Source organism: Narcine bancroftii, chromosome 2 (assembly GCF_036971445.1).
Source record: "Narcine bancroftii isolate sNarBan1 chromosome 2, sNarBan1.hap1, whole genome shotgun sequence".
In the NCBI taxonomy this organism is placed as follows: Eukaryota; Metazoa; Chordata; class Chondrichthyes; order Torpediniformes; family Narcinidae; genus Narcine; species Narcine bancroftii.
In genome coordinates, this window is record NC_091470.1 from 26,425,025 (window position 1) to 26,497,113 (window position 72,089).

Below are 72,089 nucleotides of genomic sequence, written 5' to 3' on the forward strand. Positions count from 1 at the left end.
GGCTTCGCTTTTAGGGATTCATGAGCTCAGATGGATGGGTGGTCAGGGCCAAAAATAGGAGGGTCAACTTTTACATGGGACATATCGAAAACATGCAATTTTTGGGCCAAAAATGGAGGCCGGTGGTGGGGGGGGGGGGTGTTGATGATTACATGAGCATGTGACCTGATGAAACTGTGTTTCTGCAGAACACAGCGCGTGCGCAAACACACATATATATGCGCACGCATGCGCACACACACACACACACACACACACACACACACACACACACACACACACACACACATATATATCATGGTTCAAAATAATCACATATACACATGGATTTTTAATTTTAAATAAATGTATATAAATATTTGGAATCATTTACTCAATTACAGGATACTGGTGATCAATTGCACAGTCTGCAGGAAGAAGTTATTTCCCAGTCTGACAGTACTGAATTTAATGCTCCTTATCTCTTTCTTGATGGTAGTGGGAGGGTCAAAGATACAGTAGGTCAAAAACACAGGAGGTCAAAGGTCTCAGGGTCAATAAATACTACTGCAAAGCTTTGAAAGCATAGAAAGAAAACAGTGATTCACCTTACCTGCCATCAAAGATTGTTAGGATGTTCCAGTACATCATTTGAAGCCTGGTCACCTGTGAGAGCTCATGATGCCTTGCAGGAAGGCTCTTGGAGCAGAGAACATCAGGCGATGGAGATGTGGGGTAGGAAGGGGAGAATAATGGGGGTTCAACTCATTCTGCTTTCCAAATAGAAAACTCAAAAAATCCCCCTGAAGGCTTTTGAAGTGTTTCAGAATGATGCATCTGTCAATTCAGTTGTCCTCAACAGACATGAATTATTGTGCTGGGGGGAAAGCCCTATTAATTGGCTCCAATTGTAGGAGTGTAAAGATCCTTATTGATACTTTCCACGATTTTGCCCTAGTCCATGCAACATTCAGTGAACCATTTATTTGCTAGAGTAATTGACTAAAGGACAACCCCCTGGTTGCAGAACAATCCTTAGGCACCATTATATGTCATGTGTCTATCTACATTGTATCAGGCATCATTCAGTGCTTAAATTCTTGCCACTAAACATAATGCTGATTCAAGTCCCAGTTAAGTTACCTCAGCATAGACATGAAAGTGGAGGAACTGATAGGCTTGAGCACGTTCATTTCTGACTGCACATATACAGTCGAAATAGAGTTTTAATGGACGATGGTGCACGTGTGCGTGCGCACGCGCACACGCACACACTCACACTCACACACACACACACACACACACACACACACACACACACACACACACACACACACACACAATACATAGAACATAAGAATCACATTTTAAATATATATATATTACATGTATATATTTCTTTCTTCTTTGGCTTTGCTTCGCGGACGAAGATTTATGGAGGGGTAATGTCCACGTCGGCTGCAGGCTCGTTTGTGGCTGATAAGTCCGATGTGGGACAGGCAGACACGGTAACAGCGGTTTCAGGGTAAAATTGGTTGGTTGGGGTTGGGTGTTGGGTTTTTCCTCCTTTGTCTTTTGTCAGTGAGATGGGCTCTGCGGTCTTCTTCAAAGGAGGTTGCTGCCCACCGAACTGTGAGGCGCCAAGATGCACGGTTTGAGGTGATATCGGCCCACTGGTGGTGGTCAATGTGGCAGGCACCAAGAGATTTCTTTAGGCACCTCTGTCACGGTGGCCAGTGGAGAGCTTGCCATATATCACGATCTTGGGAAGGCGATGGTCCTCCATTCTGGAGACGTAACCTACCCAGCGCTGTTGGATCTTCAGCAGCGTGGATTTGATGCTGTCGGCCTCTGCCATCTTGAGTACTTTAATGTTGGAGATGAAGTCGCTCCAATGAATGTTGAGGATGGAGCGGAGACATCGCTGGTGAAAGCGTTCTAGGAGCCGTCGGTGATGCCGGTAGAGTACCCATGATTTGGAGCCGAACAGGAGTGTGGGTAGGACAACGGCTCTGTATACGCTAATCTTTGTGAGGTTTTTCAGTTGGTTGTTTTTCCAGACTCTTTTGTGTAGTCTTCCAAAGGCGCTATTTGCCTTGGCAAGTCTGTTGTCTATCTCGTTGTTGATCCTAGCATCCGATGAAATGGTGCAGTCGAGATAGGTAAACTGGTTGACCATTTTGAGTTTTGTGTGCCCGATGGAGATGTGGGGGGGCTGGTAGTCATGGTGGGGAGCTGGCTGATGGAGGACCTCAGTTTTCTTCAGGCTGACTTCCAGGCCAAACATTTTGGCAGTTTCCGCAAAGCAGGACGTCAAGCGCTGAAGAGCTGGCTCTGAATGGACAACTAAAGCGGCACCGTCTGCAAAGAGTAGTTCACGGACAAGTTGCTCTTGTGTACATATATATATATATATATATATATATATATATATGTGTGTGTGTGTGTGTATGTCTGTGTATAAAATGCTCAATTGTTGACTACGTGGTTGAAACAAAATACCCCAAAAACTTAATGGTAATTCTCTGCAGACTCGTGTTGTCTACTCATGGAATGTCTGGTGGCATCAGCACTGAGGCAGGCTTAGCGTTGTTTCTCAGTTTCCTGCTACTTGCCCCTTGCCTGTCTGGAATTATCAACAGTGCGGTGAGACCGATGTACCCCTGCTGTCTCATGCTTTCTCCTTTGTCTAACTCCACGGGCTTGTGAAGAGCTTCTGCCAACTTTCTTTGAGCCCATATTGATGGGGTTTGGCCACTTGTTTTTATTCTGAATGTACATTTATGGACAGTCCTGTCACTAATTGAGGTTCCCCTGCTGCAAGTTCATTTAAAAAAAAACTTTTGAACTTCATGTGACCTTAAAGGTTAAATTCAACGTGGTCATGATGTGGTCATAAGCATCAAATGTTACCCCTACTGAACCTCCTTGGACATTCTTAGAGTGGTCCATATCGATTTGCACAAACAGACATACATGCACAAATATATATAAAATATGTATATATACTCATACACACGTGCAAATAATTTTGATAAGATATTACAACAAGACATTGACTACAGACAGGTTACCCCTAAAGTTCTGGCAAGATTTTACCTCACAAAAAGCAGAATATCCCCACATTTTGACTATATCCTTCTATAGCATTCCGATCCATTTTTCTGTCCCAATATCTCTGAATGTTAGACGTACCAAATATCCCCACATTTGGACTATATCCTTCTATAGCATTAGGATCCATTTTTCTGTCCCAATATCTCTGAATGTTAGACGTACCAAATTCTATGGCTTCCTCTGCCAACTCGTTCCAGATGTAGTTCACTCTCTAAGTCAAAATATTCTCTCTCACGTCCCTTTGAAATCTTTCCCTTCTCACCTGTGCTCTTTTGTTCTGGAATTGTCTGCCTTGGGAAAACGACTATGTGAGCATTCACTTTATTCATGCCCTTCAAGATTTTATATGGCTGCATAAGGAGGCCCCTCAGCCTCCTGGGCTCCAGGAGATAAAGGCCCTGCCAATCTAACCTAACTCGTGCCCTCCAATCCCAGCAACATCCTGGTGAATTTCCTAGACATCCCTTCCCCTTGTTAATATCCTTCCTCCAACTGGGTGACCAGAGCTGCCCACAGTACTCCCAGTGTGATCTCATCAACATCCTGTACATGTTGTAGTGTGGGGAAGAAAAAGAAGACGAAATATGAAAATAAAATTTCCAGTGTCCCAGCCACAATACTTATACGTTGGCAATTCACATAAGAGGACTGTGGCTGTAGTTTATCTTGAAATGTCATAGGGCATGGAACATGCTCTCTTTCAATCCATGTGTTGCCCTCTGATCCTAACTGGACAGGAGAGTTGTGTAGTGAGCGTAAAGCCTCCTCACCTCTCATGCATATACCCCTGATCTAGTGTTGGAGCGGCACTGAGCTTTTGCAGCCCACATAATTCCTAACATTACTGGCGTGAATGTTCTGTGATAGCAACAGTCTGTGAGCAAGCTTTGTGCAGTTAGACCCAAGGTTCTGACTTTAGATTTCCCTGTTGTCCTTCTGACCATTTTGGATCATAGGTCCATGGGTGTAATCCTGCCTCTGCGCCAGTTTAAAAAGGATCTACCCGGTCTAATGCCATCTTCCAGTACTTGACTTACAGCCCATTAGGCCGCGGCTCTTTAAGAATACACGTTTATTGTACAAGCATGGAGAATGTCCCTATCTCCATGTCCCTCTCTGGTGATAATTTGCTGAACTCTGGGTCTCTCTGAGTGAAATCATTTTCCTCATTGCCCCTCTAATTCTTCTAACAGTGATTTTCCATCTGTTCCTCCTCATTTTTGGCTTCTCTGTAAAGCAAAAAAACGCTTTTCCCATTTACTCTATCCAGCATTTAATCTTGTATGTCTCAATTAAAATATCCCCTCAGCCTCCTCTATTCCAAAGAACACGGCCCAAAGTTACTTTTTCCTTAAAACTACAAATTGCCAAACGTAAGAATATCTATGTTGATCTCATCTACACCCACTCCAATACAATCTAATATTTTCTGTAATATGGTGGCAGGAACTAAACAAAAGGACTCAAATAGATATTGAACACAATTTCAGAATAAGTTCTCTATTTTAATCATCAATTTCCAATTTTGATTACCTTATCAACCTGTTCTAATACCTTCAAGCATCTGGGGACCAATATTCCAAGCTTCCTCTGACCGAGAACACTCAATACACTCCCATTTGTTGAATGTCCCCTTATCTTGTTCACCCCCTGCAAATGTGTCTTCTCACATTTCTCTCAGTTAAATTCCATTTGCTGTTTTTCTATCTAATCAACCAGCCTGTCTGTAGCGCAAAGCCATTACAGCAGATTTGAACTTGGTGCTGTCCATAAGAGTTTGTACATTCTCCCTGTGTCTGCACGGGTTTTCCCTGGTTGCTCAGGTTACCTCACGCCCTTCAAAATGCGCATGAGTTGTAGGTTAACTGCGGAATTTGTGAGGCCCTGGTACCTTGCTGTATGTCTAAATTTAATATTAAATTTAACTTATATATTTTGTCACTCTAAATCTTTCCTCCTTATTGTCAACCAACCTCTATATCGTTAGCAAATAAATCAAACAAGGTTCCAATGCTGAGTCTTTTGGAAGTTTTCTAGTTGCAGCCACTACTTGAATGAAAGCTCATATTTTTTTTTTGGTTGCCTTTAACTGAGGTTAATTATTTAAAAAAAAACATTGGAATGAAGACAATTATTTCCCTATATATCTTCACCTATCTTTTCTATTCAGGGCCATCTAAAATCAGACTCCGCTGCAATAATAATTTTCTTAAATTTTAAATGTTAAACATTTTTGTTTAATGACTTTTGCATGTGTGTGTTTGTGTGTGTGAGCATGTGTTTATGTGTGTGTGTGTGTGTGTGTGTGTGTGAGCATGTGTTTATGTATGTGTTTATGTGTGTGTATGTGTGTATGTGTTTATGTGTGTGTGTGTGTGTGCATGTGTTTATGCGTTGGTGTGTGTGTGCATGTGTTTATGTGTGTGTTTATGTGTGTGTATGTGTGTATGTGTTTGTGTGTGTGTATGTGTGCATGTGTTTATGTGTGTGTGTACATGTTTATGTATGTGTTTATGTGTGTGTATGTGTGTATGTATTTATGTGTGTGTACATGTTTATGTATGTGTTTATGTGTGTGCATGTGTTTATGTATGTGTTATGTGTGTGTACATGTTTATGTATGTGTTTATGTGTGTGCATGTGTTTATGTATGTGTTTATGTGTGTGCATGTGTTTATGTATGTGTTTATGTGTGTGTATGTGTGTATGTATTTATGTGTGTGTTTATGTGTGTATGTATGTGTGTGTGTGATTTTATGCACCTGCATGTGTGGGTGTGTATAAGAATATGCAGCACTGTGTGTGTATTTGTGTGCTCATATGTACATGTACATATGATTTCCATCACTTCTTTCTTATGAACATGATTCCTTCATTCCATATGCACCTCCCTGATTTAAGGGGACCTGAGTAAATACTTTTTCAATCAAAGAGTGGTTGGAATTTGGAATACACTGCCTGAGTGAGTGATGAAAATGCATACACTCACAGCATTTAAGTATCTAGACCAGTCATAACGTTCCTGCAGTGGCACTTTGACAATGACATGTTAAAGGGCCTGTTTCTGTGTTGTATAACTCCATGACTTCCAAAAGTTGTAGCAGTTCTGACAGTGGAATACTCCTTCAGTTGAGTAGAGTGATGTCAGCCTAGATTATATATGTACTAGTCTCAAACCCACAATTACCGGTAGCTGAATCACAGCTGGCAGTGTGCATATGTTGCCAGGAGCACCAAAGATTCCTCCTCCAGGATCTTCATCGGAACCTGGCATACCTCTCGAAGTTAACACATGTAGATATGGGCTAGTAGTGAGTGGATACCTAGGGTCAGTGCCATGTTGTCAGGTAACCAATAATAATGCCAATTAGTTCTCACGCACAATCTCTTCAAATGTCAGTGATACTGGTATCCTATTAGGTTCCCAGGAATTTCAACTCTACATTTGCCTTTCTGTTCATTTCAAATGCTTCAAGAAAATTCTATTTTTGATTCAGACAAACCAAGTCTAGTTAGTTTTCCATGATATTCTCATGCATTTTTAAAGGCTTGCTAATTTAATCATCAATAACCTGTACTATATACCCTCTTTAATGTGGCAAATTTTCCCAAGGCACTTCACAGAGAGATAGGCAAACAGAATTTGACACGGATTAACATAGGAAATATCAGGGTAGCTGCCTTAAGCTTTGTCAAAATGATCGGTTTTAATGAGCATTTTAAAAGGAGGCGGGGAGGTTTCTGTGCCTGTTATTGTCAACTTAATTGTCATTTCCCTTGGAAGATGAGAAAAGGGAATTAAAATGAGGTAATGTGGAAATGGCTGAGGCCTTGAACAACTATCCTGTGTCTCTTTTCACGGTGGATAACACATCTAACATGCCAAAGAGTGACGTTAAAGGAGGCGAGGACCTTAATACTAGCACTAAAGAAGCGATGCTCAGCAAACTGGTGGGTCTAAAATTAGATAGGTTCCCTGGTCCTGATGGAATGCATCCCAGGGTACTGAAAGAAACGCTGGAAGTTAGAGCAGAAGCATTTGTGATAATTTACTAAAATTCTCTGGAATCGGAGTTGTTCCCGGCAGATTGGAAGAGAACCGGTGTTTAATAAATGAAGCAGCCAGGTCAGTTAACTTAATGACTGTAGTCAGGAAAATACTGGAAACTATCATGAAGGAAGATATGACAAGACATTGACATTTTTCCATCAGGCAGATGCAGCGTGGATTTAGGAAAAGCAGGTGGAGTTTGACAACTTTACTGGAATTCTTTGAGGACATAATGGGAGCGGTGAATAGAGGGGATCAGGTGCATGTGGTGCATTTGTAACTGCAGAAGTCAAATGACAATGTGCCAAGTAAAAGACTTGACACTGCATGGATTTGGGGTAATGCATTAGCATTGATAGTAAGTTGGTTAACCAGTAGAAGGCAGAGCGTTGAGATAAATAGGTGTCTCTATGGTTGGCAATCAGTGGTGAGTGGAGTCCTGCAGTGATCAGTGCTAGACCGTACCTATATCTAAGTTTGCAGATGACACTGAATTGAGTGGAGAAGCAAATTCTGCCAAGGATGCAGAGTCTACATTGATCTGTTAAGTAAGTGGACAAGGCAGTTGGAGTACAACATTGATAAATGAAGGTCATGAACTTTGGTAGAAAAAAAGTCAATAAGATGATTATTTAAAATTGCACATTCTGTTGTGCAGAAGGACTTGGGAGTGCTTGTGCATTATTCGCAAAAGATTGGTTTGCAGGTGCCACTGATAATCAAGAAGGCAAGTGGAATGTTGCCCTTCATTACTAGAGGGATTGAATTTAAGAGCAGGGTGGTTCTGCTGCAGGGTGCTGGTGAGGCTGTACCTGGAGTATTGCATGCAGTGCTGGTCTCTTACTTGAGAAAGGACATACTGGGTTTAGAGGAAGTTCACCAGGTTGATTTACCAGAGTTGCCTGGGACTAACCTTGCTGGAATTCAGAAGAGAGCTTCAAGAAACATAAAATTATGAGGCAGGTAAGTCATTTCCAATGGAATGTGAAACGAGAACTATGGGTCCTAGCCCTAATATTTGGGGGAGTAAATTTAGGACAGAAATGTGGTGTGAGTAGTGAATCTGTGAACATCTCTGCCCAAGGAAGCAGTAGAGGAACCTTCATTAAATATAGTTAAGATGCTGTTAGATAGATTTCTGTGTTGTTGGGGATTTAAGGTTGAAGGGGGAAAAGGTGGTAAGTGGAGTTGAGTCCATAATATTGTAAAATGTCAGGGCTGGCTCGATGGGCCAGTTGGTTTACTGCTCTTATTTCTTCAGTTCTTACATTGACGTTGCTTATCAGTCTTTGCTCTATCTTTCCCACAAGCAGTTATTTCCCATGACAGACTTGGAAACCGAAAGCCCATAAAATAGGTGCTCTGTGGTCAGCAAGGGATTAATTAAGGTGGTGTGTGGATGGAAAAGAAAAAAACTAGTGAACAACTATTGGTTTAGTGTGTTAAGAAAGATAATCAAAGGAATTAGTTACTTTATGCTAAATTGGGTTTTTGAAAGCTCGTTGGCTGGAAGACAAAAATGGAAGTAAGTCCAGGGGGGAAAAAAAATTGAGACAGCATTGATCCATCGACTTTGAAGCTTTCAAATTTGTAGCACACAGTGAGCTACAGAATCAGCTTTGAAAATCGAGTGTAATTAATATAATTTGAAATGACATGAGAAGTTATTGTCACAAGAACAATGTACAAAACACCAAATAATGCCATAGGTGGTATGTGGTTAGTAAGAGATACTTAAGGTGGTATGTGAGTGGAAAAGAAAGGTTGAGAGCTACTGCTTTAGTTCTAGTCTCACTTGGCAGTTGCAATCTACCTGCTTCTACCTTACCGATCCTTTCCATGATTTTATACTTCTACAAGAATCCCTCATCATTTATCTAAACTCCATCAAGTTTAGTCCCAGACAACTCATTCTCTCCTCACCCTCTTGTCTGAACCTTCTATGCTCCAGTGCAGTGGTTCTTTCCACTCACGTGCCACTTTATGTATTCCCTACACCATAGGTGCTCTGTGATTAATAAAGGATTGCTTAAGGTGGTATGTGGGTGGGAAGAAAAAGTTTGAAAACCACTGTTTTAATTGTCCCTCATTGACTTGCTATGTGCATGGTTTCAGAACTCCAAAGGGAAATGGGCCAATGACCATTTTTCTCAAGCAAACAATTTCAGTAACAATCGGATCCAGAGCAGCGATTCTCAACCTTCCCTTCGCACTCACATCCCACCTTAACCAATCCCTTACTAATTGCAGAACACCAATGGCATAGGGTTTACTTAAAGTGGTACGTGAGTGGAAAGAAAAAGGTTGAGAACCACTGCTCTAACGGCAGTATTCTAAGGTGGGGGACCCAGAAGTACTCCAGGTGCAGCCTCACCAGTACAGTTGCAGCAGAACATTCTGCTCTTAAATTAATTCCCTCGAGCAATGAAGGGCAGCATTTCATTTGCTTTCCTAATTGGCTGCTGCACCTACAAACCAATCTTTTGTGATTCATGCACCAGCACTCCCAAGTCTCTCTGCACTACCTTGCCCACAGAGGCACAGACAGGATAGAGAGTCAGATTAATTTTTTTTCAAAAGTTACCAATGATAAATACTAGAGGACATGCATTTCAGATCAGAGGGGGAGAGTTTAAAGGAACTTTGCATAGTGTCTGGGAGGTGCCTATAAAGGTGCAGTGCTTAAGATATGCATGGATTGGAGGATCAATGATGTGCAACAGTAGAATTTTGTTTTAATTGATAGTGTGTTCAGAGTAGACATTGTGGAGCAAATGGTCTGTTCCTGCGTTGTACTGTTTTATGTTCTATACTCTTGGTTCAAATGCTCATTTTACCCACTGTTCCTTCAAACTTCCCACCCTCTGATCTAAATGGGTTTTCCACCTGTCTCATTTGCTTTGTCCTTTTTTTCCCCCCAGTTCTGACAACGAGGTCTACAAACTGAAATGTTAACTCTGTTTCTCTGTCTGTCAATTCTACTTGACCCACTGAACATTCTCAGCACTTTCTGCCTTAATCCCTCTTATCTCAGGTTTACTTTGTGGAATGATGTTTGTGGCATCATGGGTTGAACAAGCATGTGCATTTCATCACCGTTAAATAAGCTGTGGTCACAAATATTCCAACGCCAGTAAATTGCAGGTTTGTTTTCAGATGAATGACTGTTTCTGCCTTTCTTTGCTCTCCTAAACATGGCCAGAATTTCCATTCAGTAAATTAAATCTGTGCGGTCTGATGTGGGGAAATAAGTTCAGTCAGGTTAAAGTGACAATTTAGTATGGGAGCTATTATCACTTCTGCTTCAAGGGAAATTTTAATTCCTCTAGCCACTAACCACAGCTATTTCAAAAGTTTAATGTGCCCCATTTATTCATAAATGCACATTTAACTGTTGTGGTCTTGACAGTTTGTGTATTGGGTATTCTTGGTAAAAATAAAGTCCTGCATGATCTTTCAGAAACTAGTTTGTTTGACCCACCCTGGAGGTTAATTGCAGGTGAAATCTTCGCTAGGATTCTCCTAAATAGAATAATACCTAGTGTCGCCGAGAATGTTCTCCCAGAATCACAGTGCAGCTTTTGCGCAAACAGACATGGTCTTTGCTCTCAGACAGCTCCAAGAAAAGTGCAGAGAACAAAACAAAGGACTCTGCATCACCTTTGTTGACCTCACCAAAGCCTTCGACACCGTGAGCAGGAAAGGACTTTGGCAAATACTAGAGCGCCTCGGATGCCCCTCAAAGTTCCTCAACATGGTTATCAAACTGCACGAAAACCAACAAGGTCGGGTCAGATACAGCAATGAGCTCTCTGAACCCTTCTCCATTAACAATGGCGTGAAGCAAGGCTGCGTTCTTGCACCAACCCTCTTTTCAATCTTCTTCAGCATGATGCTGAACCAAGCCATGAAAGACCTCAACAATGAAGACGCTGCTTACATCCGGTACCGCACGGATGGTAGTCTCTTCAATCTGAGGCGCCTGCAAGCTCACACCAAGACACAAGAGCAACTTGTCCGTGAACTACTCTTTGCAGACGATGCCGCTTTAGTTGCCCATTCAGAGCCAGCTCTTCAGCGCTTGACGTCCTGTTTTGCGGAAACTGCCAAAATGTTTGGCCTGGAAGTCAGCCTGAAGAAAACTGAGGTCCTCTATCAGCCAGCTCCTCACCACGACTACCAGCCCCCCCACATCTCCATCAGGCACACAAAACTCAAAACGGTCAACCAGTTTACCTATCTCGGCTGTACCATTTCATCAGATGCAAGGATCGACAACGAGATAGACAACAGACTCGCCAAGGCAAATAGTGCTTTTGGAAGACTACACAAAAGAGTCTGGAAAAACAACCAACTGAAAAACCTCACAAAGATAAGCGTATACAGAGCCGTTGTCATACCCACACTCCTGTTTGGCTCCGAATCATGGGTCCTCTACCGGCATCACCTACGGCTCCTAGAACGCTTCCACCAGCGTTGTCTCCGTTCCATCCTCAACATTCATTGGAGCGCCTTCAACCCTAACGTCGAAGTACTCGAGATGGCAGAGGCCGATAGCATCGAGTCCACGCTGCTGAAGATCCAGCTGCGCTGGGTAAGTCACGTCTCCAGAATGGAGGACCATCGCCTTCCCAAGATCGTGTTATATGGCGAGCTCTCCACTGGCCACCATGACAGAGGTGCACCAAAGAAGAGGTACAAGGACTGCCTAAAGAAATCTCTTGGTGCCTGCCACATTGACCACCGCCAGTGGGCTGATATCGCCTCAAACCGTGCATCTTGGCACCTCACAATTCGGCGGGCAGCAACCTCCTTTGAAGAAGACCGCAGAGCCCACCTCACTGACAAAAGACAAAGGAGGAAAAACCCAACACCCAACCCCAACCAACCAATTTTCCCCTGCAACCGCTGCAACCGTGTCTGCCTGTCCTGCATCAGCCACAAACGAGCCTGCAGCTGACGTGGACATTTACCCCTCCATAAATCTTCATCCGCGAAGCCAAGCCAAAGAATCCTCTATAAAACGGTAAGTTGGTAATTACCTCTGGTACAGAAAATTACGACTTTACTCATATCCAAAATTATTGCAATAAAACCCCTTGATATCCAGTACCTACGGGGATTGTTAGATGTCGGATAAGCTATTTTTCTGATTGCCTGAGACTCATTCTTACAATGCACCTGCATTACGAATAAACAATTTAAAACACAAAAATACTATACTATACTTACCCTAAACAAACTTCACTTGCATGAATATATAAACTTGAAAGCATTTTATTTTCAGACACATTCTTTAAAAACTTTTGTTGTCGCTGCCTCTGCAGGTTCCACAGAGCTGCCCAAGAGATAATAGAAATAAGGAGATTCTTTGAGAGAGCCATCCCAACGGCGAGCGGCATCAACCAGCTCTTCATCCCTGGACAACTTCATTTTATTCAAACACAACTTAATTCAAACAGCTGCTATGAGCAAAGGTTTATTTGTTATTTCAGAGAACATTTACTTTTACAATGTAAAACTTTTATTTCAATTTTACTTATTCTTATTTATTTATATTTTTATTTTCCTCAGTTTTCTTTTTGCCAGTTGTTTGAATCCCAGATTCGGTCTCTTGATTTATTCTCTTGACTGGTCGGTGATCAATTCACAATTCACTGTTTTACTACATAAAAATCTAAATGCAAGGAAAGTCTGTTTCATCGCCTCTGCTGGCCCATTCCATATTATGTCTATTTTCTAATACATGTGAAATATCCTCTGTGTTTGACAAGAATACGTAGAGCTCCTGGAGTCTTGTGCAATACACAAAAGCGCTGGAGAAACTCAGGTCACGTAGCATCCATATACAATTGAAAGTAAATATATATAAATATTTTGAGATGATTTACTTGATTACAGGATATCGTTCATCAATCTCATAACCTGCAGGAAGAAGCTATTTCTCAGCCTAATTCCGATCACTCATCTAGTAAGTTACTACTGCGGCCCTTACCATTGCCATCCCTTGTTTATCATGGATCTGTCTCCTACTTCGCTGATCTCATCTGGAACTCCCAATGAGTCTGTCTAGATGTCAATATGCCTCATCCTTCTTCATCCTCTTCAATCTCCCGGCACCCTTTAAGAGGACTGACTGCACCATCCTCTTCAAAAGCTCTTTTTTCGTAATCCAGCTCGATCCTTATGCTGCCATCAATTTTTTTTTCTCACTTACGTACAGCTGAAGTATCAGGAGTGATGGCTTCCCTTCCTGTCCTCATATATCCATCTCCAAGGATCTTTCCGATCCATGAGGTGATAGTCCTGAGAGAACTAGAGTTTGGTCTTCAGAAATATTGCTTCAGTTAGGGAGGGCCCTGAAAGCATTCTCCTCTGTTTTCTGTGCAAATTACAGCCTCTCTTTGTGAAGGTGTACTGGCCTTTGAATTATAGAGTATGGAATCAGGCCATCTTATTGATGCGGGTCTAACTCATCAATTCAACTCCTAGCTTCTTCTCTTTGGCATTGAAAACTTTTCCTCACCATGCATTTATCCAATTCCCTCTTGGAGGCTACAGTGGAACTTTCCTTCATCACATTACCAGACAGTGTATTCTGAATTCCAATCAAGTACTGCTTAAAAAAAGACTTTTAATTTATGGCACCACCAGTTTCCATTCTGTTGCTGTGAAGTCTCATCCTTAGCTCATCTACGGCTGCCACAGGGATTATAAAGCCAATGGTTCCACCACTTATCTCTGGGGAATATCACTATTCAATCTCTTCCTCCAGAATCAAAATCAGAATTTATTGTCAAGAAAAAGTCACCAAATTCGGTGTTTTGTGGCAGCGTCAGAGCACAAACGCCCATGTTATGTAAGAGTCCCACTCTTCATTCTGTGCACACCCTTAGCATTTTGGAAACTCCTATCTGGAGCCTCTCTAATGGCCTTTGAATAATGAGGTGACTAGAACTGAGCAAAACACTCCAGTTGGGGGCCACAGTGGTGTTTTGTAAAGGTTCACTGTGATTTGCCGACCTTTATTCTCAATGCATCCATCAATAAAGCCAAGAAATATTAATTCCTTAATCATCCACTTTTCCTCTATTAATGGAGCAACACGCCCAGTGCTGGAGGAACTCAGCTGGTCAGGTGGCATCCAGGGAAGACAATAGACAGACAAAGTTTCAGGCTGAAACCCTTCATTTTGACTCATACCCCTCATACTCCTACCCTGCACCCTTTGCAGAACAGCAGGGTTAGCATAGCAGTTAGCGGAATGCTGTTACAGCATTCATGACAGGTGTAATGGAATATAATATTGGGAGAATTTGGTAAAATTAGAGTAGATGGCATGTGTACACACATTTTAAAACCGATCTTATTTGAAATACTGAAGAATTCCTATTCAGTGGACTTTACAGAAACTATGGAGAATGTTATGCACATTTCACAAGCAGCTGGTGATTGAAATTATGTTATCAAATGAATCAACTGGAGTCAGGTCGTCTGCGTTGAACATTTTTACAAGGCTTCTGATCTTTCTGCAAAGTGCATAGAAAGGTCACTCCTGAGAAGTTTGTTTACCTCAAACAACAGACGGGAGCAAAAGACTAACTCCTATTGTTTGCTGGAGAAAGTGGGGGTTTTGTGACCAGTGAAAAAGTCACATGGTCTCAGATGAAGAGAGAGAGGGAAACTGAACAATCACAGCTGAAGCAAGCAGGAAAATCTTGTTAAAACTGAAACAGAAAGCTCCAGAGCAGCGGATGGATGGAAGTGCTATCTGCCTGATATTTCTCTTAGAATAAAAGGAATAGAAAGGAACTCTGTGGTAGCCTGAAAGAAAGAGGTTATCATCTGGAGAACCCTGATGGGGCAAGTTTCATCAGCAGGACACTGAGGTGACTAATGGTGGTACCTCAGTTGTAGAAATCCTGGAACAACAAATCTCTCTCTGCAAACCTCCCAAGAACCTGAGCGGTAAACACTTACCTTTCGAGCACCAAAGCCTGGTGAACTTTATACATGTTAAATTCTGTGCACAGTATAAGAATTGCCTGCAACCAGTGAACTTGGAAGAATGAGACGTGAGATTGAACTGTGAACCAAAGAATTTTTCTTAAATTTACACACACATCATACACGTGCGCTTAGAATTAGAAGGGGATTAATTTGGGTTAGTTAAGTTAATAGAGATAAGTTAAAGTTTGATTCTGCTTTCATGTTTAAAGATAATTTAAAACAATTTTTGTTTAAGTAACTACTTGTCTTGGTGAATGTCTATTGCTACTGGGTTTTGGGGTCCTTTGGGCTCATAACACAGGGGTTTGAATAAGGAGTTTCTAATTTCTCCAGCTGTCTGCGTTGGTTTACTCCAGGTACTCTGGTTTCCTCCCACCATTCAAAATATACCACTGTTGTAGGTCAGTTGGGTGTAATTAGGCAGTGCAGGATTGTGGGACAAAAGGGGCAGTTACAGTGCTCTATGTCTACATTTAAAATTGCCATTCTTCATTCCTCCATCCAAAATGGAACACCCCATATTTCTCTGCATTGAAATTTACCAACCATGCATGTGTCAGCATCCTCTTCACAGTTCACAGCTTCTTTTTTTGTTATTTGCACTTTAACAAGTTGTGATTTTCAACCCCACATCCCAAGTAATGACATGATTATTATAAAAGCAATAACTCTACTTCTGATCTCTGGGGAATATTAGCATCCATTCCCTTCCTGTTCAAAACAACCATGAACCAAGAACGTCTTTTGCCACTTTTACACAGAAACTTCGGAATTATTCCAAAAAAGATTGAGCATTCTTACATCCAGTGTGTCCCGATGTGGTCGTTTGCATTTTTACACAGCCTTCCTGCATTGCGGAATTTGTTGGAAGCGAAACGTAATACTCATTAGGCCTATTTCTTATAGAGTGGCTACGGTCAATTTACACTGCAACTGCTCCATAAAAATGTGTAGAGGTACGAGTGGAAAAATACAGGAGGGAATTTGCATTTAAAAATTCCATCCTGACATTTTTTTTTACACTGCCACTGGAGCTGAAATTTTCAGAAATTTTAACACACAAAACTGCTGGAGAAACTCAGCAGATCCCACAATGTCCATAAGAGGCAACGATATATAACCCTTTTTATTCGGGTGCTGTTTGCTCATACCTCAATGAAGGGCTCAGGCCTGAAACCTTGGTTATGTATCCGCTTCCTATGGATGCTGAGTTTATTAAACAAGGGAGTAACATTTGCCACTCTTCAGAACCCTGGTATCATCTCTGTATCCAGAGATTATGCTATTCGTATTATTTTCTCCACACTTTTCTCAAGATACGAGAAGAGTCCTATCCTGGTGACATGCCAACTTTAAATTCAGCCATTTTTTTTCTTATACCACCATTCTATTAATTATTTTTAAAATATCTTGTGTCTCAACTATCTCCTCCTTTGGAAGCATTCTCTAGAGAGATACCCCATGCAGGGTTTATGAGAAATACGACAGAGCATATAGAGTTTAATTATGAGGACCTGTGGCATAAATTTGAGCTGTATCCTCATGAGATTAGATGACTAAAGGATTGCCAGAGTGATAATCAGATTAAATGGGATAGAAATCCAGACAATTCAAAAAATATTGGAAAAACTCAATAAGTTAGGCAGCATCTGTGAAACGAGAAACATTCAATATTTCGGGTTGAAGACCCGTGACTTCATCATAGTCAATTGACTTGGCAGTGAAATCAGAAGGACTTTTCATACAAAGTGAAATTGAAATCAAATGACCTTTCCTGTAAAAAGCTACAAATGCTGGGTCAATCTGAAGTCTCAAGGTGGATTGTGATAAATCCAATGGGATAATTGCATCAACCCTTAATGGAGTCTTGGTTCATTGGTAGCACTCTTGCCTCTGGGTTGGTAGTTTATAGGCTCAGACCCCACCACAGAGTCTTGACCACTAGGTTGAATTGACAGACATTTTAGCCAATGAGGAAAAAAAATATGGACATTCAGACATCTTTGATATTTACTCGGATTGAAGTATTGGTTTTTCAGAAAGAGGAGGACATGATCTGAACTGAGGGACTATAAGTCATAGAATCTTACAGCATGGAAACGGGGCTTGTGCATGTTGAACAACGTGCCTTCTTGCTTTTGTCCCACATTAGGCCAAACCCCTCCAAGCCTTCCCTATCTATGTTGTTATCTAAGTGCTTTGTAATATAAAAGTTGAAAGATCCATTTATTTAGGGTGTGATCATTTTCAAATAGACCTCATGCTATGAAGTACATGATAGAGGAATTCTTACATGATCGAGGAATTAGGGGATATGGGGAGAAGGCCGGTAGGTGGAGTTAGGTCATAAATTAGATCAGCCATGATCGTATTGAATGGCGGAGCAGGATCAATGGGCCATTTTTGGCCGACTCCTGTTCCTACTTCCTATGTTCCTTTTTCTGAAGTTGTGACTATTTATTTGCAAGCAGTGTAGGTATATATAGAAAGGACTCTCAGCTGCATTGAAATGAATGATCAGTGGGTTTAGATCATTGAATTTTCTGAAACAGAAAAATCAGGCGTCAGGAGAAAAGACTAATGCTGGGTGAAATAATCCCAGTTATCTAATTCATCTAGAAACATAGAAACATAGAAGATAGGAGCAGGAGTAGGTCATTTGACCCTTCAAGCCTGCTCCGCCATTCAACAAGATCATGGCTGATCTTAAAGTTCACTACCCCGTCCCCGCCTTCTCTCCATAACCTTTAATACCCTTATACTGAAGAAATAGATCTAATTCCCTCTTAAATAGATTTAATGAACCTGCCTCTACTGCCCTCTGTGGCAATGAATTCCACAGATTCACCACCCTCTGGGTCAAGAAATTCCTCCTCATCTCGGTCCTAAATGGTTTGCCTATTATCCTCAAACCATGGCCCCGGGTTCTGGATTTTCCCATCCTTGGAAACATCCCATCTGCATCCATTCTGTCCAGTCCTGCCAGAATTTTATAGGTCTCTATGAGATCCCCTCTCAATCTTCTAAACTCCAGCGAGTACAATCCCAATTTGCGCAATCTTTCCTCATAAGTCATTCCTGCCATTCCAGGTATCAGCCTGGTGAATCGCCTCTGCACTCCCTCCATTGCAAGAACATCCTTCCTTAGATAAGGTGACCAAAACTGCACACAATACTCCAGGTGGGATCTCACCAAGGCCCTGTACAGCTGTAGTAAGATATCCTTGTTCCTATACTCAAACCCTCTTGATATGAAGGCCAACATACCATTTGCCTTTTTAACCGCCTGCTGTACTTGCATGTTCGCCTTCAGAGACTGGTGTACAAGTACCCCTAGGTCTCTCTGCACTTCCCCATCTCTTAATTTATTGCCATTCAAATAGTAATCTGCCCTCCGGTTTGTATTACCAAAGTGGATAACCTCACATTCATCCACATTGTAGTGCATTTGCCATGTATCTGCCCAGTCCCTCAATAATAAGTGAACAATGTTAATGTGCATCTAAATTGATGAATAGATGATCTTTTAATGCATCTCTACCTCATTAAAAAATCCTTAAGGGATGTTTCCAATGATGGGAAAATCAAGAACCCGGGGCCATGGTTTGAGGATAATAGGCAAACCATTTAGGACCGAGATGAGGAGGAATTTCTTGACCCAGAGGGTGGTGAATCTGTGGAATTCATTGCCACAGAGGGCAGTAGAGGCAGGTTCATTAAATCTATTTAAGAGGGAATTAGATATATTTCTTCAGTATAAGGGTATTAAAGGTTACGGAGAGAAGGCGGGGACGGGGTACTGAACTTTAAGATCAGCCATGATCTCATTGAATGGCGGAGCGGGCTCGAAGGGTCGAATGACCTACTCCTGCTCCTATCTTCTATGTTTCTATGTTTCTATGTTTCATAATGGCATAAAATGAGTAAAACACAAAAGTCTGCAGACACCATGGTTGAAGTACAAGCTGGAGAAACCCAGCAGGTCAGTAAACTTCATATCAAGTTAAGTTTACTGTCATATGATTGTAGAAGTACAACCTGATGAAACAGTGTTCTCCAGACCTTAAGACCAAACATGCAGACGTGCAACTAGGCATACACACATACAAACAAACAATGCATATGCAGGACAAGTATTTTACCTCTACAAGTAAATAACTTAACATTGCTTTGGGTAAATGAGATTTTTGGATGGTTAGTGTTCCTTAGGTCATTCAATATTCTCACTGCCAATAGGAAGAAGCTGTTCCTCAGCCTGGGGGTGCTGGCTCTGATACTCCTGTATCTCTTCTCCAATGGGAGCATCTGAAAGATACTGTGTGCGGGGTGGAAGGGGTCCTCAATGATTTTGCGTGCCCTCTTCAGGCAATGTTTCCAGTAGATCTCGTCAATGGTGGCGGGGAGGAAGACTCCAGTGATCCTCTCTGCCACTCTTATGGTCCTGTGGATTGACCTCTGATCCATTTCTCTGCAGCAACCGTACCACACTGTGATGCAGCCGGCTGGCACGCTCTCGCTAGAGCACCTATAGGTTGACATAATGGTGGCCGGTAAACATGGCCGCTTCAGTCTTCTCAGGAAGTGCAGTGGCTATTGAGCCTTCCAGACAAGTGAAGAGATGTTGAGTGTTCACGATAGATCGTTGGTTAAGTGAAGTCCAAGGAGCTTGGTGCTCTCCACACTCTACTATAGAGTTGTTGACGTGTTGTGGAGGGTGGTCATTCCTCATCCTCCTGAAGTCCACGATTATCTCCTTCATCTTGAGACTCAGGTTGCAACTTTTGCTCCACTTCACAAGATTTCCTACCAATTCTCTGCTGCGTGATTCATCATTGTTGCTGATGAGGCCAATTACAGTTATGTCATCTGCAAACTTGATGACACTGTTGGAGCTGGATCTAGCAGGTCATGGGTCAGTAGCATGAACAGCATCAGGCACAGCACACTGGCCAGTGCTCAGTGTGGTAGTGCCAAAAGTTCTGCTACCAACCCGAACAGTCTGTGGTCTTTCCATTAGGAAGTTCAGGATCCGGTTACAGAGGTGTTGAGTCTCTGGGGAATGATCGTATTAAACACTGAGCTGAAGTCAATGAACAGCGGCCTACATATGAGGCATTATCTTTGCTCTTTCTTATATAGCAAACATAAAGATGCATAACCAATATTTCGGGCTTGCGTCCTTCATCAAGGTATGAACAAAATGCAGGCAGCGGCCTAAACAAAATGGTGGGGAAGGAGGGGCAGGGGGAGGAGCACAGTCTCACAGGCAGGAGGTCCATGGTCATAATGCTTGAGAGCAGGAGGGATTACAGATGGGGAGCAGTAAGGGAGAATCCTACAGAGCTCCCTTCAGAGACCAAAGGAGAACTTCTTCAGGGTAGGCGTCCCTCAAAGAGATTTTGCCAAGTTTTGCAGTAGAAAGGAGTCATAAAATAACAATGTTAGGAATTAGCAATGTAAGGTGAAGGCAGTGGGTTTTTATTTAATTATTTTTTTATCATTTGTATCAATACAATGTATAAATTCAAAAATACAGTAACTTAAGCCATACAGAATAAGACAAAAATATTTAATTTTCTCCCCAATCCCCCCAAAAGAAAGAAGAGAAAAAAGAAAGAAAAAAAAAGAAATTAAAAGAAAAGAAAGGACATCTATATATATAATATTACTAACATATATAGTATTCATTGACTTTTTTATAATTACTAACTGAGAGAGGTGGACAAGTTGGTGGATGTGGATAGACATTAATTAATAAAATCCACATATAATTCCCAATTTTATAAAATTTTCAGTTCAATTCCTTAAACTATAAGTATTTTTTTTCTAAAGGTATACAATTTTGCATTTCAATCTGCCATCTGTCTATTTTTACTAAGTTTTCTACGTTACTGCTATTCATTTCTTTGCTGTTGTATGGCTATTTTTTTTAAAATCTTGATATTTTAATTTTATATCTTCTTCATATATATTCCCAAGTAAAAATATTCTTTGGTCTTTTTGTATATTTATCTTCATAATTTGTCCTAACAATGCACTCAAATTTTTCCAAAATTGTTCCACTTTCTCACAGAACCATACCGAATGTAAAAAGGTCCCTATTTCCTTGCGACATCGAAAACACTTATCCAGATTATTAGAATTAAGTCCGTTCAGTTTATGTGGAGTATAACATAAATGATGAAGAAAATTATATCGAACCATTTGATATCTAGCATTAACTGTATTTGTAACACTCTCTTGACCATTTTGACCATATTTCCTCTTGCATTTGTATATTTAAATCTTTATCCCATTGTCATTTTGATTTATGTAAATCTTGTTTTTCTTTTAGTTTATTGTAATCTTATATTAGTAATAAATTTCTAGATTATAAATGTATCTGTTGTTATGCATTCAAACTGACTTTGTTTGGGAGTCTCAAATTTGTTCCCAATTCCTTTTGTAAATATGATTTTAGCTGATAATATGCAATCGTTGTATTATTTTGTATATTATATTTATCGTTTAATTGCTCAAAAGTTAAAAAGAAAGATCCTAAAAAAACAATCTTTCATCCTCTGTATTCCTTTACTACCATCAATGATCAAATAAAGAATTATTCAAAGTGAAAGGAATAAGTTGATTTTGTTTTAACAACCTTTTAGCTAATTGATCATTTTTAATCCCTCTCCACATACGAATTCCATACCATATTTTCAATATATGCTTTAAAATTGATACTTCAATTTTTCCTTCAAGCAATTCACAAAATTATACAAAATTTGTTCTGGGATAGTTTCTTCAATTTTATTCATTTCATTCTGAACCCAATCTGTTTTCTCACCCATTTGATAACAGGAGGACAAAAGTCTTAATTGAGCAGTTTCATAATAATTTTTAAAATTCGGTACCTTTCGTCCTCCCTGATCAAATTTCCATGTTAATTTTTCAAGATGTGAAGGCAGTGTTGAATCTCGGAGGACACCTTCAGTTTAGACCCCATGCCCATTTTATCCATGGAGGAAACCCTACTATCTGTTCTCAGTCTCTGGTCCACAATAAGGGGTTGGGAAGCAGGGCATGTGGTGACTGCTCTTATTTCAAGGCTGGCTGTGAAGGTAAAGTATTAACAATTCTGACACGATGCAATATTACATAGGCAGCTTAATATCACAATATTCACAATTCGTTCTCAACACAATAAAATTATCCTCAAGAACAAATGCTGATATTAATATGATCACTAAATCACTTCAGGCACCAAGATATAAATGTGATTAACTGTGAACAGCAACTAAAAATCACTGGAAAAGAGCTTAAATTTTTTATATTGTGTTGCATACTCCGAATAAATTCAATGGCCCGCAGTGGAAAACAGGTTGTCTCCTTGTGTAGAGGTTAACCCTGGCCCTCACTCGAACCCTCATCCTGCGAGATCTACTTGTGGTAGCATCATATGAACTTCAATGCAGGGCGCAACTGTAGGGGTCAATTGTAGCATAACCCTGCTATTGGAAGACAAAAGGTGGTGGGCAGACATCTTTAAACATTGCTCCATTGCACTCGCCATCACAAAGTCAACATAAAAAGAAATGCTCCAATTGATCCCTGGCTTGGGAAAAGAAACTCATCTCCATTAGGTGTATAAAAAGCACGATAAAGTAATGAGTGTGTGTGTATGTGTTTGTATATGTGTGTATGAGTGTGTACCTGTCTATGAGTGCATATGTGTGCATGAATGTGTACATGTGTGTACATGTGTGTGAGTGTGTATGTACATGTGTGTGTATGAGTACATACGTGTGTACATGAGTATGTGTGTGCAGATTAATGTGAGCGTGCACGTTAATGTGAATGTGTGTTTGTTGCACTTTAGGGGTGTGCGGCCTGCGTCGTGCTTTACTTCTGAAATTCTGACGGTAATGGAGGTAGAGATCTGGAGCTCGGCTTGCCAATGGATTGGACGTGAGGTGTCTGTGAGGTTACAGAGGCTGCGAGAGCACTGGAGTTGAATCCACGGACCCTCTGTCTCAGAAGGGACTCCATCCTGCTTCTCTTTCTTTTATTATCGGGGGCATCAGCAATGTTCATGGTGACTGCCTTAGGGAAGGAAAAAGTGGAAGGATATCATATATATTATATTTTTTTGAATTATTACATGACAATGCAAGGAAACTTGACATTCTATTTCATTATGCTCGAAATGCTATGAAATGCAGACTATCATTGAACATTCCAGAATGATGTCCCTTCAGCTGAAGACTGTTGGAAGCACCTGAGTGTTGGATCACTGATGTCCTTGCATAATGCCTTTTAAAAAGAGTTGTCAACAATTCTTTTCATATATATTCAGAACAATGTAAGTGACTACAATTAGGAAATAAAAATAAGAAATTATTTTAAAATTGATTGCCTAACTGGGTGCTTGGACATCCGAATGGTTGAGAGGAACAAACCAAGTCAGCAGACATTGAGTTCCTGACTTCCTTCAAATGATGTAGGTGGATGCAAAATCGCAAGACAAAACCCCTTAATATTCCATTTAAAGACCCCCGTGAATGCGAGGCCAGTTTGGAAATGTGTGCTTGGAGAAATACTTCTGTGAACAGATTTTATCTTAAATAAAGATTTTCACAAAAAAGATCCAAAAGAAGCATAGATAATAGACATATAAGTGAATATGATTGGTCTGAGTTCAGAATTCAAAAGATCTCTATGCATGCCTCCAGTTGTACCCACTGATGTTGTTTGACCCGCTGATGTATTCCAGCACAGCATGTTTCGTTTTAGATTCCCACAGTATCCTGAGTGCAACCTTCCATTGTTTGCTCATTTATTTGTGGGGTGTTGTAATTAGTTGCAAGGCCAGTATTTATTGCCTGTCCCCGATCATCCTCCACAAGTTGATGGTGAGTTCCCACCTTGAAGAGCTACCATAATTTTAGTGAAAGCACAGAACTCCCAATACATTTGAGAATGCATTGAGTGTCTGAACTGTTTTTGAGATGTCATTCTGAGGCTTCATTCTCTCAGGTGGACATAACCCACACTGTGACATTATTATGAAGTGGCGGGGAGACCAAGCCACTATTTATCCCCAATCGCCAAGTCTAAAGCTGCCTTGCAGATCACTTTTGGATTTTTTCTTCATCTGAGCTCTCTTTCTGCTATCCAACTGCAACATTTTCTATATTTCAACGGCAAATAAACTTCATAACTGAACTTCAGTGGCTGTGAAGCACATTGGAACATCCTGAAAGGGAAGCAAAGGGCTTCTAAATGAATCAAGCTTGATTTCATGGTATTTTTTAAGTATTGGCTGTTTTGCGAACAATGAAAGCACATTCCCCTCCAACGTCTTGGTACCTGAGGACACTCTTATAATGAGGCTGTGGTGATTATGCCGCAAGCATTCAGCTCCTATCCACAAAAACCCGGTGGATGACGGATACAAAAAGCCTTTCATGCTCCTATCACTGCAAAATTTAATTGGTTCTTATATTTTATTGCCATAAATAATTTGGGATGAGATTTTGCTGAAGCCAGATGTGCCGGTTTTTCATTTTTCAGGTTGTAATATCTATCACTCCCATGTTTGCAGTCTGGGTGAAATATTCATTGGAACATGCCAATGAAGATACGATCATTAAAAAATATGGAAAAAAATGTTTATATGGCACCTTGTCAATTTTTTGAGAAACACGCTTTGAAGTGTAGCGATTATTGTTATGAAGGCAATCCAATAGAGATTTTATATACAGCTATGTCCCACAAGCTGAAATGAGATGTCTATCCCATTAATTTGTTTTGAATTTCTAGAATCATTTGGAAGAAACCTTATTTCCTCCAATGGATGCAGATTTCGATTTGTCTGGTTACCCAAATCTTACTCTGCATCCCAAGGTCATTCTTTAATCCCCTGAGTTTATGTCAAAATATAAAATGCTTCCATGAATTCTCATCTGTCACATTTTAGTCATAGTGTTTGCATGTTTTAACTCAGCATGCAACTATTGAACTTTTCAAATTAGCCAAAATTCTATTGAAAACTGTATTGCATGTATGGTATACAAAATGTTTTAGTCATGGTCACCAAGTCATAAGCACAGAGACAAGCACTTCACCCCACCTGATACCCCATCGAGTACAAATCTGTGTCAATCCTATTAACCAGCCTTCGCTGTCTTCAATAGCTTGTCCAGACTGTCATACACACACAACGTCTCATTTGCCAGGAAGGTGAAAGAGCGACTGCACTTCCTGAGAAGACTGAAGAGTGGAAGACTACATGGCACCATCATGTTAACCTTGTGCAGAAGATTGTCCTAGTCAGCTGCCACGGTGTGATACGGTTGCTGTGGAGAAGTGGATCAGAGATCAATCTAAAGGACCATGAGAGTGGCAGAGAGGATCACTGGGTCTCCTTTCCCCCCCTCTCTTCATCGATGTGATCAACTGGGATCATTGTCTGAAGAGGATCCACACATTGTTGAGGACTCCTACCACCCTGTATCTTTTAACTCCTCTTTCAGGAAAAAGATGCAGGAGTATCAGATCCACACCACAAGGCTAAGAAACTCTCTCTTCCCACAGGCAGTGAGAATGCCAAACGACCGAAGGAACTTCTCACACTAACTATCTGAGACACCAATATCTGCTAAACAATATTTATTTCTTTATTTGTATATACATGTATTTGTCCTGTATATGCATTGTTTGTCTGTATGTATGTTATATCTGGTTGTGTGTTTGCGTGTTTTGTACCAAAGACAGGAGAAAGCTGTTTTGTCGAGTTGTACTGATGCAATCAGATGGTAATAATCTTGAATAAATAAATGGATGCTTTGTGATGCACAACACCTCCACATTAGTCAGGAAGGTACAGCAGTACTGACACTTCCTAAGAAGGCTAAGAAGAGCAAGGCTACCGGCACCCATCTTGACAATCTTTGACAAAAGCACAATTGAGAGAGTCTTGTCTGGCTACATCATTGTGTGGTATGGTAGCTGTAGGGCAGTCTGTAAGTTTATTTGGTGGATCAGTAAAGCAGCTGAGAGAATCACAGGAGCCTCCCATTCTTCTATTGATAACATTTACTCAGAACATTGTCAAAATAGGGCTCAAGGAATCATAGAAGATCCTTTCCATCCCACTCTCATCGAGAAGGGGGTACAGGAGTATCACAATCTGGACTGCCAGGCTAGGAATAGATCTGCAGGCTGTGAGATTGACATATGGTATTCTGTAACTGAGTAAATTATTACAAATATTTAGACATATTTATTTTTATTATTTATGTGATCATTACGAACTGTGTATTGTGTGTTTTTGTGTGTCCAAAATGGTCAGTAGAGACACTGTTTTGTTGGCTGGAAAATGTACAATTAGATTAAAGTAAACTTGAATTTAAACAATATGCAAGTACTTGACTCCATCATCTTCTCAGGCAGTGTGTTCCAGATTGCATTCACCCTCTAGATTAAAAGAAAATCCTCAGATTCCCTTTAACCTTTTTACTCATCACCTTCAACTGATGCCCTATGATTTGAGACATCTGCTACATGGGAAAAAAGCTTTCTACAGGTTGAAATCCTCCAATCCCACACTTTTGATCCTTGGATCTCTGTCTCTTTTCCTCCATTTCTCCCTTTCTTTCATTTCCTTTATGAGTTACCCTATCAGCCTTCACTTCAGTTTTATGCCTCTTCTACCCTTCCCACATGCATCCACCTATTGGCCGGTGGTCTTTCCCCTGCCCCTTCCTCCCTCCTCTCTTTTATGCCTCCCCCTGTAGTGCGTGTCGAAAGAACCAAACACTTGTTGATCCAAACCAAGGCTTTTATTAACTGAAAGATTGGAGCATATCACAAGTAGGTCGACCAGTCCAGAATGACCTGGTCTGGCTAGGAGCAACCCTTTAAGACCTGCCAGTAGGTGTGGCTACACTCTCAGCCAATCACAGTCATCCTACACTACAATCTGTACATATACACATTGGTGATAGAATTTGTACTATCACACCCCCTTTCTCCTCCCCCACCCCCACATTTTTATTCGGCTGCCTGCCTGTTTTTGCATTAATGTCACAAAGGGCCCAGCTCTGAAAAGTTGGTCAGCATTTGATTCTTATGGATGCCCATAAGAATGTTGGGTTTCTCCAGTATGTTTGTGTTTTGCACTTGATCTCAGTATACATAGACTTTCCTGTTAAATTTTTCGTTTCCGACAGACGCTGGGCCATAGTAAACCCAAACCAAATAACTTGCCCCTAATATCTTCCTGTAAGCTGAGGAACCATACTTTATAAAATATAAACATTCTCGAGGTCATGTAGAAGCTCCGAGAACCATCTGTAACCCAAAGTTTCCATCAGTTGGAAAAATATCGAGTCTAGCTGCAGAATAAAAGCTGAATCCACATGGTGTGGTTCATGATAATGCTTTAACGTTAGTTGGTGTCAGGTCTGATTTTCCACATTCCTGGCAGAGGGCTCAGGCCTGACATGTTGACTGTTTTTCACTTCCTATGGTTGCTGTGTGACCTGCTGTGCTTCTACTGGGCAGCATTAGACCCTAGCATCTGCAGATTTTTTTGTTCAGCTCGTGCTAAATTCCCTGTACAGAGACAGTTGTTTCTATTTCTCATCTTTCACCCATTTGTTCCCCAATTCACAGAATAGATACAGGCAGTCAGGATGTAGATACTTGAGAAATGAAACAATAAAGCCTGCAGACGTTATGATTGTAGCTAAAGCATGGAAAGGCTGGAGGAACTCAACAGGTCTTGCACCATCTTCTTACCTTGAGGAAGGGCTCAGGCCCGAAATGTCGGTAACATATCTTTTACCTCCTATGAACGTTGCAAGCCAGCTGAGCTCCTCCAGTCCTTCTGTGCTTTAGCGAGGATGTAGTGGCTTGACCAGATATTTCCTGAGATACTCAGTTATGAAGAGAGACCAGAGAGGCTGCGTTCCTTTTCCATGAAGAGGACGAGGTTTGGGGGGATTGGGTGGCACTAAAACATTATCATGGACAGTGGTAGGGTAAATCATACACATTGAAATTTTCTAGACCAGCATCCATTTTCCCATGTTTTGTATTGATAGTAAAGATCTATAGTAATCAACCAATTCAAATCAAGATCTAACTGAAATCTAAAATTAACAAAGATCTGTACTAATCTGTAGCTAATTAATCTACCACTGCAAACTTTTCCAACTGATTAAAACAGAGCTCGGCTTCCAACTCCCATTCAAAAGCTTGAGATAAGTAACAAGTTAAAAGAGTGAATGTCCCACCTGACTTGCTGCTCCAAGTACTCAGGCAACTAATATTTCACAAACTGATGAAAAAATATTTCCTTCCAGCCATATTTATTGAGCACCTGCCTAGATTTTGTTCATACCTTCGTGAAGGGCTCAAGCCTGAAACGTTGGTTATGTATCTTTATCTTTGCTATATTAAGTGCTGAGTTTCTACAGCATTGTGTTTTTACATGGGACCACAGACATTTGTGTTTTACTCCATTAGTACTTAGACTGGTTTCTCAATTTTTTTGAAATCTCAGTTGATACAATCATATGAGTAGGGCATTTTAGGAGATGAGGGGTAAGATGTAATAGCCAAATATTTACAAGCACTTCTGAAATTTGTAGTAGTTCTAAAGTGAGTGGAAGAGAGCACTAAACTTTGAAGCTTACTGAATGCGGCACAGGTGTATTCTGTTGAAGCATGATACCACTGAAAATGGCCACACGAGCTCCAAAATAATGTTAGCTGCCTCTCATGGAAGGCTGGAGAATAAATTGACCTTTCCCCTTCAGCATCCAAAAGAGAGCATCGTTTTGCAACACATTGCAGGAGTTGGAGACTGTAGGAGGGTGGGGGGGGGTGGTGGGGGGGGGGGGTGGTGGGGGGGGGGGGTGGGGGTAGAAGCAGTAGCTGCAACAAGGCATTCCCATGTTAAACTTTACTTCCTCCTTCCCTCTCATTCCCACTATCCTTGCAAAGGAGGATGTGATCATGTTCCAGTTTGGACATTAACCGTCTCCCCAAAACTCTCTCTCCATCCATCTGAGGAAACAATTTATCCACAGACATTTATTATAAACCTGCTACCCGGGGTACATTTCTTCCCACTGTCGCTTGTGGGAATGCTATCCCTTTCTCGCAGTTTCTCCATCTCCTCCGCATCTGCTATCAAGATGAGGCCTTCCATTCCACAACATCCGAAATATGATGGAACCAGTGGCTTCTCCTCTTCTCCATGTTCCCATTATTATCTTCCTTACATGTTAGGTTCCAGCAACAATTACCTTTGTGTTGTTGCTTATCATTTATCCAGCTACTGTCTCCACCTTCACCCTTCACTCCCCCCACCTGGTTCCATCAGCCCACTTTTTTGCTCTCTTTCTATTCCCCCTATCATCCACCTGATTCTGACCCCCAACTCCATCTGGCCACTCCCACAGCTTGTTTCACCTGCCTATCATTATTTTCCGCTCCAGGGTCTACCTCCCATCTACAGACCCCTATCTGATCCTTCCTCCCATCTCCTCTTTACACTGGCTATCTTCCCTCTCCTCTTTCAGTCCTGATCCCGGGTTTCAACCCAAAATATGGGTTGAAATTTTCTTCCCACTGAAGCTCCTCGACCTGCTGAGATTCCAGCAACTGCAGTTCACTTGTGTCACCATTTAAGAGAGCTTTGTGTAAGGAGGGTGATTGAATTAATGCAGGCAAAGAGGATTAGTATTGATAAGCATGGTGATCAGAATGGATACAATGGGCTGAAGGGCCTGCTTCTATGCTGTATAACTCCATGAGTCCATGAATTTACAACTTGGCACTTCAGTGGAAAATGTGCTGACCAGCTGCATCACAGCCTGGTATGGGGGCAGCAATACCTCAGAGCTGAAAGCCCTGCAAAAGGAAGTGGACACAGCCAAGGACGCCACAGTCAAACTCTCCACACCATCAAGAAAACCTATTTAGAATGCTGTGATGGAAAGCAACAGCAATCATCAAGGATCTGCACGACCCAGGACATGCTCTGTTCTCGTTGCTGCCATCAGGAAAGAGGTATACAGAAGGTGCCTTATACCACCAGGTTCAGATATATATAACAATTATAGTTATTAAACAGGCCATTTCGGCCCCTCTAGTCCATACTGATCTAAATGATCTCATCTAGTCTCACCTACCGGCACTTTGCCTATACCCTCCAATCCTCTCTCATCCATATACCTTTCCAATATTTCCTTAAAGGAGAAGACTGAATTTGCTGTGACCACCTCACCCAGAACGTCATTCCACTCAGCCACCACTCTCTGAGTAAAGAAGATCCCCTTCATGTCACTTCTAAACTTTTGCCCCCTAACTCTCAACTCATGACCTTATGTGCCATCAGACACCTTAAGCAAACTCAATGCAACTTACTTTGCACAGGATTTATGTATCGCAATTTGTTTGCATTTCTTTCTTTTGTATACATATATTTTCTTGCGTATCGATTTTTACACAAACGATAAGTAGAAATTCTGCCCAGCACACAGGACTACTGGGTGCTTTGGTTTCTTCCCACCCTCCAAATTAATTGGTGCATTTGGGCTGTCCAGCCTCATTTGCCAGAAGGCCGGTTACTGTCCTGTATCTCTAAAATTAAAAAAAATATATATACATATATTATATTTATTTTTTCTTTGTGCTTTTAATGCAGATTACATCATTGCACGTGGCAGATTACATCATTGCAAAGTTGCATAATTATCTACATAGCCCTTTGTCAGCAAATTCAGGGATGGAGTGCATATTTTAATAATTAGTCCCAGCCTTTCCAAGTGTGATTGGGAAAAATTCTACATGCTGAGGTGGATATTTCAGCCATTCCATTTTAGCTACTCTCTTTCTGGATTCTGCTGACCCAGGAGAGATAAAATCTCACCTCTCAGGAGGAAGATTTGACTTTAACATCATTACCATACAATAACGTATTTGAGAAAGCATCTCTGTATGTACTTTGCAGAGATGCAAGGAAGAGCCAGGGCAAAGACTGCCGATTGAAGTTCCAATAATGGCCGCCAGTATCAGAATCAAAATTTATTGTCGTGAACATCTCATGAAATTGGTTGTATTCTAAATTCTAACTTTCTTTCTGAATCCACTTTACAAAATAAAAAAAAGCAAATCCATCTGTTACCTCCCTTGTCTGGATGCTAACACCCTGAAGAATTTCCTCTACATTTATCAGTTCATTCCCATTGTTCTGCGCACTGATCAGAATGTGCTGAGTTGAAATGCATCTTGCACCCATTGTGGGAACATATTGTTTTAGATCTCCCATTTAATTATGTTTCTGCTCCCTTTTATTTTTTTTGGCAAGTCAGCAGTGGTGACAAAAGGGTCAAGAACTTTAAATTCCTGGGTGTCAACATCTCTGAGGATCTGTCCTTGAACCTCCATGTTGATGCAATCACGAACCATGAACAAGTCTTGTCAGCGGCTATTCTTTATGAGAAGTTTGAGGAGATTCGATAGGTCACCAAAGTTTCTTGCGAATCTCTACAGGTGTACCATAGAAAGCATTCTGGCTGGTTGGAACACTGTCTAGTAGGGATATGCCAAGGTTCTGGACAAGAAAAAAACTCCAGAGGGTTGTTAATTCACCCTGCGGCATCATGGGCAGCAGTCTTCGCTCCATTGAGGACATCTGCAATAGGAAGTGTCTTAAGAAAGCAGCCTCTATCCTCAAAGACCCTCTCCTCCCCCCCCCCCCAATACCACCACCACCCAGGCCATACCCTCTTCACTCTGACAGTGTCAAGAAAAAGGGTGAAGATGAGCACTGAGAGGCTCAAGGACAGCTTCTTCCCTTCTGCCATCAGATTCCTGAATGATCAATGAACCACAGACACTGCCTTATTTTGACTTTTCTTCGCACTAATTTTTTTCTGATTTGTTTAGTCAGATGGTTTATGTAAATGTTTGCGATGCGTCGCTGCCACAAAACAACGAATTTCATAACATGTTCATGACAAGAAATTCTGGTTCTGATCCAATTACAGGGGCTCAACAAGGCATTGGTTTGTTCATAAATTCCCCTTGAGGTTGACTAATCACAGAAATATTCAGATGCTGTGTTTGAAGTTTAATTCACAGAAGTACTGGAGAAACTCAACTGGCCACGCAGAGTAACGATGGAAATGATCTTTTATTTTCTCTCATCAGGAATCTGGTGGAGCCCAATCTCGTCTTGTGTTGGTCATCCAAATAGCCGCTTATTTTTATAACTCTTAATCTCTTTTTACTTAAATCCTTGGCGCTGGTCAGTGCAGAACCATGACGTTGAACCGTGCACTTCATCAGGACTATCTCAGCTTTGACATCATATCTGCCTTCAGCCTCATCCATTGGAGAGGCTTGAGACAAATATATCATATTCCTGCTGGACATCCTTGAACCCAAAGGCATGAGCATTTATTTTTTTTCCAATTTTAGATAACCCCTCCCCCCACTTGTATCTGATTCCACTCTTTCCATTCCTTCTTTACCAACATCCATTCTTACTTTGCCTTTAACCTTTCCCTCCTTCCTAGTGGTCTATTCCTCTATCTGGCTCTACACCTCTTTCACCTTCTGTTCAATACCCTTACACCTCTTATTCTTCCCCAGCTTTTTCCCCTGCCTCCACCCTCCACTAACATATTTAATATCACCCCTTCTTAAAGGTCCCAATCCAAAGGTTTGACTGAACATTTCTCTCAGTGGATACTTCCTGGTCTGTTGAATCTCTCCAACTTCCCTTTGTACATTCAAGATTCCAGCAGTTAGAGTTTTTGCAAATCTCCATCCCAATTTTTTGCTGGGTTTTGACTTTATTGTCCGGGATACTGAAGAGAAAAAAATACTGATCTGTGACACCAATCTAGATTGGAAGACTAAAAAGGATTGGATAAATCACACCGTTGATATGACTGGAACACACATCATCCATCATAAATAGTTAGTATTTTGCCAGTCATTTATACTTTCTGCTGCTTTGTGGTCCACATATTAAAGGTCCCACCCCATCCCAATCACATTTTTGCCCCTCCCCCACCATTGAGCCCAGGGTTTATGCACCACAAGATTCAAGGACAGCTTTGTTCCCTAACTTGTCAGATTTCAGATTTATTGCCAGAATACATACAATCCTGAGATTCCTCTTTCCTGTGGACAGGGCAGAATTACCATTAATTGGTGGTGAAAAAAATAAACTGTACACAGTGTAAACATGTAAACAAATGAAAGAATTGTTAACAGATAATGAATGTAAACAAACTGACTGTGCAATACAGAGAGAACAAAAGAAAATCAATAAAATGCACAAGTAAGAATCCTTAAATGAGTCTCTGATTGAGTTTGTGGTTGAGGAGTCTGATGGTGGAGGGGTAGCAGCTGTTCCTGAACCAGGTGGTGCAAGTCTTGTGGTACCTAGACCTCTTTCTTGATGGCAGCAGCGAGAACAGACCGTGTGCTGGGTGGTGTGGATCTTTGATAATTGCTGCTGCCTTCCAATGGTAGTGCTCCCTGTAGATGTACTCAATAATGGTGAAAATTTTGCTTGTATTGTCCTGGGCTGTGTCCACTACCTTTTGGAGGGATTTATGGTTAAGGGTATCTGTAGAGAGTTGACAGAATTTCTGGTGTTATACCAATCCTCTGCAAACTCTTGAGGTCAGGCTTTTCATTGGTAAAAGATTATGCCTTCATCACACAACTCCCACCTCATTGCAGCTCTTTCTCTGTTTTAACAAAACTTTTCTTGTTAATACTATACTCTTTAATTTTTTTTAAATTAATTTTAGACATACAGAATGCTAACAGGCCATTTTGGCCCACAAGTCAGTGCCACATTAATCTACACCCCCAGGATGTTTCAAATGGTGGGAGGAAATCGGAGCCCTCAGACAAAAACCCACGCAGACACAGGGAGAACGTACAAACTCTTTGTCGACAACACTGGATTCAAATCCCTGTCTGGTCCCAACCACTGCACCAACTGTGCCACCCTCTGTACTTTTGTTTTGTGTGACTTCTTCTACTCACGTATAGACTGACTTGCATGGATATCACGCAAAACAAAGTTTGTCACAGGATCTTGGTGCACATGAATGAACAATCCACGATATAAACTTCTTCCCACACTCTGTTTACCTGGAGAAACCAGCCTCTTTTTTATGCAGCTGTGAATGAAGGTTGTTTGGCTGCAGTTCACAGCCAGTCAATGAAAGTAGATTCTGTAAACAGATCATACTTGCTGCTCCATGCATTTGCACGTTGTAAACACTCCTCCAACTCCAACAAATCTGACAGCTCTCCCCATTTTTGTCCGCAGCCTGTAGGATAACGGGAGGACAACAGGATTAGAATTGTCTCCAATGCTCACACAAATGCTGAGTGCGCCAAAGGACAGCAGTGAATATTTATCTTTTTTTTGTATTTATTGTCTCTTTTTAATTCAATTTAGCATTATCCTGTATTTTTGTTGCATTTGAAGTACTTGTTCAGCTCCAGCAAATAAGAAATTCTGGTGCCTACGTACAGTGTAAAATGTGTATGACAATAAACTCTTCGTCATCAGTCATTATGAAATGAAGCTCTGATTGATGTATAATGCAATGGACTGATGAATAGTTGGAGCAATGCAGATGGCAATTAAACTCAAATTAAAATAAAACTGCAGATGCTAAAAAAATGAGCCCAAAACAGGAAGCGTTGGAAATGCACAAGGGGCTCAGGCAACTTTGCATCTCAGAGATGCTTCATCAGAACAGTCCCTCAGATGATAGGAGCTCTAAGATAGGGATCATTAATGTCTTGCTTCGATAAGAGTACTGAAGCCAGCAGACGAAAGAAAAGTAAATTAGAGTTGAGAAAAAGGATAACCGCAATCAAAATGAATGGCAGAAAAGTTGTGAGGGACTGAATGGTATCCTCTTTTGCTTATGTTCCCATATCCTTCAACAGAGGTAAAGAGGGATGGCAAACAGAAAAGAAAACTTTTGATTGAAAGATTTCACTACTTCAGCACTGACAATACTTGAGAGAATTCCTGGGCTTAGGAAAATAAATTCATACCAACTCTGATGTTTAACTCCAGATTCCTTTTTAATGAAAGTTTTTTTTTCAGTATTCTCAGTCAAACAGAATGTTAAAATTAAGTGTTGCTCCTCGAGTTTACATTTAGTCTCACCCCGACAATGGCTGATGTTGAGGAATGGTATATCTGCACAGGAGTATTTGGGCAGATTGAAATGGTTGGCTGCAGGAAGCTCAAGTCTAGCCCCAAACAGAATGCAAGTGTTCAGTGAGTGTTCACCCAAACAACGGGGAAAGTCTGTAGCAGGATGAAAGGCAGCAGAGGTAAAAGGGGAAAATGTACAATGGTACAGAGTGAAGGGAGGTCTGTGAGGGAAATAACCAGTAGATACATGATTTAAAATCGGATATTATTAACCCCGTAGAAGTCGAAATTATGATCAGGCACCTAAATGCTTCCAAGTTCTGAAATGAGAGGTCTATATTTCTCTCCCGTGATCCCTGCAGTGACTTGATTCTGCATTACAACTGGATCCAAGCCAAAGCCTGCCAAAACTGAAAATGTTCCAGATGTTTGCATTTAGGAATGTTCAAATATTTCATAACTCAAAAAAACTCCTCAAAAATTAGCTAAAGAAAGACATAACCCAAGAAGTTTTAAATACCATCCGATTGCTTGAGTCCTTGTAAGCACTTTATAGAGGTCCAAATTAACAATCTAATACAAAGAGAAAGAAGAACTAAAAAAATTAATAAAGTATATTTATGATTAAAAAGTTCTATTACAATATCCAAGGCTTTCACAGTCATTCCTTCCACTGAAACAAATGAATAAGGCCACCTCGTGTTTAACCATTCAGAGGGTCAGCACATATACAGGGAGGGTTTTACCTGACTTCACACTGCTGTGATTAACTCCTGAAGGGGCCATTCATCGATTCATTACATCTTATAAGCAGGTCATTCTGCCCATTGAGTATATGCTGGTTCCTAGTCCATCTCCTATTTCTCCTATTTCCGAACAACATTTTCTTTCTCACACATCATCAACTCCACTTCGATCATTTCACCCCTTACCTACATTAAGAAGAAGCCAATTAACCTGCAGTAAACCTTCAAATTTTCATACATTTAATTTTCACAGTATCACAAATTAACAGTTGACACTTCCATGGATATGACAACTTCTGGAACTTTAACAGGACAATTTAATGTGAGTAAATTAACATATAATCTCATCAGAGTTTAAATGGTTTTCGAAAATAGATGCAGTTTTCTTTACTTTAGCTGATAGATATTGGATATCTCTGTATATATAAAAAAAGGAAGATGGCTGATGCTGGGGTTGAATGCAAAGCACAAATGCATTGGAGAAACTTAGTAGGTTACACAGCATCTGAAGGAAATAAAGGGTAACCAATATTTTGGACCTGGGTCTTCTGTCGGGTATAAGAAAAAAATAGGCAGATGCCAGATTAAAAAGGTGGGCGGGGGCGGTAAAAGACGAGGAGGAGAAGAAAGAGGAAGGGGAAAGGGGAGGACCACTAGCGAATAGGCTAACAGGTATGAGGTAGGAGGAGGTGGAAGGAAAGATGTATGGGGGAGAGGGCTGAGGATAGTTCTCTGATAGGAGAAGGAAGAGTCATGGGGTGGCTGGAGGAATGGAGACAGATGAATAGAGAAGAGAGAGACACAGGTGAGAGGATTAATGTAAATTGGAGAATTAGATGTCAATGCCGTCTTGTTAGAGACTGCCAAGAAAAAATATAAGGTGCAACACCCTCCACTTTGCTCCTCCTTCCCCCTCCCCCAGTGTTTTAACTCAGGCAACTACTTGTTTATTTCTTATACCTGACTAAGGACCTTGGCCTGAAACATTGACTACACATCGGTTCCTCAGGATACTGTGTGGCCTGCTGAGATTGTCCAGCACATATATGCATTCGATATCTCTGGTTCCCTTTCCCATCCAGACTAAATAAATAAACTATTTAAAATGGATAAAGAACTCTGTGGCAATGATTTGAAATGAATTAGTTAAAAATCTACAGGTTTTGTGAGTTCCAGTCAGACAACCTCGATGGGAACAGTCACCAAGAAAAATCCTCCAGATTAATCTACAATCCATCTATTTCTCTTCTCCTGTGACGTTAATGCTAACTCCAGTCCAAACAATCCTCTTTCCACCTGGCAATGTTATCATTGATGACAGTTGGATGAATGAGTTGAATGGATCAAAACACACGCTGCTTCCTTTTGATTTACTAAGTCCTCACAGGGAGGAGATTAACTGATACCTGACTTTTCTCACCTTCCAAGGGAGCTAAGTAGGGTAGTGACTACCACTGAAGGAGTAAGCTGCACATTTGTCTGCACAAGACATGATGGCACGAGTTATGTTTTCAGTGCATAATAGGCAAATTTCATTAACAAACTTACATTATTATTTAAGACTCTTTATATGTAAACTGCACATTTTTTTCAGAACATAGAACATCTCCTTTGACCCTGATGATGTGCTGACCTAGATAAACCTATTCTAAAATCTCATAACCCCCTTTTATTTATTTCATCCAGGTGCCTGGCTTGTAAATGTTCCTATTGTACCAGCCTCCACCATCAACCCTCATATCGTATTCCAGGGACAACTTACCCCTGACGACCCCCCCCGCCAAACTTTCATCCCATCACTTTATACAGATGCCCTCTGGTGTTTGCTATTCTTTCCCTAGGAGAAAAATTCTGGATGTCCTCTCATAATCTTGTAGCTCTCTGTAAAGTCACTTCCTTCGCTCCAAAGCTAAAAGTCCCCCAGCTCTGTTAACCTTGCCTTATAAGACACTTCCTCCAATCCAGGCAACATCCTGGTCAATCTGCTCTGTGCCCTTTCCATAGCTTCCACATCTTTCCTGTAATGAGGCAACCACGACAGCACCAAGGGAATTGGGTTTGAATCCAGCGCTGTCTGTAAGGAGTTTGTACATTCTCCTCATTTCTGTGTGGGTTTCCTCCAGGTGCTTCAGTTTCCTCCTATCCTTCAAAACACACCAGGTGTAGGTTAATCAGGGTATTTGGGTGGCACAGGCTCATGGGCCGGAAGGGTCTTTACTGGTACAAGGACTGCCTAAAGAAATCTCTTGGTGCCTGCCACATTGACCAACGCCAGTGGGCTGATATCGCCTCAAACCGTGCATCATGGCGCCTCTCAGTTCGGCGGGCAGCAACCTCCTTTGAAGAAGACCGCAGAGCCCACCTCACTGACAAAAAGCAAAGGAGGAAAAACCCAACACCCAACCCCAACCAACCAATTTTCCCCTGCAACCGCTGCAACCGTGTCTGCCTGTCCCACATCGGACTTGTCAGCCACAAACGAGCCTGCAGCTGACGTGGACATTTACCCCCTCCATAAATCTTCGTCCGCGAAGCCAAGCCAAAGAAAAAGATGTCTAAACTGGAAAAAATTTAAAAATAAACAATATTCCAAGGGGTCTAACCAGAGTTTTCTCAAGCTGCAATATTACCTCTTCGCTCTTGAACTCAGTCCCCTCCCAACTAATGAACGCCATAAGCCTTCTTAACTACCGTACCTTACCAACTACCTTAACTACCTTAACAACCTGTGCGGTGACCATGAGTGATTTATGGATTTGGACCCCAAGGCCCCTCTATTCTTCCACACTGTTAAGAATCCTGCCATTAACCATGCATTCTAGCCTTCCAAAAGGTATTACTTCACACTTTTCGTCAAACTCTGCATAGCATCTACACTTTCCACAGCACCTCCATCTTAATTTTATCCACATTTCAATGATTATATAGAAATTGAGTTCACAGTTTATAGAATTTGGGGCTATTTCTCAAATGCATCATCTGACACTCCTCTATAGCCCTTTCTCTCCTGCCTCAAAATATAAGGATTTATTGTACCAAAACAACTTTGAAACTACCCAGAGAAGATCACACTGTAACAGACACATTATAATCTCCAGATAGACTGCCCCCAAAGTCAGTACTGAAGCCATGAACTGTGTTACTGCTGTGCAACAGCTTGTTGGGAGTTCATGATTTTTGAGAAAACGGTTCCATTTTGCTCACAGATTTCACATGTTTGCTTGTAACATTTTGAAAATAAACACTGATCAGCACGGATAAGTTGAGCTGAAGGGCCTGTTCCATACTGTATGATTGCCTCTACACCAGCATTGTGGCTTAGATACACCCAGCAGGTAGCCGTCCTCACAGCTGGCTTCATCTGATACTCAGCTGCCGCACTGAGTCTGACTTTGTCTCTGTCCCTCATGTCATGGATTTTCACTGTCATCTTCTTCAGTTGTTGAAATCCTTTACCGGTCAAATTGCACTACTTTTTCAAACCCACAACCTACTTTTCCTCCGCACGCCAAGTTGCTTGCAACATCTAAGCAACCTTGGTCGCACTTTATTTCTTCTTCATTGCACCCGATTAACCTACAGCTCCCAGTACATTTTGAACAGTGGGAGGAAACTGGAGCCCCCGGGGGAAAACCCACACAGACACGGGGCGAATGTACAAACTCCTTACAGACAGCGCAGGATCTGAACCTCAGTCCCAATCACTGGTGCTGTAACAGCACTGCGCTTACTGCTATGCCAACCGGGCCGCTCATCTAATGTGGACCATCGAACATGCCCAGCCTGACCTTCCATAACTCCACAACTCTGCATATCTTTCTGGAGTGTGCATCTCATGGTGTAATCATTCACTGAGGCTTCTCCCTCCAATTCATTAAACAATACAATCTCTCATGAATAAACCCTTCAATCCTTCAAAATTTATCCGCCAACAATTTTAGATCCATTTAAGGATACCTCTTGACCAGTTACAAGAATCAAAAATGGTCAACAGTTTAAATTCAACAACGTACATCTAGAATGTATTTTGGGATCATATTTGAGGCACTTATAGCTGTATAATTGTTTGCTCTTTTGGCATTGGTAGGGGAGACCAGAACTAGGGAGCATAGCTTCAAAATTTAGGGTAGTAAATTTACAACAGAGATGAGGAGGAATTGCTTTTCCCCAGAGGGTAGAGCAGCCCCCTGCTCTACACACTTTACACCTATCACTGTGTGTAGCTTGGTACGTTAATAACACCATCTAAAATTTTACTGTTGATACCATGGTAGTGGATAGCATAAAGAAAGGTGATGAATCAGCATTCAAAATGGAGATTGAAAACTTGGCTGGATGGTGCACCAACAACAATCTTGCAATCAATGTCTAAAACTGAGCTGATTGTTGACTTCAGGAAAGAAAAGCCAGAGGTATACGATCCAGTGATCATTGGGGAAATCAGAGGTGAAGTGGGTGGACAAATTTAAGTTCTTGAGAGTCACCATCTTTCCTGGAACCAACACTCTAATGGCTTCATGAAGAAAGCACTTCCTCAGGAGTTTGCTGAGGTTTGGTATGACACCAGAAACCCTGGCAAACCCTGGCAAATTTCTACATATGTGTGCTGACCGACTACATAACAGTCTGGTATGGGGACCCCCAATACCTATGAGCATAAAGCCCTCCAAAAGGTAGAGGACACAGTGCAGGATATCACAGGCAAAACCCTCACCACTATCGAGAACATCTACAGAAAACACAACTGTTGGAGAGCAGTTCTCTCCAAGGTAGCAATGAGAACAGTGTGCGCTGGGTGGTGTGGATCCTTGGAGAGAACTGCTCTCCCCCAGCGCACACTGTTCTCATTGCTACCATCAGGAAAGAGGTATAGTTGCTACAAGACTCACACTACCAAATTCAGGAACAGCTGCTACCCCTCTACGATCAGACTCCTCAACAACAAACTCAATCAGGGACTTATTAAAGGACTCTTAATTCTTCTCTTTAGTGACTTTTTAAAAATTTTCCTCATTGCACTGTCAGTTTATTTACATTCATTATCTGTTTACAGTTCTTTATTTGTTTACTTGAATACACTGTGTATAGTTTTTATTTTGCAGTAAGTGGTAATTCTGTCTTGCCTGCAGGGAAAAAAAAAGAATCTTAGGGTTGTATGTACTCTGGAAATAAATCTGAAATCCGAGGGTAGTGATTATGTGGAATTTGCTGCCCATTGAAGCAGTAGATGCTACCTCAGTAAGTATATTTAAGACTAGGTTTGGATAGATTTCTACACAGTAGGAGAATTGGAGGATATGGGGAACAGGCAGACATGTGCCTATCAACGGATCAGCCATAGCGGAGCAGGCTCAATGGGCTGGATGGCGGACTCCTGCTCCTACGATTTATGTAATTACATCAAAACTGAAAATATTGGAAGTGCTCAGCGGGTCAGGTACTATCACCAGAAAAGAAACAAAACTGGAGTTTCAAGTCCAAGACCCTTCATAAGAATATCATCTCCAGATTTTCTTTTTGAATAATTTCATTAACTATTAATAGTTTTTCATTCACCTATGCAGTTTATCTTGTATAGCTGATTCAATGTGAAGTGTAAATCTTTCTTCCCCACTGTGTTTTTACGAGCCCAGAGGACCCCAAAACCCAATAGCAATAGATATTCACCAAGACAAATGGTTACTTAAACAAAAATTGCTTTTAATTATCTTTAAACATGAAAACAGAATCACACTTTAACTTATCACTATTGTCTTAACTAATCTAAATTAACCCCCTTCTAATTCTAAGCACACGTGTATGTAATGTGTGTGTAAATTCATAAAAATTCTTTGATTCACAGTCCAATCTCACTTCTTGTTCCTCCAAGTTCACTGGTTGCAGGAAATTCTTCTACTGTGCACAGAATTTAACATTTATAAAGTTCACTAGGTTTTGGTGTTTGAAAGGTAAATGGTTACTGCTCAGGAAGGTTCTTGTTGGTAATCAGAGAGAGATTTGTTGCATGCTGAACACCCAGCCATTTCATGTCTTGCCGAAGAAATTTGCACCCTCTGGGTTCTCCAGATGATAACCTCTTTCTTTCAGGCCACCACAAAATGTCTTTTTGTTTCTCTTATTCCAAGTGAAATATTAGACAGTCAGCCCTCTCCTCTTGCATGAACCACAAGGGCTTTGACCAGGCTGAACTAAGCACTCACAACCCGTCTTCCAAACGGGGTTTTCCACAAGCTTGCCAGCTTGTCCTGTTCCAGTCCCAGCTGCTGTTGCTGGCTGTAACACTGTAGAACTGATCTGTGTCTCCCCCCTCTCTCCCTCTCTCTCTCTCTCTCTCTCTCTCTCTCACACACACACACACACACACACACACACACACACACACACACACACACACACACACACACACACACACACACACAGACAGACAGAGAAAGCCTGTTTGACTCTCTCTGCTTGCAAAACCACATGATCCTCCTAGAACAGCAGGTTCCCCTCCAGGCAGAATGTGGCTGCGACAAGCTCTTTCATCTGTTGCCCTTTTGTAAACAACAATCCATTAGTGAAGTCTCTTGGGCACTCTCAAAAGCTTTTGCAAAGGCTCTGAGGCCCTGACATGCATAGCATGAGCAGAGCTCCAGTATTTTAAACAAGATCTGTTTCAAAGTGTTTGTATCTGACCTACACTAACAAACCTTGCCCCAAATTATCTCCCAAAAACATACCTATATTCTGTGGCAGTGTACAAATTTCAGATAAATTAAGATGCAGATCTTCCAGTAAGTGCAGATGCTGAAATCTGGAGCAAAAATTAATCTGCTGTTGAATGATTAAAGGAGCTGCTCAAATTAAACATCCGAAACTCTCATTTGTTCAAAACAACATCTATTTATTTATTATTCTAGATTTAATACTTGCCATGTATTATTTGTCTGTATGGGTGTTTTGCCTGGTTGTACATATTCAAGACCCGATGTTGAAAACATGGAACCCAGCAAAGGTCATCAGAGAAGCTGAGACACCAAGATCATATATTGTCGAGACAGACCTTGGAAATCAGCTGAGGAGGAACAGAATTCACATCCGGCCGACACAAGATGTGATGAAGCCGAAGTCTGCAACACCAATACCAAGTGAGATAGCAAGTGAAGAGACCACAACCACTAATACCGAAACATCAACACAGCAGTTGTCAGGTGAAGCACAACGAGCTACATCACCTACACATGGACCAGTAACACAGAGCCCAACGGCCGCAGCCAGATCCACAAGATGATGAAGCAACATACTACCGCCAGTGCGATATTGATAAGAACTATTTAAAAATATTTATGTAAATAAATTATTGTACAAGTTCAGTTACTTAAGTTCCCCTTAAAAGAAAGTGATAAAGGACACTAAATTTTTTTCTTTATCTTGAGAAGGAAAGATGTTATATAGTCAGGATAATATGAACTACTTTGTAACTGTGTAAGAATACACTCTCCTCACTGTAGTAATTGTTGTGCACCATCATGGGGCATATGTATATGTATAAGAGATTGTGTGAACAGTTTCCTGAGATGCTGGAAGGCATCAGTAAGCAACATCTCTTCTGTTATTTGAATCTTGCATCTCTAAGCTATTTAAGAAGCTTCCCAAGTAAAACAGAGACATAGCCACTTGTAAAAAGCTTACCTGTTCTAGATCGTGTGTTCATTTGGCAGCTACCTTATTCACTTCAGAAACATTCAAAGAAACAGCAAGTGCCCATCTCCTTGGCCTGCATGCTTAATTTCTTCATTTTAAAAGTTTTGTTTAACTGTTGATTTCTGAAATCAACTCTGATTATTAATGATACAAATAATTTTCTCAAATGTTGGCCCTCATAAATCAGAGTTTTGAATTCAAGAGTTGGGAGGTTATGATGAAATTGTACAAAGCATTGATGAGGCCAAATTTGGAGTACTGTGTACAGTTTTGGTCACCAAATTATAGGAAGGATATAAACAAAATAGAGAGAGTGCAGAGAAGGTTCACGAGAATGTTGACAGGATGTCAAGGTTCGAGTTACAGAGAAAGGTTGAGCAGCCTGGGGCTTTTTTCTCTGGAGCGTAGAAGATTGAGGGGGGATTTGATGGAGGTGTTCAAGATTTTAAAAGGGACAGAGAGAGTCAACGTGGATAGGCTTTTTCAATTTAGAGTGCGGGAGATTCAAACCAGAGGCCATGGTTTGAAATTGAAGGGGGAAAATTATAAGGGGAACATGAGGGGAAATTTCTTCATGCAAAGAGTGATTGGGATGTGGAATAAGTTTCCAGCAGAGGTGGTTGAAGCAGGAACATTATTTACATTTAAGGAAAGACTGGATAATTACACGGAGGGGAGATTATTGGTGGGGTATGGACAGTGGGACTAGGAGGGTGGGGATTTGTTCCGGCATGGACTAGTGGGGCCGAACTGGCCTGTTCTGTGCTGTATATGGTTATATGGAAGTTCTGTGAGTGTGGGTTGAAGTGGGCACTTATTAGTGTTTGCTGGTAATAATCATATTCTGCCATGCTGATCTATGCATCCGCAGCAGGACGGGTCATCCTAATGCAGAATTTATGGACTAGAGAGGGAATAGATTTCCTGGAGAAGGAATACCCCAGAAGGGACAACACAATTGGAAACTCTCAGGATTTGTGTGGTACTGGCAATCTTTATTACCCACATACATATTAAGTAGAGTCAGGCCAAATAATGGTCTGTATATATTTAGATGGTTTAGTAATTACCTCCTATACGCAAATTTACAAGCAACCCATGTATCAAGGTTTGTTAAGTGTGAGCAGAACAAAGGAAAACAACATTTTATAGTGCCTTTCATTTCCTTTTCAAGATGGCCCAACGCATTAATTGTCCATGAAGTACAGTCAATGCGACAACGTAAGGAACCTGTGAAGATCTTGAACTTTTAGCAACTATCAGTCAGATTTAATGACAAGAATGACCTACTGTCCTGGTTTGCATGAACCACTTCATATGACATATTTCTTGCTCACTATTTTAATAGAGAATTTAGTTGATTTGTGCACATATCCAGAAAAAGGCAATTTCTTGGTTTGAATGATAAAGTAATGAAGTTTCAAGAACGAATGCCACTTTCAGCATGACCTTGTCGATTTAGCATTCCTCCTTTCAAACTCGATATAGTTCAGTTATCAGTGAGGTAACTAGATTGTGGTGGGGGCGCTGAGTACTTTGAACTCTTTAACTCTTCACTCCAAGTCTTCTCTTGAAAAGACTTTTCTCCTTTCAATTTGACTCTTGCTGGTCAGGCCGTTATTACTCCCCTGCCGTCATTCAGAGAAACAGATACAATATGGATGCGATGGAATTGACGTTAGTTTAAACACCTTGCCCAATTTCCCTTTGCTGTCATTTCTCTCGAACCACACACAGGATGAAAATGATCCTGACTCAGAGAGCTGGGACAAATGACATTGAAGATTCGGAGGAAATGAAATATTGAGTGTACATACATAAGAACATAAGAAGCAGGACTAGGCCATCTGGCCGATGGAGCCTGCTCCACCATTTAATAAGATCATGGCTGATCTGATCATTGTCTCATCTCCACCTACCTGCCTTTTCCCCCTTATCCTTTAATTCCTTTATGTAATAATTTATCTAACTGAACCTTAAATATGTAGCCTCAATTGCTTCCCCGGGTAGAGAATTCCACAGGTTCACTACTCTGTGAAAAAACAATTTTTCCACATCTCCGTCTTAATTCTACTCCCCTGAATCTTGAGGCTGTGTCCCCTAGGTCTGGTCTCACCTACCAGTGAAAACAATTTTCCTGCCTTTATCTTATCGATCCCTTACATAATTTTATATGTTTCTATAAGATCTCCTCTCATTCTTCTGAATTCAAGTGAGAATAATCCCAGGTGATTTAGTTTCTCCTCATAGGTCAACCTCCTCATCTCTGGGACCAACCTGATAAACCTCCTTTGGACTGCCTCCAGGTGCACAGTCCTCCAGCTACAGTCTCACCAGTACCTTGCATAATTGCAGCATGACCTCCCTGATCCTGAATTCAATTCCTCAAGCGATGAAGGCCAACATTCCATTTGCCCTCTTAGTAACCTGTTGTACCTGCAAACCAACTTTTTGCGATACATGCACAGGCCCTCCCAAGTCCTCCAGCTCTTAGCTATTTCTGAAGGTAGGATGGGCCTGATGATTGGTGGTATGAGGACTTTTGGAGATAGAATGCTCCCAATGTCCATCGACTGGACTTAAGATGCATGGCCTAAGGGGTAATGGACTGTGAGATTTTGTGGGATAGGAGAGTGAAGGAAGAGGAAGGAGGAGGGAAAAAATGAGGGAGCACGAGTTGATGAATCATAACTTAAGGGTGCAAATACTAAATGAAGGGAAAAGAGGAAGATGGGAAAGATGACTGAAGGTGTGCATTCATGAATCAAATTAAGGGACTAGAAGATGAGAACGTGAGAGACAGAGAGAGGAACAAAAAGAGTGGAAGCAGGGAATGTAGGAAAAAACGAGTGGAGGTAGGGAACAAAGGTTGCTGCTTTGCAAAAGGAAATGTGAAAATTGAAATTAAAAACCTTTCTCTCGTGGGTCTGAGTTTCTACATCTCTGCACTGCTAACTTTCAGAGTAATTTGTTTTGAAATAACAAGTCTGTGAGATCTGAAGTCGAGTGAGGTAGGTGGTTGGAAATCCATTGCTGTGCAATTACTGTACAGGGATGACAGCTATTTATTAAACAGCAAATCAAGGCAACAGTTTGAAGAGAAAAATCGGCCAAAATACCTCGTTGATAAGTTAAAACAAGATTTCCTCCGGCCTTTGAAAGTTAAAAGTGGGGTGAAGGAAATGAGAAGCAGCTGTAAATTGTACGCTTGTCGGATTTGTTTACATTTTCTTCTGATTTTTCTGCATTCCATCTCCTATGGGGCTTTAGATTTGACAAAGCCACCTCCTGGAAGAAAGACTGTGGATGACTGGGAGACAGGCAACTCATCAAGTATTCTGAATATTATCCTTCACACCCGGTCTATTTGGTCTAATGTACAAAATTAACAATCAATGCGTCCTATTCGGAAAAGCTGATGCGGTCGTGACAACTTGCATTCAATTAAGTTTATTAATTACCGTTAGTAAGAAATGTCAAGGTATTGTGCAGAAAAGATCATCAAACAATATTTGACCTTCAGACACGTCATAGAATCTGAGAACCATGCAGAATGCGGCAGGCCTTTGACTCAAACCATTCACACCAAACAAGTTGTCCACCAGAACAGGTTGGATTTGCCCCACATCCTTTTAAACCTTACCAACCCATGTACTGAAAGAAGGAAGTCTGCAGGCACTGTGATTGCAGTAAATACACAAAAGTGCTGGAGAAACTTGACAGGTTCTGCAGCATCCAGAGGAGTCAAAGATATAAAAGCAAGTTTCGGGCCTGAGACCTTTGTCAAGGAATGAATTTCAAATTTTTCCAGATTACAGAAAGCCCACCCGAATTATGCTGCCGTATCCACCCCCACCCCCTTTCAGTCACCCGGCCGTCTCCCCAACCACCAGTCCCTCAGCCACCCGGCAGTCTCTCCCGGCCACCTCCCCCGACCGCCAGTCCCCCGGCTGCCCGGCAGTCTCCCACGACAGCAATCCCTAAGCCGCCTGACAGTCTCTCCCAGCTGCCTCCCCCGATCCCTCGGCCGCCTCCCCTGACTGCTGGTCCCCACTTGCCAGATTTTGGAGCTTTCTGGATTTTAGGTGTCCTGATAAAGGATCGTGTACCTGTATCAATAACTCCAAAAGAGTGAAGTTACGAGATGCCAGGCTATTATTATCAAAAGACGGGACATTTGCTCCTGTGGCAGTTCTAGGGTTCATAATGGAGATGGACATTGGCATAATCGGCTTTATTGGAGAATTCCTGGTGAAGGAGTTAGAGGGAGCAGGCGGGCCAGCCATACACAGAGATGCAGTAGAAAATGGATTAACAGCATCACTGTGGTATCACCACGCTCCTTTCCTCCAGCCCTGCGTTCACAGAGCTATTCCCCCTCCCTTGATCAATTCTCAGTTTTTTTCTCCTGCCCTCCTATCCATGTCCCCCTTTGGCATCTTGGCAATTGGCTGATGCTCCTTCCCTTCGTCTTCTTCCCTTTTCCCTCTACCTTTTTATTCAGGCGACTTCCAGTTTTTTTGCTCATACTTTGATGAAGGGCTCAGGCCTGAAAAGTGTCCGAGTATATTTAAGTGTATTTGCCTCTGGACTCTACAGAACAGACCAGCAATTCAGTGCATTTGCTATCAGTGCCATTGAAAGTGGAATGAGAGAAGTGAAGAGCGGCTGTAAATTGGACATCTATTGCTTCAAGGCTGAGTTGCCTTAAAGGATTGTGTCATGTGATACAAAGGTTTCTTTGGATTGCCACACTATTTAAAAACATTTCTAGCCGAGGCAGTCTATGAAGGATCATTAAATAAATTACGTGCTTGGTTTCAGCTCATGTTTAATGGGTCTAAGATGGTACTTTTGAAAAAAAAAACACCTTCATTAGGTACAGTATCCAGTACCTATTTGGATTGGTAGATGCCGCATAAGTGTATTTTTCGGAAAATTGAGGCTTAATCTGACAATGCCTAACTAATACACCTGCATTAAGAATAAACAGTTTAAAAGATTTTTAAAAATACTCTATTTACACTGAACAAACTTCACTTGCAGAAATATATAAATCTTAAAGCTTTTTACTTTATTTTCAGTCATGTTCTTTGAAAACATTTAACTGTCGCTGCATCTGCAGTTTCCTCCCCCTTCCACAGAGTTGCCCGAAAGACTAACAATAGCATTATAGATAATTAACCCCTTTCCTGCTGCAAGTTTGCAGATAAAACCTCTGACCCTTACTAAGCAGGGATAAGGAGACACTTTAAGAGTGTCACCCCAATGGCGAGCGGCATCAACCAGCTCTTCATCCTGCTTCACACAACTTTATTCCAACAGCTGTTACAAGCAAAGCACAAGCAAGACACTCTGCTGGCTGAATATTTTCCCCCATCTTCTACAAATACATCAAAGAACATTTACAATTTCAAACTTACATAATTTTACCTATTCATTTATTCATATTAGTTTAATTTTTTAAAAATATATTTTCCTAGATTTTTATTTTCCAGTGGCTTGAGGCTGCCGGTGAATTCCAGATACCAGGGGTTTTACTGTTTTATGAATCCACTGAGGATCCCTACATCACAATATAAAATCTGGTCAAGGTTGTCGTTACTAAGCAGAGCATAAAAAAAAGAGAACGGTTTAGAGAAGGAATTCTGCAGCATGGGGGCTCGGGTTACTCAGTGCCCTTGGGTAAATGCTGAGCAGTTCTGCTCCCCAGCCTTGATTGCCTGTATATGTCAACTCCTTGCACCAATTTTCAATGGAGCCATGGGGTGCATAGAGCAACAACACATTGTCTCAAACAAAAAGGAGCTGGAGGGACTCAGCAAGTCAAGGAGCATCTGTGGAGAGAAAAAGTCGAGATTTTGAGATGGGACCCTTTAACGGGGCGCATTGCTTTAGGTGCGTTAATAGTTCAGTGAAGAGAACACTAGATTTTGGTCATGGAGGAGGGCTAGGGAAGTGGAAGCTCATCCACTCCTCTGCTCTCAACTCTGGGCAGTTGACCCCTAAACAGATGTCAGAGTTGAAGCACTCCCTTTCTCCAGCACCACTGCCTTGACCAACAATGAGAATTGATATGATGTATTCTTATATTATTCTCTTCCAAAACAACATTTATTGCCACGCACTTAATAACAAATCTATCTGGATGACGGTGTAAACTGTAAGAATAATTTTTGTAAAATCTAAAACCTGGGATGCAAGTAGAAATGTTGAAAAGGGGACATGAACTTCTCTGTGCAAAGGATGACGCATGCTGTGACAAAATATGAAATTAAAACATTTTAAAAAAAAATCTGAAATATACTAATGGCAATTAATAAACTTAATTGAATGCAAGTTGTCATGACTGCATCAGCTTTTCCAAATAGGATGCATTGATTGTTAACTCTCTCTCTCTCTCGCTCTCTCTCTCTCTCTCACTCACTCACAGAAGAGAAAATTTTATTTTTCACATGAACCTTTGGCGTACATATGAATTTCATTTTTTTGCATTGGATTTTTAATAATCTGATGCATTCCACAGTTTGCCTTTGGAAAGTTCTGTAATATATTCTGTAGCCATTTCTCTCCTGCCAATCCCCCCCCCCCCAAAATATAAGGATTTATTGTACCAAATTTTCTATCTGATCCTGTAATATGTTTGCTCATTCCATGTGTTCCCTCCCACACTTGTTAAAGCAGTTTAACCCTTTCCACTTTTCAAATCTAGCACTTGCTCTAATATTCTTTAAATTTAAATGTTTAAATTTAGACAGGGTAACAGGCCCTTTCAGCCCACAAGCCCAAGCCATCTAATCGACCTGCAACTCTCGGTACGTTTTGAAGGGCGGGGGGAAACTGGATCACCTGGGAAAAACCCAATCAGGCACGGGGACAGCGACGGGTTCGAACCCCGGTCCCAGTCCCTGGCACTGTAACTGCGTCGCACTAACCGTGCTGCCCTTACTTGATCTGTTCCATGTCTTTGATCTGACACATGCTGTAATGTAACAATCCATTGTTTCTGACATTCGTCTAATATTTTGATCCAACCTAACATTCGTTTCTGGTGCTTGCTGAAGTATAATTTTCAAACCCACAGGGATGGACTTCTTCTGGTGAGTCGTATCGGAGCGATGCCAGTATACCAAGAGTTTTGTTGCACTTTCCAGACATATCTCCACATACCTTGGTACTCTTAATGCCCAAAAATCAATCAATCCCAGTTTTGCATACAGAGGGCTGCAAGAAGTTCAATGATCTCAAAGTAAACAAGATAACATTCTCTGCATATGGTGGATTTTCTGGGTTGGTCCATCCTAAAGCGTGCTTGTTAGTTGAGGTCTTATTCATGCCTGGGATATGGCACCATAATCCATGAAGATTGTTGTGAACCATGGAATAATTAAGATGCATAACTTATTAAGTCAAGTTAAGTTTATTGTCAACTGATTGTACAAGTACAACCCGACGAAACAGCGTTCTCCAGTCCTCGGTGTAAAACGTGCAGAGACACAACCAGACATGACGCACATACAGACAAATAATACATATGCAGGACAAGTATTATATCTATAAATAGATAAATAAAATGAATGAAATGGAGGCCATGCCATCGGAAAGGAGGCTGCTCAGTTTTCTGACACTCCCTTTCATCCTGTCGCACCCTTGCTAGTCGGACCATGCACCGCCTGTCTTGCAGTATCATACAAGGTGGGGCTGAGCTGTCAGCCCTTTGGATCATAACGTAACAGGACAGTTCCAATCAGTTGCCTCCTTGTGTAGGGCTCGAGGGCTGGCGAGAGGTGGGGGGGGAGGTCGTCGCGGCCGCGTACTTACCTACGTCAGGAGGAGACTGAGAGTGTCAGGATCACCTGTGCGACAGTGAGCTAACAAGATGGTCAGAGACATTTAGCTGGGTTGTGTTTGGAGAGTTGAAGAATGCAATGTTGTGTCTAGTGAATAATGAAAAATGAGAGTCGACTTCATGGCATGCTGAAAGAAACGAGTGAGTGTATTCTTTATTTGTTTGTAAGCAGGGACAAACCAGTGCTGTTGCAAAATGTAAAAACAATAGACATTGTTGCCTTTATTCCATTTCTATGCACTAGGTTCTGGGTCCTTTACAACACAGATTTTTGTATGTCCAGTTCAGAGGCAGCGAGTTAAAGAGGAACATCAAAGAAAAATATTCAATGGGGGCAATCTGAAGCAGCTTTTCAAGACTGACTACAACATGGTGATTATATTAAAAAAAACAAGTTTGAGGGCTGTTGGAAAAGCTCGACGAGAAATTGGATCAAAGCTTTCCAATGTTTAAAAATTTTAAATTCATAAACGTCCAAACACCTTTGGACAAAAATGACAGCGATATTTAAAGTATGATTTCTTTACTTTTTCGCCTTATTTTATTAAAATATGTGGGAGGGGAGAGAAAAAAAGACTCTCTGGCTTGGCAAAGTTGAAGGAAAATTCCTTGACATGCTACCAGAGAGGGCAAAGAGTTACCCAAGGAGGTCTGCAGATGTGCAGTGCCCAAACACACTGGAGGAACGCAGCAGGTCACGTAGCATCCAAAGGGCTGCGTGTTTAGATAAATGAAAGTGAGTGGATTAACTTAGTTTATTAACTATATACATCGAGAGGATGCAAAGTTACAGAACATGGCCACTGGAGTGCATAAAGAATCCCCCGGAACCCTAGTAACCCAGATATGAACACCACAATATCTACATCCCCTTTCCTTAGCTCATGCTCCATAACAATGAAAAAATTTCCTCATTAAACTCAGCACTTATTAATTGTCACAGAATGACCAATATTTATCAGACACGTTCAGTAACTGAAATGACGACCATATTAGGTGAGAATCATAGGTGCTACATGTAAACAATATGAATATCATTTACTGTAGCCAAACAAATATATATGCTGTAAAACACCATTCATTCTCTGTATTCATTCTTAGCTTACCAACACAACCCGAGCATTTTCTATACAAGTTTCCAGTTGTACTTGAGGGTGGCTCAGCTGGAGGCATCTCGACCTGAAACCAATCAGTGTGTTCATTCTTCCTGGTCCTACTCTCGTGGGAGTGTTGCAGTCTTTTGACCCAGGTCCAGTATCCTGATAGTCAGTGTCACTTAGACTGGGCTGAACTGGCACAGGCTTGGCTACAGGTAGAATGTATTGGCAATTTCTCCTGTATAGCATTCCTTCTGAGTGAACAAGATAAGATCTGGGCTCCTTGCGACTCTCCTTTACCATGCCTGTTCAGTTGTAACCTTGTGGCGTCTGCAATCTGACAACCTATCTTTCCATTAAAGGCTGAAGTGGTTGGTTTCGTAGCACAACTTTTGTGACAGTCTCTTATTGAGAAGCTGGAGTTTTATCTCTTGTGGCTCACGCATACGAGGTTCAAGTAGCTTCCTTGAGACAGGGAGAGTAGTGCGTGTTTGCCTTGACATTAGTCTTTGTGCAGGACACCCTAGTGTTATGTCTCGTGCACGTTTCTGAGATTCAGGAGGTTGAGGGAAACATCAGTTCTCTCTCTGTGAGATTTCTCCATGAGTTTCTTGGAGCTGTGGACAGCTCATTAGATTAGGGGTGCTGGTGATATGAGTAAACTCCCACGGTTCTACTGCATCATGTCTAGCTCTGCTTTGACTCTGTCCTTCATAGTCACAGGAATGTGATGTGCAGGACGAACAGTTGGTCTCATTTCTGAGTCAAGTCTCAAGGAAAAGGCTATGGGAAGCTTCCCAAGCTCACCAGAAAAAAAAAAGGTCCCTGTATTCATCTTGAATTCGATGTGACAGATTATCTTCAGTGAGGCTTAACTGGTGAACATCTTTGCTGAATGAAACCAGACCCATTTGAATGCATGCACGTAGCCCTAGTAGTGGCACAACATCCTCACGAAAAACAAAATATGGCAATGTGTATAAGCGTCCCTCTAGGTTACATTGCAACTTAACCATACCAACCATTTGGATCTTACTACCCTCATATGCAATAAGGCTTGTGGATTTAATGCATGCTCTTATTTGTTCTTCACTCTTTCCTTGCTAAAAATCCTTTTTTGACAAGACATTCCACTTGGCAACTGTGTCAACTTTTATTTTAACTGAAGTGCCATCAACTTGCACAGAAACAAAAGCCTCATTATTTTCTTGTGCATCAGTTGAATCAACAACCATTTGCAGTTATACCTGTGGTGATACGACCAGCAGGCTATTGCAGGGGGGGCGATCTCTGTAGCTGCAGGAAGACCAGCTAAAATGGGCTGACTCCACCTGGCCGGCTGTCAATCAGCCAACCTGAATATAGACCTGTGTTGGCCCCTCCTAAGCCAGTCACACAAGGAGCCACCAAGGCATGAACTGGTCTTCAGACATTTACTGGAATTAAATCTGTTGTACAGTCTAGCAAATTTTGTGCTTGCTTGGATGCAGATGGGATGTTTCCAAGGATGGGAAAATCCAGAACCCGGGGCCATGGTTTGAGGATAATAGGCAAACCATTTAGGACCGAGATGAGGAGGATTTTCTTGACCCAGAGGGTGGTGAATCTGTGGAATTCATTGCCACAGAGGGCAGTAGAGGCAGGTTCATTAAATCTATTTAAGAGGGAATTAGATCTATTTCTTCAGAATAAGGGTATTAAAGGTTACGGAGAGAAGGCGGGGACGGGGTACTGAACTTTAAGATCAGCCATGATCTCGTTGAATGGCGGAGCAGGCTCGAAGGGTCGAATGACCTACTCCTGCTCCTATCTTCTATGTTTCTATGTTTCTATGTTACCTCAGCACACCACAATACCATCAACATAGCATGCCTCATCCATATTGCTATCAGCTTGGTCTAGTTCCATCTGGTGAACAGTTCTCCTAGGTTTCCATCTATTGTAGGCCTGTTGTTTGGACTTGCAGCATTTTTAAAAATGGCACTGTTGAGCAAAAATCTGGACGATCACTTCCACAGCTATTGTAATTAGCAATAGACACATAGAAACATAGAAGATAGGAGCAGGAGTAGGTCATTCGACCCTTCGAGCCTGCTCCGCCATTCAACAACATCATGGCTGATCTTAAAGTTCAGTACCCCGTCCCCGCCTTCTCTCCGTAACCTTTAATACCCTCATACTGAAGAAATATATCTAATTCCCTGTTAAATATATTTAATGAACCTGCCTCTACTGCCCTCTGTGGCAACTGAAAAATGGAGTTGTCCAAAAGATATGGGGGCCAAAATTGTTCATAGTTTCCCAAATGTGGATGGACCAATGCCTTACAAAGCTTCACCATTGAGTCCGTGCTTTTATTTCTGGTCCTCTCAAAGAGGATGCTAACACTCCATCTGCCCGCCATAGCCCTAGAGGAGCCACTACCCGGAGGGTCCAAGGGTGCAAGAGAGAGCTGCATACTCAGCCGATGATCAGATGTGGTAGGGCATAAGCAACTTAGAAGAAAAGGAACCGTCAAAACTTCACATCAACTTGGCTTTTTTATTTAGTGGATGGATTTAAAATCAAATCACAGGAGAGTCATGAGGCAAGCAAGTCTCTGGTGTGGACTCAATATTTTTATTTGCCCACTTTAAAGTAAAGAGACCATCTGCTTTAAAGAATCTTTTCCAACCCCATCAATGGCCTGATGCATTTGTTGCCAAGTCCCTTGTTTCAGCTCCTGGATCAAGCCTCTGAGAAGTTGTGTTTAGCGTTTGCTTCTGTTTATTACTTGGCTATTTATCTGAAAGCACTTTTCTATTTTTTTCCCCTCTGTCTTCTTCCTCGAGCAGGGTTTTTGTTTCATCTGTTCTTCATTAGTTGGATTCTGGGCAGCTGAGAACTCTCACTGACTAGCAAAATAAAACCAAAGCTGCAGTGCTAAATATAGGCATGTGCTACCCAGATACAGCTCAAATCTAAACATTGGGTTGTGCAGTTTTGTTATTCGTACTATTAGTTCTTTGAAAGAGCAGGTTTGTGAATGAACTTCAGAGGCAGTTGATTTTTTATCTCATTAATGACAATACCAGAATCCCTCACACTAACCATGCGAGACTTTAATTTGCACAAAACAATCTTTATTTATTTATTTGTAGATCTAATCCTTGTTGTGCAAGTGTATTATCTGTCTGTATATGTTATGTCTGGTTGTGTGTCTGCACATTTTGCACTGAGGACCGAAGAACGCTGTTTCATCGGGTTGTACTTGTATAATCAGATGACAATAAACTGGCATCAGGTTCACGTGCATCAAAGGGACAGATATCAATGTGTGGGATTCCCAGTTCCCACATACGATGTACTGATTTACAACTTCACCAGTACAATGTATAGAAAACAGTGTGCTGTTATGACGCTTGGATTCTTATGAACCATCCTGACTGTGAAATACCCTGAAAAAGTTATGCTTTTTTGTATGAACTGTAAGTCTGTAAATGATTTAAGCTATGGTTACTGCTGAGTAACCTCTCCAACACGAATAGAATTGTGTTTTAATTTATGGATTGAAATTCCTACAATTCCAAATATACTGAATATAGTTACATCATTTCTGATAATTGTGTATTCGATATTTCACTTGGCATATACAGTAAAGCCCCTGTTATCCGGCACCCATGGGGATTGGTAGGTGCTGGATAAGTGAATTTTCTGGTTGCTTGAGATTATGCATTAGATCATTAGTGAACAAACAGTGAGGGGTGCTAATTTTAAATTCTGCATTTTTAAGCTATTTATTGTTGTTTGAGGTTGCTGGTTGCTTGAACTCTGGATAACAGTGGTTTTACTGTACTTACATCTTTACATGATCTATAAATTCAGTTAAAAGTTATGCACCGATGTTTTGATTCTTCAATGTGACTAGTTGCTTAACCACTTAATGGCATCACTACTGCTGGGTGCAAGGGATCTTTTATGTGCTGCCAGGCTGCAGACTGAAGGAGAAATTGATTGCCCAGAGGAGTCTTTACAGACCACAAAGCCTTCTACAGTCCCACAAGTTCCATGCCAGCAACCTCAACTGCCAGTCCCACCCCCACCCTTTGTCCCCTAACAACCACCAGCCCAACTTCCCCTCATCCTTAAGTTCCTGTGTAAATGCCCTACTACTCTGTGTATGTCAGAATGGCAGGCACTCAAGCACATACAATAGGCAATCATTTTTTAAAATTTAGATGACAATAAAATTGGGGCGGGGACAATCAATTGTTCAATTCCTTCAGTCTCTCAGTGACGGGGAGATGAAATTGAGATTAACACTGCAATCGCTGGTGTGATGCAGAATGCAAAAGTAGGTGGGGGTTGATTAACCATGCATGTATATGAAATGGAAGAGGGATAAGACCCTCCCGAATGCTAAGTGGGTGTGGAAAGAAAAAAAATAGTGGGGCTAGAGCACATGGAAACAATGGGCCTGTCAGGGCAATTGAGTTTGTTGTAGGAGGTAGAACCTGGATTGGGAAACAATGAGGTTGGAGGCCATGAGAGGGGAAATAAGTGGAAGTGATGAATTCAGAGATGGTGTGTGAGATGGGCTCCTGTTGAAGGGGTACATTAAAAAGAAGTGTCTGAGAGATGTTATCTAGCTTCAGCCAGATAGAGGTTAGTGCGCCAGACCACAATGCTACCCTTGTTCACAGAAGAAAAATTGGTGGGGTCAGGAGCACGCAGAAACAATGCATCTCATGGGACAATGCCAGGTTCTGATCCTGATCCTGCTACTCATTAAGTTCCTGGTTGATTCTATGTCCTAAAACCCTCCCAATTCCTACATCCCTTGAAACCTGTTGATTCACATTTTCCTGCATTATGCCAGTTCTTTACCCACTCACTTAACCAATCCATATCCTTCTTTCATTTCAGAACATGGTTTCTGATATGCTTCTGTATTATCAGTAAATTTAGCTGCCATAAATTTGAAATCATTCATGTAATTTTCTTTATAATTTGCTCTAAAGCCACACCACTCGTTTCACCATGGCAACCAAATTAGACCAAAATAGATAATATATTATTATCTGTTTTGAATTTATGTATTCTATTGTGGTCTTTTATTTTAACGAAGTACCTATTCAGCTGCAACAAGTAAGAATTTTGGTGCATATGTACATTGTGCAAAGTATATTACAATAAACTCGTTATCATTAACCAAGATCCATTTAGATCTGCTCTGTTTCCTTTCTTTTTCAATCTTTTTATTGGTCTTTATATCAAATGCAATACAAAGAAGAAAATGGAACAAAACAGAAACTATATTATCACATATGTATATATATTAATACCAAATTTCAAGCAGTATAAACTCAATTCCCCCTCCACTACAATGGGTTAAATGAGAAAAAATCTGAAAGATTTTGTATAATGTATGAAAGATCCCAACCTAACCTATACCAATTAAAAAACAACTAACAAAACAAAAACAGCTGAGCATTTTATCATGAGGGTTACATATATTTTGCAGTTTTTGTTTCCGACCGTAAATTTTTTAAAAAGTGGTCGTCAACATTTTTATTTCCACCCACATACCACTTTAAGTAACCTCTATGTCATAGGTGCTCTGCGATTAGTAAGGGATTGCTTAAGGTGGTATGTGGGTGGAAAGAAAATGTTTGTAAACCACCGTTTTAATTGTGCCTAATTGACTTGTTATGTGCACGGTTTCAGAACTCCAAAGAAAATGGCCAATGACAATTTTTCTCAAGCAAAATATTTCAGTAACAATTGGGTCCAGAGCAATGATTCTCAACCTTCCCTTTCCACTCACATCCCACCTTTGTTGTTTTTTTTTGATTTATAGTAGGAACCAAAAACTGCAAAATATATGTAATCTTCATGATAAGATGCTCAGCTTTTTTTGTTAGTTGTTTTTTTTTTAATTAGACTAGGTTAGGTGGGTGTTTTTTTATACAATACTTTAGATTTTTTTCCTCCTTTTGACCCATTGTAGTGGAGGGGGAATCGAGTCTATACTGTTTGAAGTTTTATATATATAGATATATATATATATATATATATATCTATATATATATATATCTTTCCACACACACATCTGAGTGGAAAGAATAAAGTTGAGAACCACTGATTTACATCATATGAAAATAAGAGATAAGTATTCAAATTTTACCAATAAGTCAAATACATGATATCTCTATTTTTCTAAACCTAAACATGACATGACAAAACTATCTGTGCTGTTTCCTGTAGTCAGCCAATCTTCCTGTCTTGATTTATTGTCAGAGTATATATATAACATCACATACAATCCTGAGATTCTTCTTTCCTGCAGCCAAGCAGAATTTCTATTTATCAGTAAATGTAAACTATACTCAAGAAAAAGATATGTAAGAGAGAAATGTAAACAGAAAGAAAAATAAGCAAACTGATTGTCCAATAGAAAAAAAATCAGTGATAAATAATGTGGGAAGTAAGAGTCCTTAAGTGAGTCCCTGATTGAGTTTGTTGTTGAGGAGTCTGATGGTGGAAGGGTAGCCGCTGTTGGTGGTGCAAGCCTTGTAGCACTTACCGTTCTTTCCTGATGACAGCAATGAGAACAGGGCATTGCCTGGGAAGTGTGGATCCTTGTTGATGGTCGCGGCTTTCCCACGGCACCATTCCGTGTCGATTTTCTCACAATGATGGGGAGAGTTTTGCCTGTGACGTTCTGGGCTGCATCCATTATCTTTTGCAGGCCTTTCTGCTCAGAGGTACTAGGCCTTGTCGCATCCAGTCAGTACATTTTCCACTACACATCTGTAGATGTCCACTACATATCTGCAATACATGTTATTTTGTATGCCAAAAATATTTAACTTTCTGTAGAAATCTTATCAAATGCATTTTGAAAATCCAAGTGTAGAACATCCACAAATTCCCCTTTATCCACAGTGCGTCAGTCCTTCAAATAAAACTCCAACAAATTGGTCAAATGTGAGTTCTCTATTCATAAAGCCCTTTTAACTTTTATTCATTATCTTCAATGTGGCTAGACATGATGTCTTTAATAATAGCTTCCAATATTTTCCCTGTTAGAGATGTAATCAGAGCTGTAGCGTCCTGCCTGTAATATCACTGCACATCTAATTGAACCTTCCACAAATCAAAGGAATTTTGAAAAATTAAAACTAATGCTTCAACTTTCTGACTAGGAATAATTCTCAAAGCTCAGCTCTATCTAGAAATTTGTGTCTGTCAGAGTGAATATTACTCATCGACTTGGTGGCAATGAGAAAATCCAGCTTGAATCCAATTTTCCATTAAAATATTGTAATGAGGCTGAACACCTATTTGCATTTGATGTGGTTTCATGAATCTCCTCCTTCCTTTACACTTTATTCTGAGATTTGTGTAATATTAAGTATAAAACATATGATCGGAAAGACAAACAAAGTGAGAAAACACCAAGTTGGACTGGTGTGTGCGTGAACCATAGAAAACTACACCACACAGCAATAGCTCATTGGCCCTTCCAGTCTGTGCCAAATTATTATTCTGTCTAGTTCCATTTGATGAACACTTGGACTATGAGAGACTCCACAAAGCCAATTCTAGGAATCTTATTCACAAATTTAAGAGAAGGTTGGATGTGTACGTGGAGGAGACGGGGGTTGGAGGGTTATTGGCGGAGAGCGGGAGGTTTGAGCTAGTGGAGTTGTTCTAGTGAATCGGTGCGGACTCGAAAGGTCAACCTGGCCTGTAAATGGTTATATGGTTATATGGTTATAGCCCTCCATACTCCTCCAATCCACGTACTTGCCAAAATTTCTCTTAAATGTCAAAATAGAGTCTGTGTTGATGACTCAGCTGGCAGCTCATTCAAGGATCACACCACTCTCTGTGTGAAGAAGTCCCCTGAATGCTCCCTTTAACTTTCCCCTTCTTCCCTTAACCACTTGTGGTTCTCAACCTTTTACTTTCCACTCACATTCCTATGCCATAGGTACTATGTGATTAGCAAAGAATTGCCTAAGGTGGCATGTAGGCGGAAAAAAAAAGTTTGAAAGCCATTGCTTTAATCGTACCTAATTGACTCATTATGCACAAGGTTTCATAACTCCAAAGAAAATGAGCCACTGACAATTTTTCTCAAGCAAAATATTTCAGTAACAATTGGGTCTAGAGCAGTGATTCTCAACCTTCCCTTCCCACTCACATACCACCTTAAGCAATCCCTTACTAATCACAGAGCACCGATGGCAAAAGGATTATTCAAAGTGATATGTGAGTGGAAAGTAAAAGGTTGAGAATGACTGGTTGAAAAATCTCAGTTGAAAAAGCCTGCTTGCATTTGTTCTCTCTATATGTACCCCTCATAATTTTATACACTTCTATCAAAACACCTCTCATTCTCCAACACTCCAAGGAATAAAGTTCAAATCTGTTACCTTTTCCTTTGTAAGTCTTCCTCAAGTCCTAGCAACATCCTTGAAAATCTTCTCTGCACTCTTTCTATTTTATTTATATCTTTCCTGTAGTTAAAATACCATTGAACTAGATGTATTAAATAACAATCTGGCAACGATATGGTTAATGTAATTTTACTAAAATCCCAGATATTATTTAATTATTTAAAATTTAATTCCACATCTGCTTTGATGGGATTTGAAGTCAAGTCTGTGGATCATCTGTAAACATTTTAGCAAAAAAAAAACAAATCTCATTAATATTGTAATTTTTAAAGAGATTTGTTTATACTTAATTGGACTTCCCAGGAGAATAATAGCTCTAAACTCAGTTGTAAGTGGATTTAAAAATCCTTCCATCCATGATGGAGCACTGTACAGAGGTGACCTTACCAACTGCTTGGCCAGTGAGATTCGAAGAACTGTTTCCATGATTCTAAATCCCATAAGAAACAGTTTCACCAGGGAACCAAACAAACTGCTGAAGAACTCAAGCAGGTCAAGCAGCATTCCTGGAAGCTGAGGGAATGTCAGTGTTATAGGTCGAGCGTTGTTTCTGCTCCATCCTCAACATCCATTGGAGCGCTTACACCCCTAACGTCGAAGTACTCGAGATGGCAGAGGTCGACAGCATCGAGTCCACGCTGCTGAAGATCCAGCTGCGTTGGATGGGTCACGTCTCTAGAATGGAGGACCATCGCCTTCCCAAGATCGTGTTATATGGCGAGCTCTCCACTGGCCACCGTGACAGAGGTGCACCAAAGAAAAGGTACAAGGACTGCCTAAAGAAATCTCTTGGTGCCTGCCACATTGACCACCGCCAGTGGGCTGATAATGCCTCAAACCGTGCATCTTGGCGCCTCACAGTTTGGCGGGCAGCAACCTCCTTTGAAGAAGACCGCAGAGCCCACCTCACTGACAAAAGGCAAAGGAGGAAAAACCCAACACCCAACCCCAACCAACCAATTTTACCCTGCAACCGCTGCAATCGTGTCTGCCTGTCCCGCATCGGACTTGTCAGCCACAAACGAGCCTGCAGCTGACGTGGACTTTTTACCCCCTCCATAAATCTTCGTCCGCGAAGCCAAGCCAAAGAAGAGGTCGAGACCCGTGCGGTGCAGGAAGTGGAGTGATGTGTGGTCAGAAGAGATTTAGGATAATTTGATATTGCGATTGGTGCAGACATCATGGGTGGAAGGGCCTGTTCCCGCGCTGCTCCGTTCCACATTTTAGTTGTTGCCTGACTCATTGAGCTTGTCCACCACTTTGTTTTTATTTTCTGTAGGCTCCAGATTACAGCATCTGCAGGCCTCTCTTGTACCTCCAATTTTACCACGGTGCTGTGCTATGAAGGTCAGTGCAACAAAAACTTGTGTTATGCAAGTCAGACTCTGAATGAAACTCAAAGCAGCAAAATTATATTGTCTTTACCCTGGGCAGACAAAACTTTGGCTGTAATTCAGTACTGTTATTTACTTGCTATATATGTTATATTGCATATATATATATATATATATTTTTTCCCCCTTTTCTTTTTATTTATTTATTTATATATATCTATTCTGGGGTGGGGCGGCACAGTTGGCATAGCGGTTAGCACAATGCCTTTACAGCGACAGCAATTGGAACCAGGGTTTAAATCCCGCATTGTCTGTAAGGAGTTTGTATGCTTTCCCTGTGTCTGCATGGGTTTTCCTTGGGTGCTCTGGTCTCTTTCCACTTTTCAAAATTTGGGCATGGGCCTCCAGACAGAATAATTCCCCTCCACCCAAACAGTACTCTCTTTCTTTTATGGGGCCACTGTTCTGAACCTATTCACTCTGGTTATCCAAAATGGTCTGGACCGGGTCCAGATGACTATGTCAAATTAACATTTTTTTTGGAGAACTGGTCATTTTTTTAGAAACAATCCAGTATCAACAACAAATCACTTGTAACAGTGTTTAAACAACAACAAACAACAAGGGAAGGCTTTTTGAAAGCATGAAATAATGTTTAATTCTCACCAAAAACACAAAACAACTTGAACAAAATAAGATAAATTTAACACCAAAAGCTAAAAGTTCTACTTAAAGGCTTTTCCAAAATTCCAAAATATTTTCAACCTGTGACATCAGTTCAGCTCCAAAAAAGATCTCAGATAACTGAGGGTTTCTGATTGTTTCAGATACCCTCATTTATCTGAAAATTTTCGGAGGTGAAATTATGTAACTTCCGGAGCCCCAAAAATTTTGGAGATAGAATTGGTCTAAAAAATCTGATATTAAGTTTCTCACTGTAAATGTAGCCTAATGTTGAACACTTCTGCACATTTAAAAATCCTTCTAAATCAGCAGGTCATGGCATCAATCCCATTGCAGGCATGAGGACCTAATCAGTGCTGCATTCAGATAATGAGGGAATGTTGCAATGGGGCAGGTGCTGATCTGTGATATAAATTGCCTAATTCATACTTCTCCTACATCCCAAATATTTGCAGGTTATTTGGCCACTGTGATTTCCCCCTGTTGTGTAGGTTATTGAAAGTGGTGGGAGTGGTGCAGTTGATGGGAATGTGGGGAGTGTAAAGGGGAATTAATGTAAGATGAATGCAAACTACTAGATCGGCCGAAGGGGAAGTTTCCATGCTATCTGATTCTCACTCCCCTTACACGTGTGGATGTAAAAGATCATGTGTCAAGATCTGAGGAGCAGGACGGTGTCCTGGACAAAACTGTTTCTCAATAAGGATGATCGTTAATGGAAGTGAAGAGAAGAGTAGATTTGGCACATAGGGCACAGTGGGTAGAGCTACTGCCTCACAGTGCCAGAGACCTGGGTTCAATGGAGGCCTCTGGTGCCGACTTGATGTTCTGTTTCCCATTCACATCTCAAAGACTTGTTAGTTGGTATCTTAAATGAATTACTATGAATCACTCCAAGTATACATGGGTGGTAGAATATGACTGGGAAATTCAAGTCAATTCAAGTTTATGGTCATCTGATTGTACAGGTGTAATCCAATGAAACAGTGTTCTCCAGTCCTTGGTGCAAAACATGCAGACATACAACCATACATAACATTCATAGAGACGAATAATACAAATATAGGGCAAGTATTTTAATCTATACATAAAAACATTTTGTATTGCACATATGAGAGTCTCAGATGGTTAGTGTGAGCAGTTCCTTTGGTCGTTCAGCATTTTCGCTATCCATACAGGTACACAATCCTTTATCCGGTCATCTAAAATCCGGAAAGCTCCAAAATCCGGCAAGTTGGAAGAGAGACCGGCAGCGCGGGTTGGGCAGGTGAGAGACTGGCAGAGCGACTCAGGCGGGTGAGGGGGAGAGACCGGCAACGCGAGTTGGGCGGTTGAGGGCTGGAGACGGCAGCGCAACTGGAAGGGGGTGGGGGTGAATATGGCAGCACAATTCGGGTGGGCTTAAATCAGGCTTTCTGAAATCCGGAAAAATCTGAAATTCAGAACAAACTGTCTGCCAAGGGTTCTGGATAAAGGACTGTGTACCTGTATAACCATATAACCATGGAAACAGGCCATCTCGGCCTGCTAGTCCACACCGAACCAAGTACTCTCTTCTAGTCCCACCAACCTGGACTTTGCCCATAACCTTCCATTCCCTTCTCATCCATATACCTATCCAATTTTTCCTTAAATAACAAAATGGACCCTGCTGCCACTACTTCTCCTGGAAGTTTATTCCATACACCCACCACTCTTTGAGTGAAGAAGTTCCCCCTCATGTTACTTCTAAACTTTTGCCCCTTAACTCTGAACTCATGACCTTTTGTTTCAATCTCTCCTACCGTCAAGAGAAAAAGCCTATCCACATCAACTCTATCTATCCCCCTCATAATCTTAAATACCTCTATCAAATCCCCCCCTCAACCTTCTACGCTTCAAGGAATAAAGACTTAATGGTGTTGGCTGTGTGTAGGGAAGAAGAGGTCTCCAATGATCTTGCATGCCCTCTTCGGACAACAATTCTGATAGATCATGTCGATGGGGTGGAGGGAGACTCCTGTGATCCTCTCTGCCACTCTTATCATCCTGCGGATTGACCTCCAAATCATTTCTCTGCAACAATCATACCACACTGCAGCGCAGCCGGCAAGGACACTCTTGATAAAGCTCCTATAGAAGGTTGACATAATAGTGGCCATTAGCCTTGCTATTTCACTTTTTCTCAGTAAGTGCAGTCGCTGTTGCACCTTCCTGATAAGTGAGGAGATGTTGAGAGTCCACGATAGGTCATTAGTTAAGTGAACTCCAAGAAACCTGGTGCTTTCCACCCTCTCCACTATAGAGTTGTTGATATGTAGTGGAGGGTGGACGTTCCTGGTCATCCTGAACTCCATGATCATCTTGCTCATCTTGTCCACGTTGAGACTCAGGTTGTTACTCTTGCATCATTTCACAAGATTTTCCACCTCTTCTCTGTAGAGTTGTTGCTGATGAGGCCGACTATTGCTGTGTCATTGCAAACTTGATGACACTGTTGGAGCTGGATGTGGTGATGAAGTCGTGGGTCAGTAGTGTGAAGAGGAGTGGGCTGAGCACCCAGCCTTGAGGTGCGCCAGTGCTCAGCATGGTGGTACTCGACATTCTGATACCAACCCAGACAGACTGTGGTCTTTATTGGGAATGTGGGGAGGTATAAGATGGGGTAAGTGTGGGAAAAGTTGGAGATTTGGTGACCTTGTTTCTGAACTAAGTGATTATGATTCAGACCTGGTTTGAGAGCTGGATGAGCTATGTAATATCATAATATGGGGATCAGGTGAAAATCAAACTGGAAAATTGGACTGGCTAAATGAATCCCTGTTTGGGATGAGTTAGATTGATATTTGTTGCAAGTGGTATGTTTCTGGGTGGATATGGGTGGTTCGTGGGTGGGAAAGGGGACAAAAATAAGGGGAGGGGAGATGTTGACAACACCATATATTCTGCCTAGGCTGTCTACAGCTTAATGTATTTCACTTAACATCCCTTATATCTTCTACTGAAAGACTTCCATTCTTCCCCTTTTCCCCTCAGTTCGCCAATTTTTGTTCCCTTTCCCAGCCACCCCCACCTCCAACCCCCACCCATTCTCATTTCTCTCCCTGTTTGGTTCCTTCCTCTTCCTATCTTATTTACCTCCTTGGATTCTTCCCCTCTCCCTCCTTCCCTTCACTTCCAGCTGACCTGCTTCATCAGAACAGGCAGTTCCATCAACTGCCTTTTACTTCCGAAGGATGCTGGGTGACCTGCTGAGTTGCTCCAGAAATGTTTTTGTGCACTGCACCAGATTGTCTTGCTCAGTTCCATCTGGTCTCTCATTGTACCAGTATTCTCAATCTCTTTGTATTAAATTCCAGCACTGCACTAGCGTCCTTTGTCCTTGTGGGGTATATCACCCACCCAACTCTGCATGGCTCACTTCCTTTGCCTCATCTATTTGCTTTCTTCTCCTATCCTAGCATCTTTCAGTCCACTGCTTCTGACTGTTATCCTTCACCTCTCCCTAGCCCACCAATCCCTTACTAGTTCTGCTCCTATCCCTCCCATCCTGACCCCATCTTGTGACAGATTCTGGCCTGCAACATCTCCCACTGACGCTGCTCGACCCATTGTGTTTCTCCAGCAAATTGTGTTCAGATAACATGGGACAACAAAGTATTTCAAAAGACTTGCTTCCTGAAAGCAAATGGAGGATTACGATGGGCAACTTCAAGCTGAAAATAAAGATAATTTCAGATTTGCTGCATCACGTAGGAAGTTGGAGAATCATTAAATTACTTTTTAATTGAATTTATCATGTTTAATGTCATAATTGTTGCGTTAGATCAACTGACCTATAAATGTTTTGCTGCTAATTTTTGTTTGAACCCAGCATCTGAGGCCTCTCATGTCAGTGTCCAACAATAGTTGGCCAGCAATGATGGATTCCAGTTGTCCTGACACCTTTCACCGTGTTCGTCACTGACTGCACCAAGATCAGTGGGGTAGAAGTTCAGAAAAAGAATTTTCATTGACATGCAGCACTTCATGGTTTTGTATGATTTAAGCATGATGTCAATCAACTGGATGTAGTTTGGTGCTCCATAGTTGTACATCATCTTTAAATGTTCCATGCCTCTAGTTGCTTCGGAACTGGCAAACTGTCATCAAGTGGGACTAGCCTCATGGTTGGAGGCAGATTGGGTATTCAACAGACTTCTTATTTTTAGCATAGAACCCAAATACCTCAGTCAGACAGAAGAAACAGTGTGTCTTGTGATCCTTCTGGTCTCACCATTGCACTGGGAGTGCAAGTGGCATTGACACCCATTGATATTTTGATATTCCCAGTCTCTGAAATGTCTGGCATTGAGCAACAGTTTCCATTCAAAAGCAGCAGTAACTTGTATTCCGGAGCCTCTAACCTTCAAAGGACATGACAAGAGCACATGGCTATTGGGTGGGGGGTGGGGGAGGGGGGAAGCTGCAGATTTTTTATTGGGTAAACTGCCCAGCAAGTGTTAAAGAGCTATCTGAGTGTTCACATATAGCCGAAAAAGGGCAAGATAATTGTTCTTATAATCAGCTCAGTTTAACAAATTTGCATTTTTAAAGGTGGAAATGGCGATTGGTACAGAATGCAAAACTGAGCAGTTAACTGAAAACGACCCTTATTATTACACACTTAACAAAAACGGGTGTGCACAGAAATGAGCAAAGGAAAATTTGGTCGTGAGAATACTTACATAGACTTAAAAAGGCTACGTACTTGATGACTTGCTGCAGCATGATTGGCCAGCTAAATGTTTGATGTTACCCTTTTAAGAAAGGGTTTCGTGCCTATTTCTACTGAAGGACATGTGGGAGGGACACTGAAAGGAAATGTCTGATGAGGGCCACTGTGTAAAACTAGTGCCCCCTTTTGTCAGTTCTTGAGTCTACAGGGTACATTTCGAGAAGTTTTCAAAAAGCAGAAAGAGCAACATATCAGTCAGCATCCAAAGGGAGAGAGGTGGTGGAAGTAAGATAATGTTTCAGGTTGCAGAGGCTGACTTTAATAACTGAGCGAGCAGATGGTAGTCTCTTGTGCTTGGGTGGAAATTAAAGAGGATGCGAGGGGCAGTGGGAAAATGGGGCAGGGAGGTGTGGAGGGAACCGCCTCTTTGGAATGTAGGCAGAACAAGAAAGATATCTTTGGTGGCATTAATTAATGGAATTAGGGGCAGTTGACTGGGGCTAATGACAAAGTCTATTCTTTCACTTCCTCCCTTCCCATCATTCAGCAACTTAAACTCTCTCAGGAGGTTGCACAGATAATCACTTGCACTGCCTTCAATTTGCTGCATTGTTTCACCACTTGCAATGCCTTTCATTTGTGAAGGTCATGTGCAGGTGGAGTGCTGGCTTTGAAGAACATCGGTCTTAAGAGCATAAGCTCTAATTCCACACCTCACTCCCATTCTGACTTCTGTCCTGCACCCCCTAAAGCTGGCCCCCTCACCAAAAAAAAAGATAAATCTAAGCTCAATAGGTAACACCTCAACTTTCAATTAGTCTCTTTACAGGTTTCTTTATGAATCAATAAACTATTTCCTTCACCTAAGATTACAACTACTGCTAAGTTTATAACCAGGAATCTGTGCGGCTGCAGTGGCAGGAGGCAAATCAACGAGCACTCATTGTTTCTGAAGGGTCTCTCTTTTGCTTCTCTTTCTCTTATTGTTTGAGGCACCAGGCAATGCTTATGGCGGCTCGTCATTTGTTTGCCTGAAGTATATCATGTACATTGCATTTTTTGCATATTATTAAATAACAATAAAAGGAACCTAAAACCACTCTTTTCCTTATAGCAGGCACTGGTTATAATTGTGTCTATTGGCTCCTTTTGGTTTAATACTTATCGGTTATCACCCCACACAATCATTGGTTTTGCCATTTAACCTGTCCAAAACATTCCTTGTGCAGAGTTAAACAGGTAAATCTGTAGATGCTGTAACTGCAGTGCAATTCACTGAAGTGCTGGAGAAACTCAACAGGTAACACAGCATCCCTAAGAAGAAAAGGGACATAACTAACAAGGCCTCATGTCTGAAACATTGCTGTGTGACCTGATAGTTTCTCCATCCTAATGCACATCCTTCTCTCTCTTCGTTTTGACTCGGTACTTGCTGTAGAACTAATAAAAGCAATCTGCCTGCAATGTCAGTACATAGAAATCACTGCAAGTGGCCTCAGCCCCTTTCACACTGCCAACCCTCCTAGGAAGCGATTAAATTTACCGAGCCTGCTGCACTCAGAAGCCTGTCCCACTGTACCCTGATTCATCTGGTTAATCGGCAAACTATCATTTTAAGAGGGGTCCCGCCCCCAGTGGTGACAAGGCAAGAGCAGATTGTGCTTTCACACTCCCGAAGGCGATTAGTGGGTTATCCTGGGCAGGCTCTGACACTTGCCCCCACCAAGTGTCAGAGCCCGGTTGGATTTAACTCGCCCTGCCAGGTTGGGACGTTTCACACAACATAATTACCGGGAACCAACCCGCTAAATTAGTTGGTTAACCCACACAAAATCGGCAGTGTGAAAGGGGCTAGAGTATTTTCTTAAAAATGCTGTTCTTATTTCCAAAATTTTCAGCGTTTCAAAGTGTGGTGTTTAATGCGTATCCAAAAGCTGATTTGTGAAAGGAAAGATAGACTTGGTGGAAGGCAGAGTGGGAATGCTGATTGATAGGTTTCACTATAAACACTCCTCTGTGCCATGCTGAGCAGACACAATTGTCTTAATAATTGCCTCATAGTTTAAGCAAAGGTAAAGCCTTCTTCTCTAAGATCGCTCTGCAATTACAGCTGGTTTAACATCCTGTGGAAGTGCACTTGAAGTTTGTGTGAGCACGTAACAGCTGCTGTTCTTAAGCAACAATATTGCTTGTTCATGCTGTTCTATATTTTTCTTAGTGGCGACTTTCACTGCCATTAATCCTTTTGAAAATCTTGGCTACAAAGAATAACTGCAGCCTTGTTTTCTCTCTATCTTTGTATTGTTCTCTTTTCTGTCACAGTACTGCTGTTTACTGCACAGTCATGCTTTTGGATCTTCAATCCAGGGACAAAATGGTCAGGGAATGCAGAGAATACCGAGAATTCTCGATGGGAGTCAGGCGGCACACGTGGGGAGAAAATATACAGTTCATTTTTCAGATCTGAAACTTTAATTCTGATTCTCTCCTCGCAGGAGGAGACTTTTCAACATATTCTGCTGATATTTCAATTTCAAATCCGACAGTTCCCTGGAAAGACAACACCGTGGATTCTGGAGGAAAAAAAATGGAGACTTGGACATTTAGAGCTCCGTGGGGAGAAACATTTAACACTCTTTGGCTTTGTGTGTGGAAATGACACACATGGTAACATTTAAAAAAAAAAGAACAATTCCTTGTGACCTGCCCATTGCCTATTACTAAGCAACTTCAGTAAAACTTGTATCGGGAACTCGCTGTGCGCAAATTGGCTGTCATAGTTTCCAACAAGCAGCACAATTAAATATGCCTCACTGCCTGTGAAGCGTGTTGTAATGTAATACAAAACCGATGCAGTTGATTACTTTATTTTTAACAGTGATAATGAACTTATTATCATGTACATTCAACAATGTTCATGTGCCTCAAAATTCCTACTTGCTGCAGCCAAGTAAGTACTTAATTTAAAAGTAAAACTACAATAATATACATGAAAATGAAAAGAGATTGCAAATACTAAAATGATTGATAATAAATACAGCAAAACCCTTGGCATCTGGCACCGATGGGGATTGGTAGCTGCCAGATAAGTGAATTTTCCAGTTGCTCGAGATTGCATTGATGAATTAACAGCGAGGCATGCCAATTTTAAACTTATTTTTTACCAAGTTATTTTCCTCTTTTTTTTTTGCTGGTTGTTTGAGGCTTTCAGCTGTTTGAATCCTAGATAAGAGGGTTTTTTTTTTAAACTGTATTCACAATTAGCCTTCTTTCTTTTCTTTGGCTTGGCTTCACGGACAAAGATTTATGGAGGGGTGATGTCCACGTCAGCTGCAGGCCTAATGCAAAGAAAGCAAACGTGACATTACAGTGGTGCAGGCAGAACTATTTGCGATGTCAGAGTAGAATAATAACTGGAGGTTCAAGAACCTGATAGCCATTGGGAAGAAATAGTTCCTGAACCTGGAAGTGCTAGACTTCAAGTTCTCTTCATGCCAGGTGCAGCAGTAGGAAGAAGTAGCGCCAGGGTGAGGGGGTCCTTTATGGCTGCCTGTTATAGATGCCTTTAATATTATTCTATGATCCGTTCCTTTCTTTCTTTTTCAGTCTCTTTATTAATCATATTTTAGGTAAACAATACATAAGGAGGGTAGGAATACGTAATCAAGAAAAAAAAACTATACGACATCATATGATATAACGTACTGCATTTCACTGCAATTAATGAATATGTTCTCATCTCCTCAAACTGAAATCTTCAAAAAATATATATTATGTAAAACTCTAAGAAAACAAACAAAAAAAGACTGGGCAGATTTGTCCCACTTCTGGAACTATCATTCCAAAAATAGCAGTTATTGGGTTGGATTGCAAACTAATATCCCAGTATAGCTGACAAAGTCTTAAAAAGATCTATCCAACACCTCTCCAACACACGGCATGACCAAAACATATGACTTCGAGAAGCAACTTCTGATTTTCATCGATCACAAATAGAACTAATGTTAGAAAATAAAATACAGGCCAATTTGTCTTTCAACATCTGAGCCCAATGTACCACATGAATTAAAGAATGATGAGCACATATTGAAGAGGTTTTCACCAATCCAAAATTCCTCCCCCATGGTCCCTCTGGAAAGATGTAACTCGAGTTCCTCTTCCCAGGATGATCTTTTATCAGGCCCAAG